We start from the raw sequence: 72,089 nt of genomic DNA, 5'->3' as shown, positions 1-72,089 counted from the left end.
ATCAGTATTTCCTGTAGGTATTTGATGTACACTGCTATTTTGTACCAGATCAGAATTTCTTTCTACACAACTTTTCTATCTTGGACAGCAGGTTTCCAGAATAATTTCATTCAAAACGTCTAAATACAGGGATCATTCTTCCCTAGGCTTGAAGGGAATTCAAGATTTTTAGATCTCTTTAACTATTAAAATCAAGCCATGAATATATGGATGATATTCAGCATTGAGAATATGTCTCCACTTAACATTTCTTCATCAAAATAAGTCAGCCAATAAATAAAGTAATGAAACTTGGATTAAGTAAGAATTTCAGAAGCATCTAGACCAAAAAGGACTTTGAGCTTTCTTATGGCAGGTATTTGAAGGGAGCATGTTTTGCAGAGGTTTTTAAAATTTCCCTCTGTGATCACTGGGCTTTCTAAGTGTGGAGGTCATGTGTAAAAAGGAAGAAGGGCATATTGTATGTGTATCCACTTTGATCAAATAAATTAACGTGGTGAAAACACGTCACCGATTTTTCTCAAACACACAGCCTCAGATTTCAGCCCAGGAGAGAGACTCAGATTGCCCCCTTTCTTGGCCACTGTCTGCAAACGTCTTTCAGTTTTGGAGTACAGTAATGTGATCATAGCTCCACACGACCCCAGCAGCCCCAGGTGGGATCTCACATTTTCCAGCCCTCTGTCAAGGCTTGACAAACAAGCAGGGGTTTCAAAGGCAGGAAGCAAGGGGTTGCCCATAGTGCAGGCCAGCTTGGGCTGTGTTTCTGTTGGCTACCCAGGTCACACTGTTTCATCACAAGCCAAGCATTAGTAGGCCACAGTATATAAAGCCAAGCCAGCATTGCCTCCGAACAGTATATCAATATATATGTTCCGTACAGTATATCAATATTCTAACACCGTAGGCCGTTGAAACCACTGATAAATAATTGCACTTGAGTTTGTTTTACAGTGCTGTATGTCCTAATGAAGAAGTCATTATTACAGAATTTTTTTTTGTCCATTTTGCATGAGCTACTGAGGGATGAAGAAACTTGTTTGATTGTATAAACAAATACCATTTTTGTCTGTTGTGTTGTGTTGCTCATTTTCTGAATCATTGTTTAGTTGCACTGGTCCCTTTAAAAAGCTGAAAGCATTGGAAATTTCTCTGTACAAGATTTATCTTTTCAAGTTATGCAGATCTTTCCCCGAGTGTGATTATGAATGTTTCATAAGCATTCCCCAAAGTCATTGAAAGGGTACATGAACTTTTAATGAAGGCACAGGTTAAATCAGACTAATGTTCATAAAGGGTTCGTAATCTTTTCATTAGTCTCATGAATTTCAATAAATATGTGTACATCGCTCATCACTGTTCCTTTGTTAAACAAATCTTTTATATCCCATGATATACTTAAAGCAAAAGATTAATTATTTCTACTTCTGCAAAGCAAATAGTAATATTGCTCTTTTATGCCATGATGGGATTAGAAGTTGTACATTTACAAATACTTTGAATTTTAATTTATTTCTAAAAAACTTTTATAGGCTTCACAACAATGGGTTACTTTATGCTCAGCTGTGAAGCAAAAACAGAAAGACATTAAAGTTATGAGTTCATTTTTTTAAATAACAGAGCAGGTGGCACTGTTATACCCTGTTATGGAAAGAGTGGAACAACAAGACATGTTCTTCATTTCAGCTGATTCGTTTTAAATATTGAAGAAAAGTATGGATGAGCTCCTCAGTTCAATATCCTACTACTGTAGCAACCAAATGATTACAAGGCCATAAGGCTTCATATCATGTGCAGCTCTCTTTTATTTTTTTGCAGTTTTCAAATCAAGGAGAGCTTATGGAAAAACTCCTGACCAGGGATGGGATATAACAGAGTAACCAAATAATCTGTTGTGTTGTGTTGTTCTGAATCCAAAAATAATAATTAGCTATCATCCACTTAATGCCATACTAAGTCACGTAATGGTAAACTGGTTTCCAAGGATACTGATAATAATGAAGATTTATATGCTTCACTATTAATTATTTTTCCTTTGAAGATGAAAAAAACAATCCCACCACACTCAGTCCATGGCTATAATAATGCAAATGGAACAATTATTTTTCTTTCACATGGATAGCTTACTGCAATCAAAGCAACCTGCACAAGAATTATGAATGGACTGGGGTTATGGTATTGAATAGAGTGATGCTCGGAGGATCAGATTGATGACAGAGGTAATTAACAATGCCAGAGCATCGCCATTAGCTTCTGTGCAGCACACTTTAATTACAAGGTGCCAGAGCTACCCAGAGACAAATTACTTTTCTGAACTGCAGAAAAGTGCGAAGTTCGCAGTAAGTTCTTTATCTTAGAGCTCTTTGGCCTTCTTGTTATTCTTCTCAGCTACGTACCGGTACTAAAACAGCTTTGGACTCTTTGGATTATATCCGATGACTGTATAATGGTATCACAGCATTTCTTAAGTTCGTGAAGCAATTTAAATGATTCCAGTGACACAGCTATCGTACATTCCTGTACAGCACAATAAACGACGAATGGTAGGATATGTCAACTTGACAGAGAAAATAGCTTGAATGTTACTCGTATTTCTCTCCTTTTGTTCTGAAAAGTGACATGAAAGAGACAACGTGTATGTATATACTGTATGTATACAGTATATTGTTCTTTTGTGGCATAGTTTTCACAACAACAAAAAATGCTGTAGCATGTGAAAATGTATAAGCTACTCCCACACACATTGCAACCATTATTACAGAATCTCCCCTCTGACATGCTGTGCTACAGTGATGACATGCATTCATGATGGATATCTGAGGCAACATTAACATAATCAGCTTCATTGGAAACTGGCTGTGAGAATGAAAACTGAATGTCATGGATAAGTGCAAAGATCTGCAATTGTCATTGATTGCTCTTATTTCAGTGTAGTGAAGGATGGACCATAACCGATGTTAGTTCTTTTTTGTCATTAGCCTTATTCATTAACAGCTATTAATTTACAGTGATTAGCTCTCTGTAGTTAATGTACTTTAAATGGAAAAACATGGAGTTTAGGGCCTTTCAAGCAAGAATTCTTCATTTTATCTGGCACTGCTGGTTGGACAAACAAGAACCAAAACAAAAGACAATATTTTCACTTCGGAAAAAGGTACATCTCTTTTTCTAATTAACTGACAATTGATGTGACAGACAAAATGCTTTTCCTATCACCTTCAAATGACTGCTTTCAGACATTTGCCAAGTCCGCATCGTGGGTGACATCTCTGTAAGGGGGTCTTTCCTTCTGAAATGTACGCATGTGAACACTACACGTTATGTATTCTGATAGGTCCTTCAGCTTATCAAGTTCCAACATACACCTACACTACATCTCCCCTTTTCAGCCTCTTCTAATTAACTTGCCACTTCATCGGTGACAGCAACGATTTCTTCCCACTGAACTGTCACTTCACTCTCTCCCAGCCTGTTCCAGGCCTCCATTTTTCTCCCGGAACCAGACAGCGCTTCTGAATAAGACATGTCTCTTCTTGCTCCATTGAAGGAAAGCAGGAGAATGAATTCCATTAAAATGTCGGAAAGGTAAAAGTGGAACGCATCCGTGACGTTTTTTGCCTGATTTGCAACTATCCCAGCCTCAGTTAGGCAGTCGATATTCCAGGCTCATTTGCAATCTGAGAAGTGTAGTTGAGAAACAGTGAAATCAGTGCAGGAAACAATTGAAGACTGATGCAAATCCTAGTGTGCTCACCTGAGCTCACAATCCATTTTAAATAATAGTCATTAGCTCATGTTCTTTTCACAGATAAAACCCATTATGTGTGCAGTAGAGAACTGGAGGTAACGCGTCTTTAATTGTGGCATAGGATTGTCAAGAGCCTAAAATGAAATGACATGCCAGCTCCCAGGTTTAATTTCCAAAAACGGAGCATGGCCTTTTGTTCCCTGAATAAAAGCAGAAGATAACTTGGCCATAAAACCTATTCTTTTTGAATGGGATGTAATACATTTCTGGGACATGATTCTTTTCCAAATTACAAGCAGAGCATTCAAGAACTTGGGCTAAGTGTTTAGGTGGTCTTTTAAAATTGTATTTTTGAATAGTTTTGAAAGGAAGTACACTATACAGTACCTACAAGTGGTATGAAATAGTAAAAGTGGTACAGGAGAGCTAACCTTCATCTTTCTTCTAGTGAGCTCATTAGCTCTGACAACAGCAGTGTTGACAATATACTCAGGTGATGAGATTTGCAAAGGGAACTAGCCTGGAGGGAGATTCAGTCCAGCTGTCCTTTTACTCAATCTTCAATCTAACCTTTACAGAGAAACAGGCTGACATCTGGCAGCTCAAGGTTGAGATTTTGTGACGTTCTGTCATTGTTCGCAGAGTTCAATATTTACCTCTTTTTGATTTTTTTCCCCCTCTTGAGCCCAGTCACAGCTGCAAAACAAAAAACACAATGGAGATGATTTCCATTAGCCCAATATTTGCAGGTGGTGAAAACATTTCTGAGAACCGGACTGCCTGGGTTCCGTTTCAAGCCACAGCTCAGACAGAAGAACAAGGGAGAATGCAAATCGATAACAAACAGTGCATTTCAGCAGGGCCCTCTGTAAAGAGGCATTTTCAAATTAGGCCCACAGCTGACTGCCTGTTTGCATTAGTCCCTAGCCCATGAAGAAGAAAGTACAAGGCAATAAGTATTACTGAACATGTGAAACAGAAAAGTTAAAACAGGATAAGTATATTTAAGCTTATAATATAAAAAATGGATGCATAGGTTAACTTTATTAGTTAATTCTGAGCAGGTAGGAGCAGGAAAATTAGATACATAGAGGTTGCTCCCAAAGAGGAAATAGTCATAGCTAGATGTTCAGCTCTTCAACAATAAGAGGCTTAAAGCTCGTGTTTTCCTGATTGACTTAACCAGGATTTCGTTTAATAATACAGACCATCGTAAATTTAAGGTATGTGAACTGCGTTTTCTTCACAAGCCTTAATGGAGTGGGAAAGAGGTGAAAATAATACTTTACAGGAGAGTAGGCTCCGGGGGGCACTGTTGCATCAGGAAGGTGGGGTGTGCCTTGAATAAAAATATTGTTCTCTTCTGGGGATTTTCTCGTGGTTAAGGGCACTTCGTATACCATTTACCTCTTTGAATAAAATTTAATTTCTCTGAGAGAGCACCCTTTCAATAACGTTTTCTTTTACTTCTGCTTCTGCTCGTAAACCCTTCTGTTTATTTTAAGTTGCAGTACTAGTAAATAATTCTTAAGTCATAACAATAAAACTATAATATCGGAATAAAAATATTGATAGCTGAGGTATTTCCATGCCATAACCCTCACTAAGGTCAGACTCAGAAAAGGATTTAAACTGGTTAGATGTTGATGTATACATTTTTGTGTTCTGTGTTTAATGTGCATCACTAATATGAGACTTAATTTGATTTTTTAATTATAAACATCATGTTACAATCGCATTTTCAGCAGGATTTATTCAACATACTTTAGTTTTGAACATTCACACAGAATCCCAAATCTTCTAATACAATTACATTTTAAAACATAACAGAAACTGTTAGTGCTCACTGAGTTTGCACTGCGTGGGAAGAACAAATCCCATAAATAATTTGACTGAACCTGCAGCGACTTCCAGCAACAAAACAAAAATGCTGCAGAAGACGAGGTGAATTTGAAAATTAAAACAATTTTATTTCAGAAACACAAACTTGAAAGGTGAGCAAAAATGTAACATTGAGTTGCACTTCTGCTGTTTGTATAGCTTTCTGCTGATATCAATACACTCTTCCTGCGTCTTATATGAACTGTGATAATAAACAATTCACAAAATGGAATGAAGCCAATAGTTTTTTTTTAAGAATGAAGTCCGAGTTCCCACACTACTAAGCCTTTTTGCTTTGCTGTCTTGTACACACCTCAGATATTTGACAGTCAGTTCAAAACGCACTGTTTACTCATCATGATATGTAATATGACTGCATTTAAAAACAGTGTATTGAGCTGTGACCCTGACCTTGATAAGAGGTTGTCAAAATGGAAGGATGAGTAAATTTATGCAATGACTCAGCAAAACATTTTTAAACTTTAGAATTAAAATCCATATAGCAGAAGTGGACTTCATGGTGCCTTGTGTGGCACAGTTGTTTGTGATAGCATTTTATTTAATCCTTTTTGGAATGGCTTCATTGAATTCATGAGGCTTGTTTCAGACACACTGGGGGGCCATTTCACCCAACTTGTGCTCTCCCTTCTTTGCCAAACCTGGTAAGAACGTTTTCTGGGACCAGAAACAGCCATAAAGATAAAATAAAAGCTGAAATCTACCCTTGAAGTCTGCCTGAGTTTTTTCTCCTCTTTTTTGTAGGGTATTTTCAAAAACATGGAGGCTTTTCAATGTAGGAAGCAATACACTGAAAAACTGCTTCATGCCGATTTTATGGTACAGTACGTTGGTTTTCAGCTTGCGTCTTTAAAAACAAACTGAGGGAGTGCAGCCCTTAATCACAGAGATGATCGGACAGTGATTGATGTGGACCAGTAGCAACTGGCTGAAGAAATTGTCAGGCCTGTAACTTCTGACCCCTTCACTTCCTGTAGGATTAATAGGACTCAAGTAATAACAAACATAGCACCACAGATTGGCCTGGAAAGTTCTGGGGTCTGGTGAAGCAGGCAAACAGTTTAATAATGTCATAAAAAGGAAATAGAATGTTCTATTCTTTTTTTAACTTGGCACTTGGCTGCGAATCACATGGTATAAAAGATCATTCATTCTGTCCCCAAGCACTGAAAGCGTGGCTTGTTCCCCAACGCCCGCCCTCCCCTCCACCCTCCACACACATGCTCACCTTTCTAGCAAAATCTCAACTGTGGGAATTTTTTAAAATGATTATTTATTCTTAATACATACCTTGCTAAAAATATACCCCAGAATGACAGTGTGCTCGTGGTGCAGCATGTGGCGATTTTATACAGATGTTAATCTTTATCAAACATCAGAGAAGGGGAGTTAGCAAGGATTCCAAAGTCATGATAGAAAAGTGTTTCCACAATCTCTGTTAAGTGTTACAGCATGGACCAAAACTACCTTTATATTAGAAATGTCTGCTTCATATAAAGACCTAGGAATGTTGTTCTATTCTTTATTTTTATTTGAAAGCAGTAGTTAATCATGTAGTATATTTTTAAGCTTAAAAGAGAAGCTCTTTTCTGCTTTCCAGAAAATTCTAAAAAAAACCCAATAGAATAATATTTCCTAAAGAACTGAGATCCAGTAATGTTCCAAACACCCAGCTCTGGCCTCAGAAGCACCTCAGTAAGACTGATCTTACTGCTGCTTACTGCTGGAGCCAGCACTGCCACTGGTATATCAGGGAAGCACCAGTAGGGTGATCCCACATTTCACTTCAGGCCTCCAGGGCTGAGAGAATGAACGCGCCGGGATCACATTCAACTGTGGGTCAGTTGCTTGTCTCCACTGCGACGTAACGCATTAAATCATAGAGCCATTATCCATCACGATAATCCTTAGGTTCAGCTGGCTGCAACACCTCTAAACACAAGGAAGCCATATGGGGAAATTTAATTATGCTACTCACCAATGAACGTAGTACAGCAACTTGAACATGCAAGCACCTAAAAGACCCCACAACGACTTCCAGTAAAACCAATTAGTGGAAATGACTAAGAGTATCACAGATCATCAAATCTCCAGAAATGCACTGTACATTTGAAAATGTATACCCTGGCTGGTTTAATTTGCAAGTAATTTCTGCTACTTAGCAGAAACTTACCAGGTGTCGATTTGTTTTACGACATAATGAGCATGTTCCATACACGTAATGTGATAACAGTGTATAAGTTTACAGTCATGTAAAAGCTGAGCGCTCTGCCAAGTCTAGTACATTTAACAAATCGCTAATTAAATTCTTTTTGATCAAAACAGCGGAAAACCATGAATGGAAATTCCAGATTCTTTGATACATATTAAATTTGACAACAGAAAGGTGAAGAGTCAGAGTCAGAGTCAGAGCTCTTTAATTCACATTTCTTCAAAACGTTTTGTTCTGGCTCAGGTGCGTCTTGGACAGTATAAATTGTAACATAGGAGCTGAAGCAGCAACAATCCCAAGTCTTCAGGCTATGAAAACTTTTACCATCAAGAATAAAGGGAGAAAAGGAAATATCTGAAAGAATTATTTATGACTTTCCTTGTAGTTCCCTGTAATCACCAGATTTTGAGAAACAACAGATAATGTACAGAATAAGTAATAACCCATTACACACTATCAAATTACTTATAACCCGTGCATAGCATTTTTTCGGACTGACTTAACAGGACTGTGGATTTGACAAGGTCTATAAAGAAAAATACATTTCACATGCACATTTTCTCAATCTTAGAAACAGACACAAGCTAGAAACAGACTGGAGTTTTTCTACTGCATCTTGTGATAGCAACATGCTGCACCAATAAGCCACTGACCGCCTCAGCAACACGTAGCTGGTAGATATGAGCCACCTTCTGCCCAAGAGAAAAGTGAATTCAGATGAAAACATTAGCAAAAAAAACGTTTCACATAGGTAAACTCTCACTTATACACTCTGCTGTGTCAGTCTCCAATGTAACTAGAGGACAAAGAAACGAGGAATGTAATATCTCTTTCCAATGTACCCATACACAGTACATGAGCCTGAACCCACATTATAACACAAAACCGAAGTCTCATTGTCACAGGCTTAAATAAGCAAGCCGTGTCTCACAGATGGCTGACTGAACAACTTTTACATCATTGTCCTTTGGTCATCTTTAGAAATTGTACTCCAGTGGATGCTTGGTTCATTGATGTGCTGTGTAAAGATCTTTTGGGATACTGTATGTAAGTGTACCGGTTCTTGGGGTTTCCACCCTTGCCCTGCCAGTTCGCCCCTCACTGCCTGGGCATGAACCCGGGTCTCCAGTGCTACGCAACAGGGAACTTGCTGGCTGAGCTAAAGGAGACCTCCCCCAGCCCGGGCGGCTGAGATCCCTGTTATACGTAGGGGCGTATTCGTTACATAAGCTACATCAGTGTAGTCTTTTAAATGTACAAAGCACTGGTGAGACCTCGTTTAGAATATTGCTTTAAATTTCAGTGCAGAGAAGAGCAACTAGATATATTCTGCTTAAGGCTTAAGGGAATATCCTACATTGACAGGCTGTCCTACAGTACATTGACAGGCTGTCCTACATTGTCCTACATTGACAGGCTGACAGAGCTAAACCCTTGTAGTTTTGAGCAGAGAACAGAGAAAAGTACAAAGGGATCCAATACAAGTATTTCAAATTCTCAAGTCAACCCAGTGGACCTCTTCAGAATATACATGAACGAGAGAACACACATGACAATTGTATGAAATCTCTAAAGCTAATACCTTGACTTCTTTCAAGGAATGTTAGGATAGGATGGACCAATTAGATGGACAAGCCAAATGTCCCCTCCCTCATCTTGTTTGGATTTTTTCTTATGATCTTATGATTCCTGTCAAGTATGAGTTACACATACACTAATGCAAAAAAAAGCACATGTAGTATACATGGATATTGTACATGGTGAGCCCATAAAGCCCAAGCAATTGAACCTTTAGCAAGACACTGGCTAAAGCATCCTGCTTAATGTGAGCAAGATGTTCTCAGACAGTGGGTTTTTCTCATTTGCAGCTTGAATCCACATCAAAGGTGTAAAAGGGCAGGGAAGTCAGCCCCTTGGGACTTCATTAATTAAATAATTACAATATATGTTTCCTTCAAGGGCAAGGTCAAAGATGGCTCTTATTTGCACCTTATTTTACAGCCTAGATGAGGGAGATAATTCTAAAATTACCCTTTTTCCTTCTGGTTTATATGAGTGTCTGCTTCAGAAAAAGCCTTCCCAGCACGCACCAAGATCTCATGTCCTCTAAGGACAATTAAATCAGCCTGTGTAGTTTTTTCTTTGGTAGAAAGTGTTTTTTTCTGCCTTTCATTTTTTTTTCTTTCAGAAATCATATATGGGGGAAGGGAAGGGATGGGTTTTTAAAATATTCAAGACTGGGTATGTTCTAAAGATGCAAAAGGGAAAAACAAATTCATGACCTCTAACAAGAAGTGCGATTGCAGTGCCGGAATAATGTTCTCATCAGCGGTACCAGTGTCCTAATTGCAATGAAGGAATGCATGAAGTGTCTTTGATTTCATTCATTTCAACATGAATGTATGTGACAAGAGCACTCTACTAGAAGCTGCTTTCTTGATGTCTTACAGTTAAAAGCAGGAGTCTGGGTCTGATTTCCAGAACTATAGAGAAAGTTCAGCACCTTTGCCAGTATCTGCAGTAGTCCTGACATTAATCAGCCCATTAATTGGGATGTTGTCAAGTCAGAACATTCAGTTTGAATGAGCTGATCCTTTGAGCATGAAGGTCAAGCAGTAAACCTATCTTTCCTGTTCACAGTGACACAGCCAATGTTAAAACCAATGGTAAATTCACAGCCACTGCAGACTTTCTTGCTGAGAAGCAGAATGAAGTCTTTTTTCTTGTTCTATTTCTTTATGGTAATTAAAATAAAACTTACAGTAATACGGCATTTGACTGGCAATGCCTACCAGTACCTTAGGATGTGTTTCTCTGCAGAAAATAAACAAAAGACATAAGAACATTTGTTTTCTAATACCAACATAATCATAAAGCAGTCCTTAAACTGTTGCAATCTGAAACTCAAGTGGCCCTGCAAGGATGCAAAAAACAGATTTAAGGGGGCATAGATATGCAGGAAAAAAGGAAAGGAGATACATTTGGGGGTTTATGCTCTGACTCAAACTGATAAGAAACCTTAATGGTTCATTCCTTTCAAAATTCTGTGGAGAAAATTACACTTGACATCTGAAAACAAAAGCAGAAAAGCCTTTTAAATGATCTTAGACCTGAAGCATTTTGTGTAACATAACCATGCTTCTCCACATGTCATACTTAAGAACATAATAAAGGTTACAATTGAGGGAAGGTATTCAGTCAGTCTAGCGTATTCTGTTGCTTCTTTTACTTCATAAGCCTTCTGAGTTACATACTTGATCCTGAATTTAAGCATACTGTAGTGAAAATTGTTAAGTTATTTTTCCAGGAAATATATTGTGCAAACCTGATTTCCTAATGATCTATAAATGCATGTTTCGGACCTAGTTTTCACTGTGCTTTGCCTGATTCTATCATTTACCCACAGCAAGATTTAACCCAGTTTTCTTTGGTTTGCTTCAGTAACAAACATGTTATTTAGTACAAGCTAAACAAGATTTCCATTATTTATTTTATTATATCTTTTCTTTGCCATTGTGCCATCTGAGAGGAAATAAGAGACTGAGGCCTGATTGTTTGACAGACAGGCTACAACTGCTCAGGTCATTGGGATAAAATTCCCTTTAGCTGATGATGTCACCTCTCCCTTGTGGTGGGTTAGAGTTTCTCTCCTGCTTCAATTATTTAAAGTGTTTAATTGGTTTTAGCTAAGTCCAAATTGTTTTCATTTATTTCTCTTAAACCCCTCCTGCAGGTAAATTTTCAGTTCCTTTACAAAGCTGCCATTTTAGATTATGTCAGTCCTGGAAAACATTAATTAAGAAGTGAAAAACCTTTCCAAGCTAGAAAGCAGAAACTACTTGATTTTGATCCATGTTTAAGAATGTTTCTATTACAAATGTGGAAAAGATGAGACATATTAAAAAAAAGCTGAAGTGGAACTGTCATGCTGACACAGATGTCTGGAAGAAGAAGGAAAGCATGCTTCAATACCCCAAGGGTTAAATTGCTACGTTTCAGGGAAAACCGATCTGCAATGATCCTGCATTCATTAATAAAGCGTTTGAGTACAGTGAAACACACAGCCCTTAGTCATCAGATATCCCAGGAACCTGGCTTGTTAACAGCATCCATCAGCTATTTCATCAGAGACCATTGAACAAAGGGGGGCCCTGTCTGCCCTGTGTCCTTGAATGGGCAGGGCTGGCCTCTGCAGCACATTTTGCCTTGTCTTCTCGGGCTGGATAGGGTTTCAGGATGTGAAGTGGCAATCAGGAGCCCTGTCTTTGCATGCAGGGAAGTTGAATCAAAAGACAAGGCCTCTGTTCTCCATCTGCCATTGTTGGTCCACATTGAGAACAGGTTCAATGAGGTGCTTCACATAAAGTGTCCCAGGTATTAATGTGACAATTATTTTCAACTATGGATCTCGGGTTCTGAAATCAAAGAGCAACTGTGTCCTCTTTAGGTTTTACCTAAAAGTCTAAAAGGTGAACAAATGTAGAATTAATTTTTGTGAATCTGATGTGGGCATGCAAAACACTTTTCTTAAAATCAAATCATCCCTACATTACTTCTTGCTACTTGGCTGTTTAAAATGTGATCACTAGTAATTGGAAAATGTTATTTTAACACAGTAGCATAGTCTGTACTCATGAGTAGCTTGTAACAAGTGAAAACTCTAGCATTATGCTTATATAATATGTGACTAGCTGGAATACAGAAAGAAAAATAAATCAATTGGCAGCCTTCTCACAGCTTACGGGCTCTCATGGTGTGAAGGTTTCCCTTTGGAAAGGTTAGGGTAGACAGCCATGAATCAAGACACGAACATTTTAAACAATTTTCAAATCCAAAGTGTTCAGGAAACTGAGTTTCACTTTTTTTCAGAAATTGTGTTCTTACCACTATTAGTTCCAAGAACAAGCTTTGCTGGGAAATAACAGCACAGAAAACTCCAATACACAGCACATGGAATACCTTTGCATGTATGTTGCACATAATATGTAACAGATATATAAAAATGAAGAGATTTTCTTAATTAGAATAAACTATTTTCAGCACCTGCACTGACATCTTCCTTCCACATCCATGTTTACAGCAGTCACTTTTGAAGAAACCCATGTTAAAATTGATTAAATCCGTGCTCCATTCTAGTAATGTCTTATTAATTTTTTTTAATGTCCCATTAGCAAACAACAATGTAATCTCAGGCCAGCAGAAACTTTGTCTGCTACAGCGCCTTGCTCTTGTTGAATAAGATGTCCAAACAACGTTGTGAAGGGTGTCCACCTTTACACATAGAAATTAGATTAAAAGGGTATTAGCGTATGTTTTAAATAGTCCGCGATTCCCTGGCAAGGCCAAATGAATTAAAACAGGGAGGCCTGGGAGATCAGCCTGCTTTTACTCTGAGCAGGAGTCTACTCCAGTTTCCATTATTGGTAATTGGAACTAATCCTAAGTGCAAGCAAGGTCAGGTTGAAAACCCAGTTACTAAATGTAATCTTTCTCATACACGGAGGATTTCACAGCAGGCTTTTAGGGCCCATGGCACTGCAGGGATTAAAATAAAACTCATTTATATTTTTTTTACCAAATTTCAGCAATAAATAGGAATTCCTTTATCGCATGACCGTATTTTTTTTTTTATTTTAAAAGGAGATGATAGTAGCTGGTGAACTGAGGGGGTAGTAGTGGAAATCTGTTGCTTCATGCATGAAGCCCTCCAAAATGTAAAAAAGGGAATATTATCTGACAGGGGTGCAATAAGATATCAAGAATCTCTTCTAATCCCCATGCACTGCAAATCTGACCTTTATAAATGCTGCATGGAGTGATGTTTCAATAAAGAATGAAGAGAATGTAAATATTCCATCATTACCTACAGGAACATGATTTGTAGTATGATTGTCACATGTAGGAGAGGAGAGGTTTTAAGTTAACTATTACTTGACAAATTTAGTTGATAAGCACAATCATGAATGGAAGTTAAGAGTTCAAATTATGTAAGATATCAACATAACATAGAATTATCTAGGCTTTTTTAGATGTAGGTCTCATTTCATCATGTAAACTGCACTGCTGTTGAAAAAGGTTATTCTAATCAGAAGCTATGCAGAACAATGGGTGATTCATGGAAGAACAACACAGCAAGGAGAGTGAAAAGAAGGAGAGAAGATACAGTGTATCTGCCTGATGTATTTGATTTTCTTGTCTTGATATCTCAAAGCTCAATAAGGGAGTTTTTCTTCTGAATCAACCCTGAACGATCAGGCTCCAGATGGTAATCTGCACTGACGTAACCTGGTGCCTTAGTGAATCAATAGACCTTTCTTTTCACAAATGGATATAATGGATGTCTGCTACCTCATTCTTCAACCAAGTGTACAGAATGCAGAACAGAAGTCATGTGTTTACATAGTGTTTCATTACTGGTGGAGAACTGCAATAAATCTATAATATTAAAAAATGCATGACTTTTCCATGTAATAATTTATGAGCATGCAGCAGCAAGGCTCTATCTACTTGGCCATGCCTCCAGCACTGTAAATTGCTAATAGTGTTTGAGAGCTATTTCACTTTCACTTTTAGATGTTCCTATCAAATGATGCAACGAAGACCTACAAAGACAGTGGTAAGGTTTCACATTTATCTGTGATGCCACATCTGGAGCAGTGTGTCATACGCTGCCATGCAAAGGTCCTTTTTGCCACTTATTGTTTTTCCTTCATTGTGCAGAAACACAATTCTGTTGTGATCTTGCACTGAAAAACATCCATTTTGCTTTAATCTAAAAGTTAATCCTGACAGAGCAGTGTTTTGCAAGTACAAACTGCAGTCTTTTTAGCTTTACTGAATGCATGTCTAGTAAGGAACAAAAAATGTTAATGACGAGGATGACCACACAATGAGTCAATTAGATCTGATTGGTAAATATGATGGATTAGCTACAGTACTACAACACTCTATATTGATTGCTCGTGTATAGTTACAGTATGTTGTTATGTTTAAAGATTGTGAACAATATGAATTAAAGATGGCAAATTACAAACTTGGTTTCTTTTTCACCCTAACCATGCTGTATTATTAATAGTCAAAGTGATTTAACATACAAAGAAACAATAGTGGAGGCTTTGAATGAGTCACTGATTCACTTTACATACATGTCACTCCAGATTGTCTCTACGATGTCAAGGCTTCTGCACAGCACCGTATATGTTAACAAACATCAGTGAAAGTGTGTGTGTGTGTGGAGGGTACATTTACTGACTCACACTGTTCCTTACTTAGAATCACTCAGCAAATCTGGATCCACTCGTTAGTGCTTACCAAGGAGACAAAAGAATTTGCCACAAATCAGTGAGTTTGGTGAATGTTTGGCTCTCTGAATCCCAAAACTCTCACCCCCTCCCCCCCCCATCCCTTGGATTCTCTTCAGCTTCTGAATAAATCTTTATTATCTGCATTATTTAAGTCTAACAATTTGACGGATTTCAAAATAATCACTTTTAAGGTAGAGTAAGACAGTTACTTATAATGAGGTTTCTTTTCTCTTCCCACAATGTTTGCATTATGCCTGCTGCCAAAACACATTGGGGGTGAATTTTAGTTTTTTTTTATTTTTACAATATTTCAACAAAAAAATGTCTGTCAACAAAAATACTTTTTAACCTCATTCCACTAGTAATTAATATCCTTCGGTTTTCTAACTCCTTTGTCCAACTCAGGGGGAGCCAGAGCCTATTTTGGCAAGCAGTGAGCACAAGGCAGTGTATTGTGGGATGCTTTGTAATGCAGGGTACACCCTGGACAGGATGCCAGTCCATCACAGGGCACACACAGACACAAATGCACACACTCACGTCAGGCCCGATTTTCCCAGAAGCCAATTAACCTCCCAGTATATGTTTGGATTCTGGGAAGAAATCAGACTGCCTGGAGGAAACCCATGCAAACACAAGGAAAACATACAAGCTCCATCCACGCACCCCAGGTTCGGAATTGAACCGAAGGCCAGAGTACTGTGAGGCAGCAATGCTAACCATTGTGCCACCATGCTGCTCACCAGTGATTAATGTATTGATATAATTTTGTGAATTAAGTAGATGATGACCATCTAATCCAAAGAAAGCAAGACATTTGAAGAAAAAAGTGTGAAACTGTGGAGAGTCCTTTGGCTGGAACTTTTAAGCCTCCCTTATTGTGTGATATTCTTTATAGATCTTGAATTTCTTTATGAAAGAAGGCCGGCTCAGAAACTATCAACAGTTATAGTTTATTATTAAAATTACAAATGTGTCAGTGGGGTGGAGGGTGGGGGTTGGTGAAAGAGAAAGGATTGTGGGAAAAAATGTACTGCTTTCTGATGAACAGAAATAATCATATTTTGATTCTAAATAAAAAAACTATTTTTAATGATTTCTAATATGTATGAATAATGTATAATATCCGGATGAATAATGTATGATAGGAAAGAAGGAATGCTCTGGTGCTGAATCCCACCGATAAAGAAATTCAATAAATCATTGTAAGCACTTATTATTAAATTAAGAAAAGTATAATGTGTGCATATATTTGGAAAGGCTTTGAGTTTACAATTGTTTGCAAACTATTAAAGCTGGTGTAGAAAAACCTGTGGGGAATATTATTTTATCAAGCAATCATTTTTAAAATCCTTCAGCTACATGAATACTCACTTGTGTATTGACTTAAAGGAGAGCATATTTCTAAATCACTAGATTTACCCAAGCCACTGTTAAATTAAATGCACAGAATCTTGCCTGGTAATTGGAAGAATATTTTTCCCATATAGGTTATTATATTATAGGCAAGGTTTTCCACAATAAGACTCCTTGCAGATGCTTTACCATACTCAATAAAACATGTCCTGTCACTGGCATAGTTCTTGTCAATAAACAAGGAAAACTAAACCATACTTGTGAGAGTATGGAACAAGCTACCCAGCCCATTCAAAAAATGGATAGAGGAGATCTTGAGATCATTAACTACTCTCCTCTCGTTTGTTACCTGTCTAAGACTCTTATATTCTCACTCAGGGCTCCACGTAAGGCACTCAGGTCTCCCAGATTAGTGACTGTTTAAATCCTGGTAAAACAAGCTGACAGTGGAATTGTTGGACAGAAAACAGAGACAGAAATTCCCTTTGTTGACACGTTCCAGAAATGGTTCCACATACTTTCCACACAGGGTGGAAAACCAAGTTTGGTCCTGCTAGTGATCCAGTATGAAGAGTCCTTTTCAGTGAATGGAATTCTACAGAGAGAAACCACAAATAGAGTACAAATACACATTTCTTCATCTAATTTTCTGTGTTATGAAATTGATAGTTCTGAGACGAAGGGGAAAGTACTTAATTCAAAGGGAAATAACTACATCTTTCTCAATTGCAAACATTCAGGCCTCTGTGTTAATTCACCTATTTTGGTCTCTCTAATGTGTCCATTTTGAAATGGACAAAATGAAATACTTTTATCACATGCTCAATCGTGTGAAAATTGCAAAAAAATTACAAAAGCACTTGTATGTCACATAATACGATAATGGGGTATTGTTAAAATTAAACATACACATTTAAACAGCTTTATATAAGGTCGATGAATACACAATTCGGCTAGCTATACCTGAACTACAGTATGTTACAATAATTAAGAAGTTAATACAGTCCTATCGTCCAGTACTTCACTGGGAAGTATTTGGTATTTGTTTGAGTCTGAAATATAACAAGTAATCCCTGCTTTGATCATCACAGGAGGCATCACATTTATTGTAAAAGACATTTGGCAAAGACCTTAGATATTCAACTTTCTGTAGGATTTAGAAATACTGAGTGGACTGAATGTTAGAATGTATAATTTTATTTAGAACTTCAGTTGACATAAATTAGGTTCTTTCCAGTTTCAGAAACTTAAAAGGGTTTCTTCTTTTTCTGTGACAATGCAAGTTAGTGGATGACTAAAGGGAGTTTTTGTCCACATCTGGTCATCTGGAGAAAGTACCTTTAGCTTTGTTAAAATGTACTTTAGTCAAGAAGATTCAAGTCTTGAGATAAGAGACAAAAGTGTTCAAGGATCATTGATCCCTTTCATGTTAAATGCTTTATGCTGGATAAATTAAGAATAAGGCTGGGGGAGACTGTAGAGTTTATGCTGGATATGGGAAATTAGAGCAGTATTCTATAGCTGAAATTTTTCTGGTTGTTTATTATTCAGACATTTTAAACAAGAGCAGTAATTATAACAGAATTTTAATTTCTATTGAGTTTGGTGTGTTTTTTTAATTAAATATTCATTGAAGGGGAGACTGATGCACAGAGAATTGAGTAGAATGGATCAAAGCTAGAGTTTCAGAGTCTTGCAGTGGAGCTATTGTGCTCAGTTCTTGTTACAGTGGGCAGACAACACACTTTGAGTGTTTCTGCAAGAGCCCGCTCAGCTCTGTGTGAAACAGGATATATCGAAATGTTCCCCCTCACTGAAGTGGAAAGAGGGTCATCAGTGATTCACAGATTTGCTATTCAACTTCCAGGCAGCACTTAACTATGAGGTTTGTAAAATGCTTTGTTTTTTGGCAAGGAAAAACAGATGCAGAAATGAGACATCTGAAAATACAGTATGGTATTTGATACTTATGCACAGCAAATCCTTTTCAGTCAAAGCCTCTGCACACACGCAACATCAGCAAACTAGCTTGACATTTATCCCACTGATGTGAATCTCATTTGGCAATGGGAGGCCACTTTTAGGAAGAATTGAAAAAAATGGCCCCAGACTATTTCTGTGTGTTGATGTCTTTTATATTACAAACATTGAGCAAAGCACCAATTTAGTAGCAGATAATGATACTTTTTAGTCTAATCCTTTTCCTATAAAATTCTGCATCTTAAAAGAACAGAATGACTGTAATGGTCATCCTGCTATCATTAGCTGTTCTTAAAAATGTGAGTTATGGAGATTTAAAATAATCCAATGAAAGAAACAGTAATCTATGAGATTGTTCTGAGTACATTTATTTCAGTAATGGAGGTTTGCAGCAGTTCAACTATGAAACATTCGTTGTTTGTAGAGTGAAGCTCAGTCTGCAAAGTGATGTTTGCAGCTAGTGAATAACAGCACTTGCTCTGACGGCAGAAGTGTGTAGATCTTCTTTTAACCACTGCGAATATGAGATATTGGCTGGGGATTAACAAGCATCAATTCATCCAATATAAATCAAAGCATTTTATACATGCTTGCAATCATACATACCTCTACATGCATTTTTTGCATGTTTTGCCTCGTATCTTCCTTTCTTCCTCAGTTCAGGAATGCTTGATTGGAATGCTAAGATACTTCTCAGAATCCTATAATTTTATACACCAGAGTTTGTTTTCTGGTCCAGGCAAATGTGTTCAATTGTTTTCTGTGCTTGTGTGGCTTCTAAGGATCCTCCCCAAAACCTTCAATTAAAATAACTCAAAAACAATTCTTTTGTCTCTTTTCTACAGTATGGTGAAGATCTTAGATACTGACTCCTTGTATCACCCCATCACAGACACACAGCCACCTGCTATGACACAGTTCCCAGATACATCTATCTAGTTTTATAACTGATTCTATTAAAAAATAAACACTAAGTAACTTTTTCTTCACATGCCAGAAAACGATTCTTTTTTTTTCCAATGAAACAGGAGCTGACAAGGAAGGAACTCGGATGCATTGTTATAATAGCTTGCGCTGACAGCAGGTTAAAGACATTAGTGTCGCTGAATTGAATTACTACAGACTGATGGTTCTAATGGAAAAGACAAGGTTTGTCTTCCAGTCCTTGAGCTGATTGTCAGTGTCGTCTGCAAAGACTAGCATCTGAACTTTATGTTGCCAAGAAACTTATCTCCTTAACAAAAACATGTTCAAAACTCTTAAATCGTAGACTAACACTGATGAAGCTTTTCATTGAAATTCCTGCTTTCAGAGTGCTCAGTCAGTGTTGTAGCAGCTTTGGTACATTATACTATTAAAAGGACAGTTGGACTAATGAAATTGCAGCTTCTCTTTCATTTCTGTTTCCTTGCCTACCCCAGTAAAAGCAAGCAACACTAAAGATTTCCTAGCTGCAATGAGATCAGAAATGATCACTCCTTTCCTGGCATGGCCAAATAATTGAAAACCTCTGATTGAGCACAACAAACCCATTTCCCACAATTCCTTGAGGGGGAAAACAATATTTTAAGCACCTACAAAAACATTTTGGAGACAGGTTGGCATTAGGAAAGGTAGGTAGTGTTGGACCAAACACTTTTACTCTGTGGACATTTAAAAAAAAAACCCACAGAAGTCAAAGCCTACTGCTTGCTGGATTCCCAACAACACCATAGAGATTAAACAAGTGGAAATGTGAACTTTGTTGAGCTGGTCGAAGAGGAGACAATAGCTTCATTAGTAGAGGGTGGAAACCCTCCAACACACACAGCCCCAGGAACCCAAGTTATTGGTGCAGAACAAAGCACGCCCCACGCCACCTCCTAACTCCCTCCCAGAAGCTTCGACCTCAGGAGAGACTACCTCATGCTCACACTTTTCCCCGACGACCTCTCTGTGTCTGCCTGCTACAAAGGCATCCCTCCAGGTCTCTGGCCAAGTTTTACAGTCCCGCGTGTTTTGTATTAAGGGTAAAAAAAAAAAGAAGGGCAGCAGAAGGAGATATAGATTCAATAGAACTGGTTTCATTCCTACAATGCGTGTCTGTGTAATTCATGGCTGGAAGGAAGGCAAGGGGATTATGTGACTGTGCCTCTGGCCTCCAGCCAGCAGCCTCAAAGTGGGGTCACAGGACACAGCTGCATCTGGTTACAGTATTGAGGAGTCGGCTCCAAGCTTCAGTTCAGCGTGGTGTCCCACACTGGGCTCTTTGTTATGACTGCCAAAGCAACACATTGTAAACATCTGTGGGAACAGGGCTGAGTCCCACCAGTCCAACTCTGAGCCAAGGATTTGTAGATACCCACACACTTGTTTTTCTATTATTTCTGAGTTCTTCTGTTGCCTGCACCCCATCCCCATTCCCAGCCCTTGCCCTTTCTATTTTTGCCTCCTGCTTTTATAGTTGAATGTTCTTGAACCCTGGTGCTCTTTGTCTTTATTTTGTTGGTTTCTCAGCACTGGACTCGCGATTATGCCACGGCGCTGCTGGTGCTTTCTCTCATGACACGCTGCTTCGGACAGCCCTCTTCAGCTCCCAGAGGACACAGGGAGAGGGGTGTGTGCAGGGGAGGGAGGGGGGTGTTACGCAATCTGTCTTTTCGGCGCTGCACTGTGACTCGTGTACGACGCAGTTTGACGATTGCTGCTCACTCTCATTCTGCTTGTAGCATCTGCCATTCGGAGCAGAGGCCTACACAAAAAACATATGTTCACAAGTAACAGGCTCTGCAGGAATGTGTGCAGCTTTGCACATGGACTTCATGTCAAATTAACTGGGATTCTCTGTATATACTCAATACTGTATAAGCAATAGCAACAATAACAACTTAAAGCTTTTTAATAGTAATTCAAGGTAGTATTAGCAAAAACATAACCTTTTACTCCTTTAACCTGAGCAAATGGAGGGCGTTGAATGACAAATTGCTTTTAATTAACATTATTTGTCACTGAATATGTGTTATAAAGGAGATATTGCAATAGGTTTGCCTTAAAAATAGAAAGGTTGACTCCTTTTGTGTCACATGAGATGTTAATGAACCCAATTCCATATGGTGTCCAAGGTTTTCAAGTCAGGCTTTAAATAATAAAGCCCATGAAGAACTGTTCTTCTTATAAATAGTTCAGGATGCCTACACTCAGGTCGAGAGCTGTTCAAAAATGAAAAGGGGAGGTTGGATTGACTGGTCATTCAGTTGCACACTATATTACACTAAGTTTCCTACAGATGACAAAAAATATTACCCAAACTCTAATTTCATCATTCTGTAAAACGCCTTGGCATTTTTAAGAACTATTCAATAAAGCACAATGTCCTTTTTATTTCCTGTGAATAGGACAGAGCTAGCATCAAAGCTTGGGCCCAAATGCCAACCCAGATTGCAAAGCCCACTATTTGATGAGATCAACTCAATGGAAACCTGCCATCAGATACAGTACTGAAGTTGTAATCTAAAAAGTTTTGATTTAACCCAGTTCTTATCCACTAAACACAAAATATTGTGACAGTATTTATCTCTACAAACTGTTTTAGCTGGGTTGTTGCAGTTTTACTGGAAAGAATGCCTATTGGCTGCATGACACATTCAGACACAATGCTGTTATACGATGCAGCAGTTTCTGTGCATCATTTGAGTAAGTGTTTTAGGAGACATCGGCAGGAGTGATGTTTTATACCTATTATTGAGAGTTGCCAATTTTCTGAACTCCCAAACGGAAAAGGCAAGATTACAAAGTGCTTACGTTACAACCAGTTGCAACTAAAAGATGTGTGAACAACAACACCTGAATGTAAGTAGTCTGCAAATTTGTGATGTTTCATTGCTAAGTTGCAAATATTTTATGATATTGCCGTAATATTATTTGATTATGGGCTGGGGATCCTGGACAAAATACTTTAAAAAAAGCTGAAAGCTCAGTTTTTTAGGAGCATATATTTTTGGAGCAGACACAAATACTGCTTGGAAAGAGAGACCAGGGGATGATTTATAATGCACTTCCATACAAGTTAGGAACCATTGCCTCTGAGGCATGGTAAATGACAGGCCGTCCTCACTGAGCTCTGACTCATCCTCCAAACATCAGTCTTTGCAGCTGCTAGTGTCAGGCATTGCACCAGTGACAGCCTGGGCATGTATGAACACTGAAGTAAAAGGACAGAAAATGTGAAGTTGAACAAATGCTGCAGACAGTTTACAAATGTCGCCTCTGCTTCAAGAACCCACCCAGGGGAAGAGAGCCTTAAGCCAAGATTTACTCTCCTTTTGTTCCACTGCTAAATGTTTGTCATGTTTTTCCATTTAGAGCTCAGAAACAAATGGAGTTGATTGAAAACGGAGGAACAAAAGTAGGATGTGTAGCGTGCAAGAACAAAAACACTAACACCAGCACTCCGGCGAGCTTCCTCAACTTTTCAAAAATAAAATAACAGGGGAAAAAAGCCACACGTTCCCTGTCTCGTTGTGTGGAACCTGCTGAGAAATTAACTCAAGAAAGTTGCAGCAGGTCAATGTAACAGGCACTACCAGAATAATGGAGGAAAAGTTCTGGACTGTGGTCCAGAAAAGTCACAAAAAGCCAGCTTTCTGTGAGCATAATTTAGATGGTCTCTAATTGTACTGCATTAGAATACAAAGACTGCACATTTGTGATAGTGTGCAGTTTGCATAGGATAGACTTCTTTTTAACCACATTGAAGAAAAGGGTTTTACAATAAGTACGAAGCCCACCATTCCATATTTGACAATAGTAATTACACTGTAAAATCATATAAAGAGAAAATTCCTGTATAGTGTTACTGTTTTCATTTACAGTGATGTACTGTAGCAAAGCAAGAGGCAGCAATATAAATGTCTATGTTTTCAGAAAAATGCATATTCTAAAATCAGTATATCGTATACATTTTTTAGATAAAAAAACATTATCTTTCACAATTTGGGGTTTATTAAAGACCAATGTTTTATAGAATTAAGGACTTGGAAAAAAAAAGGAAAAAGAGCTCTTTGAAATTTTGCACGCCGTTCAGATTCAGGGATTGCACAATGCAATGCAAAGCCGTTTTACTGGCGAGGCTTTGGAGATTTTGGAGTCGGCATGGTATCAGGTAAAACCGCCGAGCAGCGATAGCCCCTGCCGCCTGGACGTTTCTTAGCTGTATCAATTGATCGTTCATTGCCTGCCCCGAGGACCGAAAACAAACTGTTAGGCAAGTGGAAAGTTGAGCTGGACTGTATCACACTTTCGGTAGATGGAAAAATCTTGTTAGGTTTTTCTGGCTGCGGAAGGCCCCTCGTCTGAACAGCAAAATTCAAATGTTTGAAGGGAAGAAAGAAAGAAAAAAAAAAACAGAGGGAAACTTTTGAAAAAAGCCAAATAAAATATGCCCCCGAGCCTCAGCCATTCAGCATTCCACTTCACTCAGCAGATCTGGCAGGGCTGAAGGGTTCGCGTTCGTTTGGAGGCCGAAGCACAGTAATCTTTTCAAAAGGGCGGATTTGACAGTCTGCCAAGGCACGGAGCCAAGTATTTCTCATTTGGAGCTGGCCCGCAAATGACCCTCCTGTTGGAGCTGCTTTCAGGAAAAACAAAGCTTCAGTATTAGCGAGGCCTGGCAAGCTATGGCAGGCTCACATGGATGGGAGGGAAAACACGGAAATGAGGGGCCCAGCCTGAGGAACATCTGTACCGCCTTCCTGTGTAAAGAAAAATGTTAATACTGTCTGCACATACCCACAGGGCCTAACCATAAACACATGAGCACAGAAATATGCTCCCTTGATTTTTTTTTCCTCCCAGAGCCTCATTCCACTGACATTTCCCCTGCAAGGCCTCTTGGCCTGTGCCCTTGGGCTGAGATACAGGACAGACCAGTCTTCAGCTGACCTAGAGGAAAGCGCTTGGGCCCGTGTGGTTATGGGGGGTGAGTGAGTTTGTGCAAAGACGAGTCAGCATTCTGGCATCTGCCTTGTGTAAGGTTGCATTCCATGTGCCTAATGATGATCATGGCTGCTCTCATGGCGGCAGCATGTGACCTCTGCCAAGCTTTTTCTGAGCTCTCATGCTTGCTTTCAGGCTATTTTCCTAAAAAGATAAGCAATATATTCTTAAATGTTTTTTTTTCCTGACAAATATTTACATGGGGAGTGTTTCGCAGTTCAGGACCAAAGATCACTAACCAAAGATTACACGCTTAGTGAGGCAGATATAATTTCCTCAAAGTGTGCCAATGCCGTTGTGTGGTCCTAAACGTATAAGGCATAAAGTCTATAATTGAGCACTGTTATTGCTGTCCACTATTCCCCATTGTACTTATTCTGTGAGTATAAGGAAAGTGAAGACGGCTTCAATTGCCTTTAAATCATGAGATGTACAGTGGAATGTTACATGTCCAGTCACCACAACAACTGCTTGGATCAGTTATCCATCTACCATACAGTGTCTGCATCCCAGGACATTCTGTTCTGCTTGATTTCTGGCATTGGCGCACAGCATTTGACAATGAACATGACTGGTTTGGAAACCCAGCCAGCTTGAAAACACCGGCCTAGTCTGACACAAGGAGTGGTAACTCCAAAAAGCAGTCCCATGGGTTAAAGCTGCTGGAAACCTGGCTTCTCTTCTCTATGTGTTAATGTGCCAGACCTTCACAAATCGCTTTCAGTCATTCCTGTGAAAAACTTTTAAATCCAATAAACAGATTAGTATGCCCATAATCTATATAGTGACTCTTAAAAAGGGCAGAATGTTCTCACCAAAACAAATGACCATTTGTTTGCACGCTCTGTTGCAGAATTGTGAGTCAAGTACCATTTGCCAGTTTCATCAAAATGGAAATGTATTTTAAAATGAACATAAATGTTTATTTGACCTGAAATATTTTTAAAAAATAAGTACTCTACTCAGGTTTTCAGATGTACAGTCTAAAGTATGTTAAATAAGATGTACTTTAAACACAATGTGTAATAACAGTGTTTGGGATAATTAATGTGTATTAAAGTTTGCACCTGGACTGTTAGTACAGATTAATTATAGATCCTTTAGTAATTAGTATTAATGAGCTGATTTTTAAATGTGCTCAGTCTATATTTAGAGTAAAAACTGTGCTGTATTCACAAAACAATGTCCACTTAAGTTGTCACGAAGCAAAAGTGTTTTATATCAAGAGAGGAGAGGGAGAAAAGTGGTCCTTAATGTGTGGTCTGTTGATGGAGGGGAATTCCTGAGCTGTATAATCTTGCTATTGCGAAACAAGATTGAGCAACTCATGCGTTTGCTGCTTCGTAAAGTGTGAAGTTAAACGTTTAGTAATGGAGAAGGACATTGCTCACGTGGAGAAAGTGAAAGAACTCAGGTGAAGAAAGTTGAAGTCTTCCTTTAAACATTTTAAATCCTTTCTAATCGCTTGGAGGTCAGAGGTCAGTGCTCCTTTTTGTAACTAAAGCTAAACTCACCATAGGAAATGAAACGTCAATTTCAGGAGTGAAACAATGTCTTCAGGAAAGAACAATGTATGTTTTTTTCCCAAACAACAAAACCTCCAGAGAATGTAGAAGTTATGTAAGTGATGAGAATTATAGCAAGATTATTCCTTCTCAAACTGCATTTTAAAGCTTTATCTCATTAAAAACATATTACCTTCTTCAATATACAGTTCTAGGGCAACAGCAGTCAAAGTCATAATTCTTTATTTACTGTCTCTAATTGAATTTGTAAGGAATGATATTAAAGTGATTATGACAAAGTGAAGCCCTCAGTGGAATACCCAGACGTGACTGAGAATTTCCAAAATGTTTGCAAAGGTGGAGCTAAGACAGAGACAAATGGGTTCTGGAGATACACAGTTTAGCAGAATGGTTTCTTCAAGGAGTATACAGTGCATCATAATATGTATTTTTCTTAACACATTGTATACAATTCCAGGCTCAGTGCTTAATATTTAACACATCTTAATTATGGAATAGAATTATCTAATTACCAAAAGATCCATGTTGTTGTTTCATGTTGATTCATGTAGAAGAAAATAAAAAAAAAACACATGATTACCAGTTTAGAAAAAGCCAAGTGCTCATTTTTCCCTGCATGAATTTTGCTTTTCTGCAAAGAAGTAAAGCTATCGGTTAAATCAGCCTGACTCACATCGATAACTATTTTCTGTTTTTCTAAGGAAAGTGCTCAGTGCTCCCAGTCCCTCCCTGCACACACACCGGTACACATGCTTTCTGGTCATTTTTACAGAGTCAGCCTTTGAAAAACAGTTTTCACAATTCCTCTGTAAAATGTTGTGAATGCAAGCAAAAGACAATGATAAATAATGCCCTTTGAGTATGGTCCGGAATAGTTTTTGTTTATCTGATACTCTACAGAAATAGCATTTTTGTTACAGAGCTTCCAGGATATGGATCATTTTCACAGCTTTACCATTTGAACAATTATTCAAGCCAGGAATACCGGTTGTTCCCAGAGGGCTTGTCAACAATACTATATTGCCCTGTTGAATAAACCAATCACAGGAAGTCTACAAGTCTACAGAAACAGACTGTTTTAACACAGGCTTGCCCTTGCACTGACGGTCGTTGCAAGGAGCCCTATCTACAACAACTATGATAAAACTGACAAGGTCCTTGGATGGCATAATTTTGGGATATCATATGATATATCAATTCTTCAAACAGTCTTTTTATACAACAAATTTTGACTTTTGTTGTGAAGTGTTGAAATTAATACCTGAAAGTTAATTGATTTTGTGTGCAAAGGACTAAATCTACACTAATATTATTAATTTCAGGCATTAAAGCCATAAAGAAATATTATGCAAAAAATAAAGTGGAAACTTCACAAACGATGCTTTGCTAAATAAATGCAATGTTCAGAAATGGCATTAACCAACAAAGGATCTGAAATAAATGTGGTACATATTTTGTTTCTCAAAGCAGAATTCCACAATGAGTGTTGAATTCCTCCCTACTAATCCATTGCTCTGCTAAAACAGTAATACATACAAAAGTCTTTCATATTCTAAATATTTCATCCATCAGGGGAAGTGAAACAGTTAACAAAAATCAAGTCAATTTCCCACTTTTCTGCACAAACAGGATGTCTTGTTTAAATCCCTGGAGCATACCTAAAAGGTCTGTGAGTCACACAATTCGCTTTTGTTTAGTTTGAGGGCAAACGCCTCTATAAACTCTGCCAAACTTTTAAGTAAATATAAATTGAGCAACTTCTTGGCATTCGGCCCTTTGGTGATGAATGTGTGACATAAAAACATTGCCTAACCAGATTAAGTTTTGCAAGACTATCATTCTTTCTGTGAAACAGAAAATGTCATTGCAGTACTGTGTGAACATATTTAAGTCTTTAAGAGAATCTATTTTTTTTTTCATGCCGGCCTGTTTCCTAATCCTTTAAATTCTCTTCCAAAATGATTTAACTGGAAATTCTTTCAACATACTACTGAATCTCATGTTTAATGCTGGTTTGCCAATAGTATTACTTGACTTCCTTTTGTTGTATCATAAATGGTAGTTAGGCACTATTTTCTGTGTTTTGGAATTGTGTCCATTTAAATTCTGTGTATCCTCATGAGTCATGGTACATTGACTGCTTCGCATTAATGTTTTAACTGTTTATGGACTTTGAAGGATTAAAAAGCCGCCTTTTCGGAATAAGCAAGGCAACTACAATTAAAAAAACAGACCAAAAAATGTCTGTTCCACATTCCTTTAAATTCTCTCTGAAGTATGTTGTGTTGAGCCATTGAAAAGTCAAAGTAAAAGTTAATGGGATTTGAAAAAAGTGCTGCTGTGAAAAAAAATGATTCGAAGACCTTGGGAAAAAAAAAACTGAAGCTTTGGAACAAATAAAACACCTGCCAGAATGTGTTTAAGGCACTGTGGACAAGTGCAGGGTGTTACATGCATGTAGCAAAGCTTGTGCTTCCATGTCTAGGAGCATAAACAAAGGGTTAAGCTTTGTTGAAGCCTGTGTTATTTAGGCGTACTGTATGACTAGGAAATTATTATTTTGATCTGCAGCACGGTAAGGTTCTTCTGTAAGATTAGCATCTTCCTTCAGCTCCCTAAAGACTTTGCCTGTCACAGCCTGTTCTTTAAGCTTCAGCTTGTACTAGTTCAGCCAGCATGGGTTATGTCAGTCTGTACTTTTTCTACCAATGGGGAAGCGACTGTCTTCCATCATAATGTAAAAAAACACACACTAGTGTCAAAAGAAGGGTCTTGGAGACTTGCCACATTCCTACAAGAAACTTAAACTTCCTGCTGGAACTTGAACTTGTAGCACCCAAGGTGTGGTACACTGTGTGTCTGTGCTAGCTCTGCAATTACTATTTATGATCTACTTATGTGTAATCACCCATGGTGATGCTGTTACAGGAATGTCTTGAAGCAACAGGCCAAGGAAACTTACACCGCTGAAGGGCAAAGAAGAAAGTTGTACATTCTGCACCTGGATTATTTTTGGTGCTTTGAAAAAAAATGGAATACATCTGCTTTCGGATCATGAGGAGTTTCAGGAAAACAAAGTGGCAATTCCAGACTTTAAAGAACGATCAGTAAAAAAGGCCTATGTTGTCTTATGACATCACGCTCCTCATTCAGTAACATGGCAAGAAAAAAATCAACACCTTCGACTGGAAACTGAGTTTTTTTTTACATTATAAAGTCTTTTACTTTTTATTTTTTTTCTAATTATATCTCTCATTTAAAGGCATTAACAATATCCCAATTGAACAAAAGCTTATTTTTTCACGAAAAAAATATCTGTAAGTGAAAGCAAAGGGTAATTCCTGAGGGGATGACTGAAACCGTCTCATTATTAACAGCTTGCTCTACTCCGCCTTCCTCAAGTGATCTAAACCTGCAATCCAGCCTGGGCTGTGGTTCATCATCCGTCCCTGTGTCTGTGCCACTGTTTTATTCTGCCTCAAGGAACTAGAATGGGGGAAATTCCAAAGTTTTAACACCAGACAGGAGGGAAGTTTCAGTGCTTTTTGTAAATCCCTGACAGGCAGGAACAGAAAAGGGGCTTGAAAGAGAGAGAAAGCTGTTAGAACAGAAGCTCTTGGAGACTGGGAGCCCTGCTCAGGCTCAGTGCAGTATAGCAGGGTGCTGAAATCACAGACTTAAAAACTAAGACAAAAAATAAGAGCAGAAAGAAATTATGTTTAAATAGGGTCATTGAAGTGTTTGGGCAATCAGCTTCGTTTTGAGTAATTCTTTTGGACCTGAGAATAGGTTTTTGGCTTTTAAAGTAGCAAAGTAGTCTAAATTATCATTATTCACCCACCACAGACTAAGATCTATTTCAGGATAAGAGGCTGTTGATTCAACTCATTAAAAAAGAGGAAAACCTTTTTTGTGCAACTAATTTGTAAAAAGTTATCTATAGGTACGTTAGATACGGATACGTTACAGAGATGTTAACAGATACATTAGATACACATACTAAGAGAAGATGCATTCTAGAGGCCACCCAAAAGCAGGAACCCCAGTATAAAACCAGTCAGCCAGCTGATAAACCAGTATCTGATTTATACTTTGTCACCACTGTGTCCCGCTGTGTCTCAGTGTAATGTTGGATTCAGCTGCATTCTTCCCAAGCAAGGACTATGAATCAAACTGGTGACCTTCTTTTACAAATGTATCTGTCATTCTTAAGATTAAATTATCATGATACAGCTAAGCAGAAAGGATCAGGGTTATCATTGTTTTGCATCTTTGCTGCTTCAATGTCAAAGACAGAAACAGTTTGGCTGTAGCATAATATATCAGCAGTTCTCTACTACAAAGAGCAATTGGGTTGGAAGTTTTTTTTAATAAACGGGTATCACTGAATTAAACAGCCAGGACACATGTTGTAAATTTTTCATCCAGTCAAATATAACATTTTTTACAGTTAAATGGGAAACGCATTTCTCTGACTTGAAACATTCAATGAAAACTAATTTAAGTTTAAACTATTTAGGCAAAAAATACCCTATCTTGTATAATTCTTATTTCTTGTTAATAATAATAACAAAAAAGTAATAGAAATCATATTACTTGTCACGCCAAATTTCATGTAGCTGTTACTATACTTTATTACTCTCATTAAACATTTTGTTAAAATTGTTCATTCATTAAAAACTTTCCACCTTGATAAAGCTTAGACAGAGCACTGTGAGGTAGACAGGGCAGATCGTTTAATTTAACATTCATGTTCAAAAGTATGTTTTTGTCCAGGCCTCTTACACAGTTTATAGAATGTTTGCTCTACTGTATATACGTTAATATTCAGGCCCACAATATCTACATAATCTATAAAAAAGCCCCCATTTTGAACATTTTCGTTCATATTCACTTTTGTTCACCTGTATCAGGTTATTGTGACAACAGGTTCCTGTCTTCATTTCATCGCAATAATGAAAGGAAAGTTTCAGCTCTGAACTCATGAGAGCTCTGAAGGTCTTTTCTTTGTAACACTACTGTTCCTCTCTCCCTTGTCCATTCATACAGAAGGCCTCCTGTGAATAAAGGGAATGCAAAGACTTGTCTGTTTTCAATCGCCTTAAACAGCATCATGAAAAATTGGAATTAAAGACATTTTGCAAGGTAATCATGCAAAACATATAGTATGGCCACTTGTTTATTTTCAATAGAAGAAAAGTAAGAAGATCATCTTTGGAGTGTACAAAGCAGCATGGTTTTTACTGTAATAGTAGACTTTTGGGAGTTGTATGTAATTGCTCGATCAACTGTCCTGACAGGTGTTTAAATGATTGCTGTTCCTATTCCCTGCCTGCTGTGCATTAGACCAGCAGGTCATTGTAAAAAGAATCAATATCTTTTGAGGACCACGCCTTCATCTCAAATGAACACATTATGCATGAGGTACTCATAGCCTAGGTGAATCTGTCATGAACAAAATTTGATATGCCTCAAAAGGACAATTCCTAAATTACTGAATAACAAATTGTGGGAAAAGGATCTTTCAGCTAATGGGTATTTCTAGAGGGTTGTAAACTATTACAACTAACAGCCCCCACATCATAAAGCTCCTTCAATACTGCTGTAAAATCCTAATTTATGACGACAAGCCATGATTTCAGACTTTGCTTATTAGCTGTAAAGAGAAGCACACTCAGCTCAGTCACGTTTCCACTGGGGATCGCTTTGATTATGGCTGCACCTTTTTTTCTGAACTATTCAAAGGCCAGTGAGGACTGAGGCTAACCTCTGCACAGGGGGTGCTTCCCAGATTTGCCCGTGTTTAAGCAGCTGCACATTAGAAAGTCCACAAGACTGATAAATGCATCAGTTCCTGCAGTTCCTCTTTCCTGACCAAGCTGTCCCCAGTTGAAACATCAGAAAGTTCCTCTGCTGTCACACAAATGTGCTGTTCACTGCACATTTAATAACTCAGTGAGTTTACTTTCAAAGTACTTTTAACTACTTAGATTAAAAATTAGGTGAATAGGAATTTCCGGTACTACAGTATGCAGCATAAACTGGCTTTCTAAACATGAATGAGTGTTTTGTATAGACAAAATGGCCTTAAATATATTAATATGTGTTAAATGCAAATAGTAATTATCAGTATCATGCTATGTATCATGACTTTGATCAGAAACACAGTGGTGTTCCGTCTGGGGCCTCAGAAGCTACCATCTCCTACTCTTTCCTTAGAGGGTTTGGGTTACATTGCTGTTCATGCCTTTTTATGTGGCAATGTGGTGAATGAGGAGTTGCCTTTCAGGAAGAAAAGAGATTTACAGGATATAAGGGATTTAAAACCAAACCAAGGTACGCTGCAGTATGTTGTGAGTTTCGACATCTTCATCTGAACGCTTCTGTTGCGTAAGCGCATATCTTTTTCTGGTGTGCAATCAGGTTTGAAAAGAGAGAGTTTTGGGAAAGTGCAGTCAGTCGACGGGTGGGGAGAGCCTCCTCAAAGGAGAAATAAGTTGCTCGGGCACCTTCAGGGAAGTCCATTCGAGAGCTCCTTTCGTATGAGGGTGGTAACAATACAGTCAGGCTGCAGACGACAATATCCAGACCAAGAACGTTTAGATGGATGGATTATTTCTCTTCGTGGTAAATACCTGTGGGTTTCAAACACAATATGGATTTCCCATGGGTTATCTTTTTACTCTTTTATACTGCGGCACAGAACTTACTGTACAACTTTCTTGTAATTTAACTTTCTGAAATCTATTATCCAGGTTGGCACTGTGGCATAGTGGTCAGCCTTCTGCTTTGCAGCTGCAGGATGCCGGGTGCCATCCTGCCCCAAGGGGCTCCTGTCTGTGTACAGCTTGCATCGGCTCCCTGTGTTCATGTGGATTTTCACCAGCTGCTCTGTTTTCTTTCTATAGCCCACAGACAAGCTGGCTAGGTTAGACTGGGTATTCTCACCTACAGTATCCCTTTTGTCTTAGTCCTATAATGGACTGGTGTCCCATTCAGGGTCAGAGCAATCACATGATCTCAGTCCTGCCTCCAACCCTGTGCTTTGCAGATGGGCTCGCCTGCTGCAGCCCTGACCAGGACTTCAAATTTCCATTTCTCACAAGAGCTCAAATGTAGCCAGTATGTGTTAACCATGCCATACCATGTAGCCATATGGATAGTAAAAGCATAAAGATTATGTTAGTACCTGTTTATATTTTGTCAGTAAGGAACAACAAATACATTTTTGTCATTCGAACCTTTACAGCATACTGGATGTTACAACCGACATTCATAACATATTGAAAAAGCAGATGCATGTTTCATGCACTGTATATGTACAACAAAGCATTTTGTAAAAATGCAGTGCATTGTTCTGTGCTAAGCTGTGCTGAAAATCTCATGAATGTGCGTGACAGTGTGAAAAGAAATCCATACCTCCCAGGTCAACTGTACCAGTTGCGCAAATGTGGCCTGACATCTTCAAAAAGAAAAACTTGCAACGGAATCAGATGTCCTCCTTGTTACTCAACAGAAAGAACATGTTATTCATTTGTAACCACGCCTCTTGTGAAAGATATTTTTCCCACACTTCATAGGTTAGGACTGAAAGCGGAGATGTTTTAGAAGGCGTCTGCGCACGTGACCTCCTCCTCACCACCAGACCTGTGACACACCTGCGCCACAGTTTGTTTGTTTGGGCTGCTGATCGGTTGGATTACCAGTAGCAGGAGGGGTGACGATGATGAGGGCGCACAACGCTCGTCGTATATCGGCTGCTCAACTGGTCAGTCTGGTTGTCTGTAAAATTTGTTTTTGGCCTGTTAATGAACTGGCATTGCAAGGTCAAGCCACAATGGGCATGTGTTCAGCTATGATAGCAAGGGGTAGTCCCTCCTCTCCTCTCTATCCAATTGTTTTCATTTTCACATTGCACACTGGCATCTCGTAAGTACTGTATAATTGTTGCTGAGAAAACTAAATGTTCAGGTTTTCTTATTTAGACACTGCATTAAAAGCAGCTAGAGTTAAGAGATACAGTTATTTTTGTTGCTATATTTCAACAATTATAAGAGAACTCACCCCCCTCAAAAGACACACACACACACTTTAATTTAAGTTTCCTGTATAGGAGGGTTAGAGTGTTGCCATTTTTCTACTGCCTTGTTCTATATTCAATTTCATTGTGCGCATTTTAAAATCCATACAAACAATTGTATCTTCTTGTAAGCCATTCTGTACACCAAGGTTGTAAATGAAGATGTAGCAGTAGTTAACAAAGACTGCAATGAACTAGAACATTCTCTATTTACTTATTCATGACTCTGTGACCTCTTTGGCCCTGTCTGTTGGAAACCAGGTCTATCCTTTGTTTTTTTACAATGTAAAAGTTTAATGTCTGAGTTAAACGGTGTAAACCTTTTTTGGACAATTATAACACTACAACTGCTGAGTGTGCAGTACCTTTAACTTTCAACCCTTCATATTTGGGTTAAACAAATATCAGTCACATGCAGAAGTGTAAACCAGCATCTTCTAGGTGTGTTAAGTACAGGCTTATAGGATGTGGCAAAATACAGCTAATTACATTTTTTACTCCCCCTCATGGCACTTATAAAAAAATCCAAGACCAACCTCTTTGCTTTCTCGTCTGTAATACCAATCGCAGAGAACAGCAAGATTCAAAGAGACCATGTAAGGAAATTGAGGAGGGATGATAATCTCACTTCCTCAGAAACTTTTTTTTTACTTTTACTATTTAAATCTGGACGCAGCTTCAAGAAGTAAAAACCCTCATCACAAACGTAGACTTTAAGCCATAATGTAGGATACTACTCATTGTGACCACTGTGGTTCATCTAAATCACACTGTATGTCACCAAGCTCTCCTTGTCAGGGGAAGTTCTGAGGTCACATGGTTCTGCTTCGAGTAACGGCTGAGAGTTTCCTTTGTTACTGTACCGTACCTTTTCATTACTGTGGTTAGCAGAACTTCCAGACTGAACAACGTCTGATGCTATCGCGTTGTGTCAGAAGGCAGCCATCAGAGTGAGTGTGCGCTTGTGTGTGGTTGTTCTTCTGAACTCACTGACTCTCCCCAAAGTGCAAGACTAATCATAACAGGTTCTTACTATCAGGAAGTTCTGAATTCTTATAGCTTTCAATCTTATGTATACATCACAGACATCTTTAACTTCCAATTCATTTGGGTGGCGGGTGGGGGATTTTAGACTAATTGCAGCAGAATTCAGCTTAAATGGTCCTTTTCTAGAGATCTGCTAGAGGACCAGTTTCCCCTTTAATACACATAAAATGTACTAATGTAATTTATTCTATATCTGATAGCACATAACCATTAGGTATTTATTTATTGTATGTCAGTGTGCTTATTGCCTCCATTTGCCCATGACTATATATGGTTTTGAATAAATATGTTACGTGGTCTAATTTTAGCCGCTTTTTAAATTTGTTTTGTATCAACAGGAAACCGCACAAGAATATTCTGGTGTATGCATAGGTGGGTGGGTGTGTGTTGGCTGGTGATGATGAAGGGGCTTCTTTAACTTTATAAATAGTCTGAAAAGAAAAACTGAAACTCTTTGCTCACGGCCTCTGTTCTTTCACACACACACAAAAATGCAGGTCCTGAAAGAGATACTCTGTTTTATATCCACCAATGTTACAGAATCTCTATTGGCTGCATTGTCCTCACACATCAGCATTTAGCAATGGTTTTCTGAGGGGTCAGAGGAACCACCCTTAATGTTCAATATGTCAGTGCTGGGTTGTGTAAGGAACTGGGTGCTGTTCTCACAGGGCCCATTCCAAAACACAAGAGCATCATTTCCAATTTCCACAACCGGATTGTGTTTCTGTGAGGCACTACAGAGCTTCTGTAGCTACATAAGCAAAGCTTAAAAGCATACCCAGTTGTGAAGTAATTGTCACGCCCTCTGCAGCCAGAGGGCGCTCCTTCTCTGCCCTGTCTCTCATTTCCAGTTCTCTCTGCTGTCCTTCCAGTGTTTCTCTCTCTCTGGGGCTATATATTTCCGGGTCTTTCAGTCTGCCTTCGCTCAGCATTGACGTTCGGGTGTCCTGAAACCCGCCTAGCACCAGGTCGCCCCACGTCTGCTACCTGAGGGCATAGGTTTCTATACGGCATTCCCTGAACAGCTGAGCCCGGGCTAACCCCCGTCTCGCCGCTACGCATAGGGTCTTTTCGCTCTCCTGTCATTCCACGGTTCGTCCTTCCAACATCCGTGACAGTAATAAGCCCACACCTCACCTCGTTCAAAACACCATATAGATGAATTTTACATGATAAGAATGTCAGTGAATGCTTCATCACTGTTGAAGTGGCATTGTGCAATTTTAAAATACTACAGAAAGAGACTGTTGTAGAAGTTCAACCCTTTAAAGCATTATTTCAAACCCCTTTTAGCATTATTTCATGTGTTAAGTCTCCATGGCTCTTTATTTTTTTCTAATTTAACAAATGAACACTACCGAACTCAGATTTAATATTTTTAATCAATGTTTAAACAAATGCACCTGATATCCAGCATCACAAAAATACTTAAACACTACATTTTTCTGAAACAGTAGTCTTTGTTGCCAAATCAAGCAATTCTACACTGAGAAAAATAACTAAGAGAAGAGATCTATTTGATCATTATTTTTTACAGACAAGCCCAGCTGAGCAGGTGATCCAAGGAGACAATTCTCAGTGTATGACACTCCGGTTCCATCCACAGTTGTCTGACATCTCCACTATTTGGCAATGACTGTCTTAGCAAACTGTACTTCATTTCTGCATGAATATGCTTTGGGCATTTATCCACTTGGCTCCTATTTCATCACTCTATGATTGTTGTAACAAAATCCATTCTTACCACTGAAAAAAAACTGAACAAGACAAACAGGAAAGAAACGCAGGGTGGATGAGGGAGAAGTGCTGTACGACCTGTCTCTCAGTTTTCAGAATAAAACGTGTTGCTGTAAGACACGGAGAGCCCAGCAGGCATCAGCTGACTGTCTGCAGCTGCTTGAGCCTTTGGAGATGTTTCCATGGTGACAGGACACAGCTCTTTCCAGTCACCCTGGGTCTCAGGGCTCCATCTCAACAAAACCTCCATTCATTTCGTACATTTCTGGAATTTGAAGCATAGCATCGAGGGGACTGTTGGCTGGTCCTACAGCTGCAGTGTGTGAATACACTACACTTTATATATGGACTTGATATCCTAGGAGACTCAATGCTTGTGTCAAAGACCCTGTTCCCATAAAGAAAGGGTTCGTAATGTCTTTTCAGCCCATGCAAAATGGAGGGATTTAGGGCATCTTAGTGTGAAACTAGCTTCCCTAACCTCAAAGCTTGGTTTATCAAACTGAAGATTGTGTCTTTAACTCTTTACTGTCATTTCAGAGCAGCTAAGGTAGACGCTGACAAAGCTGTGAGCAGAAGGTTGATGCTTAATATGGCATTGTTCTTCGTACAAAATGTTGAACTGTACCGATTACAAACCACTTCCGACTCACAATAACAAAATAAAACCCTTCATTGTTTTAATTTTCTAGGGTCTTAGGCTAATATAATAAAGAAATGTTAAGGTTAGAAATGTCCCATGTAAGAAAAGCATTTTAGGCTTCAAGCCCATACATTTTGGTTTGCGTTCTTTATCTGATGAGGGTGTACTCCAGTCACATGGCGCCTTTGGTCTTTTTAGTCCAAGGCGTCTCCAGTTTTCCACACTGTGTGCCCTGCAGTGTCCGCAGGAGGTGGGGCGGAAGCTCGAGGAGAGGAATGAAACTCTCTGACAACAGCTGCAGGTTCACAGGTGGCGCTGTTTCACAGCCCACTGACGCCCACTTTGCCCTGGACGATTCTCCACTGGCTGGGAAACCCCTGTCACAGCTGGGGGAGGACCAGTCGGCTACGCAGGGGCCACCGAGGCCGCTGAGTGAGCGCCTTCACGGCGTGTTGACTCACGCAGGCCTTCTCAAAATATGTCTTTTTCACAAACGTGTCAAAATGCCTGAGTTTGCATTTTAAATTTTGCCTCTTTTCATCACACATTTTTTTTACCCAGTTCCTGTACAGTACATGTGCATTGTGGTGCTAGTGATGGTGAAAAAAACATGATTTGGATATTTTTTAGGGCAGTTAGACCAGTCCGACTTCAAATTGCACGCTTTTGTTAAAGTATAATTAGTCATGTCATGCAACTTGCCCATAAATGAAATTGGATATTTGTTTGCAGTGACTCGTCTGGCATATATATAAAACATTAAACAAATAATTTACTTAATACATTCCCAACTGTATGGAAATCTGTTCTGCAGTCACCCCTTGGGGATAAATTGCCCATATGCATTTCATTCAGAGCATATGGCAGCGTTTTTTATCTCGTTATACCAAATGATCATCAATGCATGAAAGACCTTTTCCATTTAGTATGCTCCATGTGCAGTTTCTTAGTGCAGAAAAGGTTCTGAGATTTCAAAGCCGAATCTGGAGTGTTTTCCGATAAAGCTCTGCAGATGCGTTTGTCATTAAAACCTCATTATCACATTCCCTCTGTTCTCTCCCCCACCCCAATATCTCAAAATCCCTTATCAGTTTTATCCAGGAGGAATGCTGCAGTCATTGTACAGGTGCCATAGAAATGCATTCTCTGCCTTTGATGTCTCCCTCCTTTGGCAGACATGCAGAGAGCATGATATCACCAGGTGCTTCACTGTGAAGCTGGGGGTAACAGCTACCAGTTACCCTAGTTACCAGTTGTAATCACCTCTGGTCACGAACCAGACTGCTCTCAATGCAGCTAAATTACAGGGGAGCTGTATCAAAAGATCACAGTTTATTTTTGTATGGGGGACTTCAGGAAGAGGGGCAGGTACTAGCAGAGATGGTTGTGGAGGGGGGGGGTTCCAATTTTCTTTTGTTTTTGGCAGCTGGTTCTTCCTTAAATCCAGCAGGGTCTGAGCGAGAAGTTTTTTATCGAAATGCAGGCCCCAGGCCTCCTAAATAAAACCATTAGGCAAAGTGTTCGACCATCATGACTGATGTCAAGCTGAATGATTCACATAGCGCTCCTTCTTGAGATCAAAACAAAACTGCCAGAATAACTTCAGAAAGATGCAACAACAGGTCTTGAATAGCTAGCTGTGTTAAGTACGGTACGTAATGTTTAACTTGCAAGATCTGACAAACATTTTAGAGCTATTACTTGTGAGTCTATGAATCCTTAAATGGATATTTACACATTTAATAGTGGGACTTAGAAGACAACCAAATTTATATTCCAGGAGAATAAGAGCAGGGGAGAAAGAAAGTACTATATTCCAGGAGTACCTTAAGCCTTAAACAGTCCGTGTTGCATCCTAAAAAATGATTTAATATCAGAAGCCACTGATACAAGAGCACAATTATCACTAGCATTCATCTTTAAGTGTTGTTAACCACATATTTACCTTACTCCTTTTAGATCGTAAAGCATTTACAGTATGTATCTCCACTGTTTAGCATCCTGTTTAACTATTGCTCTGTATCCTCCTTTCTGAAGGTTTTCTGTGTTGCTAGCTTCAGCTGATTGTTGCTATGGTAACAAGAGCCAGCAGACAACAGACGACCATTTCTAAAAGAGAACTGTAATACAGTGACAGTAGATGTGAGAGAAGATGTGCTCACTGTTTTTTTTTTTCAAGAATATGAGATATTCACAAGGCACACTGTGACGCTGGCAACTCAAAAAAACTGAGAAAGCACATGATTTGGATTTTCAATTAATTTTTTTTATAGGTTAGGCCTTTCTTCTGCACACTTCCTATACTGTATATTGAAGAACATTGGTGCTGCGTGGGTTGTCTTTCTGATTTCGGGGGGTGAATCAGATTTATTGGCATGCTTCAGAGAGCAATGCTTTTTCACTCACAGTGCCATTCCATTTTTGAAAAAGCATGTTTGAACAGCAGCATTAAAACTCTTTCTGGTCCACTTTGAAGAAAGTTGAGGCACATAATCAAAAATGATGCAGCTAGGTTTCTGTTAATTTTTCTAGGTGGCAGATGCCACACTGGATAATGTGTAAGTTGGCGACAAAAATTAATCTTCTATTTTTACCAGGAGACGACACTGCAGACGTGCTGTAACTATCTTTATTGACTCCAGATAGAAATCAAATTGACAGCAGAAATCTGTCAGCACATTCTTGAAGGGATTTGGAAATATTATGGATCAAGCTATAGAAACCTATTGTTCCCCAGTTAAAGAAAATAAAGGATTGATAACTTGAACCACTGAAAATCAACTAAAATTAGAACAAGTTGTGGAATGGATAATGTAAGAAAAGAAGTGAATATCGCTCAGTGATCAATGCTTAACTCTAAATGTGTTCATAATGCAGATTTCATTGGTCATACAGAGTAGCAGGTTTGATTTTTCCCGTCAAAACCTAAAACTACAGAGCAAGGATGAACCTTTTTTAAACACTTGTGTCCTGATCTATATTTGATATAAAAACAGGATGGTGGAACACTGGCCTGTGTTGTTCTGTAAAATCTGACTACTGCACATCTCCCTTTTAAATCTGTGTATCCAGACAACAGCTGTTGCTAATGCTTCACATGCCCTGTAATTAAAGACAGTACATGTTTATTTCCCAACCATTATATTTACAAGTAATGTTTAGGTTTGCGTGAATAAACATTACCTTTGGCACTTAATACCAGGCCTTCTTATCTGTATACATTTATTAAAATATCAGTCAGTGTTATCTATTGATACACTTTGGCATGCTTGCTTTAAATGTGTATGTAGCTGTGATGTTTTAACATCCTCTGCCTAAAACGCATCTTTAAAAAACAGCGCTAACAAGCTTGCTTCCCCTGTTGTTAGCAGATTTATTTATAACTATTATAAATTACCTCATTCCCACTTCAGCTATGCATAAATTCCAAGTTAAGCATGTTTTTGTTAATTGCAAGTTTCTGTTAATTGCTAAGCAATTTTAATTGCTTGGCTTTTCTGTCATCGTTGATTAATAGAAATTATGTGGTGGAGATCAAGGTCCAGTTCCTCTAATTAGAGTTCATAATTTCAGGGAACAAGATGGTTTTCCTTTTAGCCACCTTTTAACTTTTAGCAAATCTGTCTCTGCAAGGCGTGGTTAGAGCACGGCATGGCTTTTTTGACTCCTGGCATTCATTGTCCCTATCCATTATTTGTCCCAGTCCCTTTATCAGTAAGAATCACCCAGGATTTGAAGCTCAATATATGACTGTAGAGGGGAGAAACGTTGTTGGTGCAACCTTAGCTTTTCAAAATTCCTTATCTGTGATTGTTAGATAATTAAAACCTTGTTCTTGACATCAGAAGCATATGTTCACAAATGTCTTTAGCTCCATTAGTCTTGTTCTGAATACAGCACTGCCTGACCAGCTCCTACGTTACAAAGTTAGCTTGTAAATTATGAATTGGTTTAGAGAAGTAAGAAACTGATAGAAGATAGTGTAGATCCCAATGAATAAATGGAAAATCCCCAAAAAGTGCTGAAGGAAACCAGTTTTTTATTGTCATATGTCCAATCTATTACAGTATACAGTGCAAACAAAGGTATTTATTAGTCATTAACTATTTCGAGTCAGAGCCATGTTAACACATCAGCTGTTAACGCTAAGCACATGAATCATTAGATAATTTTTAAACTACATTAACCCAGGTTGCGAAATTATATCAGCGTACAGTTTGTGCCATCATCCCTAACGTTAGGTAATTTGATTTAGTTTCAGATTTCTGGAAGAAGATGGGTCTGTTCCAAATGTACTGGGCCATTAAGAGAACTTTAGTATTGTCTCATTACTCACAAATGTAATAGGATACTGAAACATGGAAAAAACGTCTACTGTAAGTATCTGCAATCTCCACATACAGATGATTTGTAAAGATCGAATGGAGTCTGTGACACTAGGACGATTCACCTGGTTCACTGTAGTGTATATTTGAAAGAAGATCACGTGACATTTGAAATGTTGTTCTTACACTTTCCTCATTCCAAATTCCCATTTCTGTTGGGGAATGTGACACCCTAAAAGCTATGTTTCAGTGAAGTGTAGATAATGATTTGCTGTGGTCATTGAGTTCCTGACTGAGAAGACTATAAGTGTAACCATGGCCTCATAGATGGATCTAAAATCTCTGCGGCAGATTATCTGAAAAATGATCATGGTTTTTAGTCTGTACTTTTTACACTGGAGGATGTTTCGATTGACTACAGGTAATGTATGAACAGCCAAGTTACATACATCAGTTAGAAACTGAGCTTTCAACAAAGACTGGTAACAAATGAACCTTTTATTTATTGGTTTCCATGTTTTCTGAACCTCATATAACGGCACATCTTTTAGACTGTATGGTCTGTTGGTCTCCTATTGCCTGAGAGACAGTGCCAAATCTGAATAATCATGTAACATGCAATCAACAATGAACATTCGACATAAATCACAGGAAACACACAATGTCCTTGCGGCTGAATACAAAGTCTGTGACTATACAGAAGATCTCAACGGCTGAATCACTGTGCTGCCTTTTTAGCTCGATTCCGTGACAGACAATTGTTAGGGGATCAGGGAGGATGGGTTTTACGGAGCCCTAGCTGTGAGAGGGGAGAAAAAAAAGCCATTACATGCCGTGCCTAGATCCTCAGACTGCTACTGCTCTCAAACAACATGCTGGAAATGTTTCCCTGGATGGAGGGAGGAGGGAGAAGATTAATAATTGATAAAATCAAGAAGAAAGCCGATATGTTTGTCATGTTTTCTAGTTCTTCCTGGGTTCTGTGGGGTGCCTGGTGTTGGGATGAGTGTGTGTTTTCCATGGTGCCTTACCCCGTTACCTGTTACCAATTAACATACCAGACCCCTCATCTTTGCTGGCGATGGGGGGCTGGGCCAGGTTCAGTGAAACCCTTTTTGGTAAATAACTATAAATCTGTGGGCCTGCACTGAATAATGCATGACAGCTATATAAAATTAATGCTAGCGCTCCGCAAATCCCAAATTAGATCATTTTAAGTGTTTCTTTTACTCTCTCTCTCTCTCTCCATTTCAAACATCTTAAGAGCTTATGTCATGGGAGATGAATTTGACTTTTCACTGACTGGTGCAGTAGCTGAATATTAATCTGCTCTCCCCCTCCCCGCATGGCAATAATAATACTGTGGGTATTCTAGCATGGCAGCAGTGAAGAAAGGGGTAACTAGTGTTAGAGTACTGTTCTGCAGGTATCCCATCACCCTTCCTGACACAAGCTGCTGGTTCAATTAGTTAGCCATGCAATTGACAAAGGTAGCAGTTGTTTTCTTCAAAGATAATGGATTTTGCAATTTAACGAAGCATCTTCGTAATTAGCACTGGGTGCATGTGGTGGAACATGTTTGAAGCCTGTAAACAGGGTAAAACTGATCAGGTACGTCTGTCCTGGACTTAATGAGCTGCTCACAGATCAGGCTTTTTCTCGTGTCCTTCTGATATTTCATCCAGCTGTTACCTCGGGCTGGAACTGACTAACCAAACTCCAGTTATGCTTTCTCTGAGTTTCCACATCCTTTCACAGTCTCTTTTTCAGCTCTACACAAGCTCTCTCGCTCTTAGAGTCCCTAGACAGTGCCAGAACACATTTGTTAATATCCCAGGTCTCCTCTCACTCACCTGGGCTCAGCATGATCCTGTCAAACGTGCTGTCCATCCTCAAGGACAACTGCACTGAAACGTCCAGTCACTACAGTCTTTCCAGGCTGGGCAAGAATTATCTGATTCTGAAACCATTCGAAATCAAGGACTTTTTCCAATGCAAAACTAGATAATCCTCCCTTTAAGAGAAGAGTCTGCCTCCTACACTGGTGTTCTGAAGAGATATACAGTATTATTTTGCCTTTAAGTAATATTTCTTTTACATCTTTTTTCCTGTACTGTTCATTGTCTGCAACTTCTGTTGTTCTATTATCCTCAGATAGTGATTGCCTTGCACAGTCAGTAAACTGGAGCCAGTGTGCTGCCAGTATCAATCAGCTGGTGTCAGCTGTGCATAAGCTTGGAAAAGATAGCTGTCAAATGGGTAGGTTACACAGAGGAAGATGAAAGAGCAAAACCTTCGGAACACAGACGCAGTCATACAGCCAACCCAGGGTAACAGAAAAAAATAAATGACCCTAATCGCCCACCTCTTCTTAGTCTTTTTTTATTGAAATTATTTGGGACTGTATAGTTTCAAACATGCTTCCTTAAAATTCACTGAAGCTCGGACTTTAAGACCAACTAATGTTTACAAAGAAAGCATTTGTAAACATAAGAGTAGATATTCACATAAAAAAAAGTTGTTTCATTCCAGTTCTGTAGTCCTCTGTTGCTATTGTTATTACAGCAGTGTGACAGTGAGACGTCTGTACCTCAATAAGCAGCTGGAATTGTATGTGTCTGGAGACTTGTGTCAAAAGAAAAACACTGATCACACTACTGCTCAAAGGACTGTTGCTGTGTATGTGGAACAGATTTGCTTGATCTCTACCCAAGTTAAATAAAGAAGCACAAAGTTCAAAGGAAGTAAGGACGATAAACAGACAGCCTAGCAACATAATTAGAAACCCTCGTTCATTATAAATATTTATGTTTACCTGGCACAGAAGCACCTAGTCCACAATAGTCAAACTATAATAAAATTGTAGCTGCTGTATGTTTGAGCAGGTATGTGTTTATCCTCTGCTCATCTTTACGCCCTGCAGCATCACTCTTAATGGACAGTTTAATGATGCCAATTGTGTCATGTCTTGCACAGAAAGAGATATTTACATCGCTTTTTATTTTTACGCTTTCTTGACCATTGTACAAGTTTTACCATTTAACGGTACAGATTTACCTTTTTACCATTGTAATTTTTACATTTTAATTGGATAAGAAAAACGTTCCACATGTATAGAAATCTATCTTTTTAATTTGTGACATATTCAACGTATTAAATGAGCATTAGCAGTGTCAGATACCAATGATTAATTGCTTGTTTATAAACAGGTCAGATTATTATATATGTATATATATTTACATGATATATATATATTGTATGTACTGTGTGGTTAAATAATACACCATGGGCAGTTTGTTTATTATGCATTCATAAAGTGTCACTTGAAAAACAAAGTTACCTATGTAACCATGTTGTGAAACGCAGCATTGTTATTGTGTGTCTGTTTGATTTTTATGAAGACACAACCTACCGAATGGGTTGATAATGTTATGTTGACCCATATTATATTTTTGAAATGATGTTTTTTCTATGTTTGTAATTATATAATGTCTTTTTCTCCAATCTCTGGCCCAAGGATGAAATCTGAGCCAGTGAACACACTTGCTATGTTTTCATGGATAAGATTTATAAGGGGTGCAGGCTGGCGGACATGTGTTGCAACAGACAGATCATCTCAAAGTGTCATCTTCACTCAGCAGCTCTGGAATCTATGGCATGGCCCTCCACTGCACAGTTGACTGTGTTGTCTGATTAATGGTGCACAATACATATGCAAGTGTCGATAAAACGACAGGCCAGCAGTTCTGAAATGAAAAATCTGTTTGTGGAGAATTCAATCTGAACTTATCCCACTGCATTTCGATAATGCACTTTTCCCACAGACATAATATGACTATGTAAGTCGGCTCCTGATAACTTTGTTTTGAGAACAGAGAGGAAAAGTCTTTAGCTGGGGTGTGTGATTGCTTTGCTTGGCACTGATTATAATTGCTTGTGGGTACATTAGTCTGCCCTAAATATAGGCAAGTAGGATTTCTTTTTAAAATGCAGAGAAGTCATCGCTTGATTGCATTCAAATCAACAACATCTGACAGAAAGAATAGCAAAGCTGCCATTCAGCAAAATCCCAGGCTAATTTATTACATTCCTGAACCTAATGTGGTGATCATTAACAACATGCTGACCTGAATATCTAACTCCACATCAGATAGGAAATCTACATTCCACTATTGATGCAGGATGTTGACACATCTCGCCATCAGTTACAGTTACAAAAAAATGCTTCGAAAATGGTAAAGTATGATAAGTAGAACATCACAACATACCAAGGGCTTGGCAATGAAAAATACTGTCCTGTGCAGTGCAATGGGTGGGCAGTTACATTAGAACCGACACAGCGGATGACCTTTAAGCACCATTAAAATCTCACTTTGCTATCAAACCTCATGTGATTTTCCCAATCACAGAAGAATTCAAGAGAAACGTACGAGCCCACAAGCTGTGATTACTCCTCGGAAGAAGATTAATTTTAATTGACACAAAAATGCAGTGCAAGGTTTTCAATCTCAGCCTAGCACAATGAGTAGAATACCAGCAATACAAGGGTCACGCAGACAGAGACATATTTACAAGACCACCCATGGGGATTTAATAATGCTTTTGCTACATCTCTTAAGAAGTCTTGAGAATGAAATATTATCCTTGAGATTCTGTTTAGTGTTAAGGAGGCCAGCGATTGGTGCAATGACCTATCTGAGCACTACTATCCCTTCCAAAACTAAATGTATTTGCTTCCTTACAGAAGAAAAAGATTAACAAGAGCGAGATTAACCATCTGCACTTTATACAATGGCTTCTGCCGGGAAGTTAAAGCTTTCTTTCTCTTCCAAAGCTCAACTTTCAGGAAACCAAGCTGACACAATGTAAGCCATGACATTTTACAGTAGAATGTCAGTTACAGATTAATAAACAAGTTGTGAAGATGGATGCAGAGCACAATGATTAAATGCTATCATCAGGGCTTTTAATGGAGTGCTAGTCCTTGGCAAATCGGATCATATCTTTTTGCTCACTAGTGTACAATTCAGAATCACTGTGAGAAGAAAGTGACAGCAGTCAGAAGCAGAAGTCGGATAGATGCAGACAATTGTGTGGCAACAGTAGTTCTTGCACGGAAATAGTCTGACAGGGAAATCAAGTAAAATCCAACTGTTTGTTTACTTGTGTAGTAAATAGTTTATTTTATTTTTCAATCAAAAATTCAGTCATTGCGGTTGAAAAAGCTTTCCTTCATTTCATAAATCGAGGGAGTCTGATGACAAACTACATCACACTTTGCACTTGCTTAGCTGATATAAAAATTAATCAACATTAAGAATAGTAATTTATCCTAAAAATAGAAAATTATACTTCAGTGTTTTTGTGAGGTACAGCTTTAAAACTTCATTATCTCGTTGAGCTAAACTATTCTCTCCAGCTTTGCCAGCGCTGGGGCCCTGAGTTCTCCCCATGTTCACATGGGTTTCCACCAGGTGCTCCAGTTTCCTCCCACAGCCCAAAGACATACTGGTCGGTTAACTAGCTTCTGGAAAAATTCTGGAATAGCTTCTGGTGTGAGTGTCAGTATGTGTGTGTCTGCCCTGTAATGGACTGGCATCCCATCCAGGTTGTACCCTGCCTTGCACCCATTGCTTGCTGGGAAGGCTCTGGCTCTCCCGCGATACTGTGTTGGATAGCCATTAGAAAATAGATGGATGGATGCTCTCGCCAGTTTTCTTGCTATGGTTTATTCATCTTCTGAAAGAACGAACTTCTGAGTTATATAACTGTATTATTCAAGTGAATGGCTACTATACTTTGTACTGTATTGCATAGTGATGTGGGAAACAGCACTGAACACTATGCACAAAAGTCCCCCCACCCCCAGACTGGACATACTATAACAGGAGAACAAAGCCCATAGCCTGTGGTTGTCAGTCAGGATTAGGGCTTGACATCAGCTCTGCATTATTATTTGCAGAGCGACAATGGTGACAGCTCAGATTTAAGTCCTGCTTCAGAAGCTTCACCATTTTCCAGGCAGACATTGCAAGGTCATCGTCTGTAGCCTTTAGCTCTGCTGGCTGCCAGCTATTCATCCTGTTTGCAACCCATTTAAGCCATTGTCATCTGCCTCCCCTGATCTCCCTTCCAACTCCAGTAGCTTAATGACATGGATATCACAATGCAGGATGGGATCAGGTTAATGGGTGGCATTAGGACTCATGCACTTGTTGGTAGACACGCCGTTTCATTATGAGGTATGACGTTAGAGGTGAGCTCAGGTTTCGGCAATGTATCATCAATGTCATGGCAGCTGCCGCCAATGCTGGAACTGAAAACTTTCCAAGGTGACTACCGCAGCACCTAAGCTCAGACGCGCCCTTCTGTTCTGGTGAGAATATGGCTGGAGTCTGATCACAAGCGTGCTGGTCATCCATCCTTCTGTTTTCTAACTGTTTCAACCAAATCAGGGACTGATTGTTTTAAAATAAATGTCTGTCTTCATGTTCATGTTTGCACATTTGCAGTGTAAATTCATCTGTGACTATACTGTGTATAGGTAACTCCCCAATAACCCCTACAATAAGCCATTGTTAAAACAATCTTTAAAAAGCAATGCCATTATACCACTCCTCATAAGTCTTACTTGAAGAGTTGCAATATTTAAATAATATGTTGTCAGATATGTCCTAGTAGCTTAAAAAGATATTTAATTTAATGCCAAACTCAAGCTTACTTCTTTAATGAGTATACAGATAGCCCTGCACATGAACCACACTCACTGCAGTAAGAGAACAATTTCCCTTAAGTACTATATTGCTTCCTTTACTGTGATCTCTAGACCTCAACATTGTACAGTCTGCATTTTTTTTCTGAAAAGATATTTTAATAGTCATTTAAATTTGTGAACTGCAGACTGGAAGTGCCTGCTGCAATACATCGATGGCCGTGAAATTATATTCAATTGCACGATTTGCTACGGATCTCTCACTGTTGGATCTCTGGTATTGTATCTGGTATCGAGGGCAGGGTTAGAACTAATGTCAGTTGTGGGAAAGACTAATTAGTGGCTTGATGTGAAATATTGGATGCTCACAGTGCATTACATTCATGACACAATGAGAATTTTCCATGCTGTTCAAAGCAATTAGCATTAGAAGTAAGAGTTACAATATGTGTGGGGGGTAACACGCTACTGAACAACTTAAAAAATGAAATATAACATATATACTCACAAATACTGCTCCAAGATCAGAACATGTCGCATGATATTGGTTAAAATAATAATCCTGAGTGGCAGTTCCAAATATAGACCTGAAAGTTCATCAATGAGCTGTTGTGAATCAGCAAGGCTTTCTACAGGAAATGCCATCTAAATATTTACAGAGCTGACACGTAGGGAAGTAGAGCTATGCTGAGACACAGGCAAGGAAGAAGGCAGAGGCGAGAGAGGGTAGCTGCAATTCAATCTAGGAGGTTTTAGGTTTCCCTGATGAGAACAGACATCTAAAACCAGGCTCGCAAGATCGCTGTCAGAGGAGTCCTTTCTTCAGCTGCCAGCACATCTCTCAGTCATTTCTGAAAGGATAAAATATCAGGTAAATTAATCAGCACTGTTCGCCCAGCGCTGCCCATCTCCTCTGCCCTCCACCAATACTGCCCACCACCCATCTACCCATCTGAAAAAACAACCACCAGCAAACAAGTCCTTGGGTTCGTGGCTGTCATCAGCAATGAAGGCCCCAGACATCAACCCCGAATCAGAAACTCCATCCCTTCTACCTTTCTTTCCCATGCCCTTACATTCTGTAGATGGGAGCAAGAGAATGATTGCAAATGTGAAAAAAGAGCTGCCAGAGCTTAATCAAGCACCGAGGCCTCTAACAGCTACATGCACGCCCTTGGACATGATGCAGTGGGTGTTTTATTCTGAGGAAGTGTGGAACTATATTTGTTTCCATGTGGAGCAGAGAGAAAGCAAAGCAAGCAGAGTGGTGCCACATGCACCATGCAAAATCCTAGCCGTTCAGAAACCCCGTTCCAGCTTTGATATATCTTGAATTACACGGACAAACAATTCAGCAAAACTCCCCTCCTCCCCCTCCTGGAATTATACTGAGAACAGTTTTTCTGTTGAAGGGCATGGGGCATATCATCTCCACAACAAACAAAAAAGATTGAACTGTGCCAGAGTTAAAGAGATCAGAACCTAAGAAAAGTTACAAATGAGAGGAGGCCAATTGGGCCATCTGGCCTTTGGAATTTGTTTAGGAAAATGACACACATTGGTGTATTTAAAAAATAAAATTGAACAAATTAAAAGGTTACTATCCACTTATAATGTTAAAAATCGAACGCTTCCTTATCCCACCTTTATTCTATTTAAGACTCTTAAAACAGAAGAGTCTTAAAAAAAAGAAAGGACGGGCTTCAAAGGGATTAATGCACATTTCGATTCCCATTTTTTAAGAGGAGCAATAAGTGGACCATTGGTTTTGCTTTCATAGCTGACGAATCTAATCTGCTGGGTCCCTGATTTCACTTAAGCTGTTCCATTTCTATTTTGGTTCAATATTTCAGATGATCATCACACCTTCAAGGGAAAAATCTACACAACTGGTCTACTTTACAGTATATTCTTTACAATATAATACTATTATGAAGACATAAGAGTTTTCCCCATACTTCTTACTCCCATTTTAAGCAGAAAAGTTTCTGTGTTTAAGATCTCCTCTAGAGCTTTCTTGTCATGAAAGCATTTCCCTTCCTCTGGTTGACGTGCAATGCTTAACAAGGTTAGGTACTATGATTTTGCAACCCTGAGAGAAGGAGATAGGGGACACCAGACCTTGACTGGCTCAAATGAATGAAATGTCATGTCTGCTTAGAGCAAGATGTGCTTTCCCTAAAGGCCAGCGTCTGCAGTGATGATAAACATTCTGGACGTACAAGCCATCCACAAAGAAATGATCTGAATCTGGGAAAGGGTTTCAAATAATAAGGCTTTCTGTGCAGATGGGTTCTTGTCTTCCAATGTCCTTCTTTTTTTACAGGAGCTGATTATTGCTTGGATAATTGCTTTACATGAATAGGTCTGTCAGCTGCAAGCTGAGACATCCTGGAGCAATTTCAGACCTGGACTTTACAGATGTAGGCTATGCAGCTAAACCTTTTTAAGAGCTACAAAACATCTAAAACTAGTAAACTAAAAGTGGTGATTGAAATTTCAAAATATATTTTATAGCATAATATAAAAAATAGAATGCTTTCAGGGCTTGTAAGTATTTCCTTTAAATGGTACAGCGAATCACAATGGCATTTGCAAGAACTACAGGTGGTAATATTGTTAATACATAACAATTCATGGCTTGGAATACACTAGTGCAATGGGTTTGTTATTTTATATCATGGTGCATTATTTTTTCTATTGTTCATGCTGGTGTTTCAGATGTATCAATACAAGTGATGCATGAACTCATTACAAGTGAATGGAGAGTAAAAATTATGTTTGAGACTTTGACAACATCGCATCAAAATCACTGATGTCACAATGACGTTAGAGTGAAAACAACCACCTGATCTACCTATAAACCACAGCAAAGTTTCTGGAGTTCCTATGACCAAAGGAGAGAAAGATTGATGCAAATTCACTAGGTGTAATTCTTTCCAGTTTTTCAACAAATAAGATCTTCAAAGGTTTCATGCATTCCATCGTACAGAACGCTCCATAAAATGTGTACACCCTTTCACCGCTGCCTACAAGAATGCTTTCAGAGATGAGAGCCACGTAAATATAATCTGACCTTTAAAGGAATGAACAGTCTTAAAGGCTGAGTCACTCATAACAGTTTCCTGATAGAGCTGATGGAACATTTCAAAGTCACACTTACCTACAGTAATAACTGCTTTCCATTATAAAGCTCAGGACTCCTGTCACTATAAAATAACTTTTTACTGATGTCCCTGCAATAGCTCGTGCCTACAGATACTGCAGAGATGTTTTAGAAAAGTAACAGATTTCTGTGTCAAAGTAAATTGAAATACATAGATGCATTTTATTTTTCAAACTTTTAAGGCATCAGTCTTTGCCTTCTCTTCTGTATTTGTACTCCTTGATCACAAATTGATTTGCACTGAGTATAGCAAGATCAGCTAAAGCATACTGTATATAGGCACCTTTTTGTGTCCCATGAGTCATCCATTAACTTTTATTTATTGTATTGTGTTATATATTTTTTGTTTGTGTTTTAAAGCATGAGAATTCTGGATGACACTCCCTTATATATATACACTCCCTTAAGTCAACATAAGAAAAATCTTGTTCACACTTTGGATTAAGTACAGAGTGGCTACATCAGTAAATCACACAATTCAGGTCTGTGTTTATCTATTCTTTTTATATATATTCTGTTTATATATGGTCAACAGCCATATCAGCCTGCAACTTACAACTGGCAATCCACTGAAGCTCAGCAGGTGTGAGCCTGGTCAGTATCAGAATGGGACACTTCTGGGAAACACTAAGATTGCTGCTGGAATAGGGGTTAGTGGGACCAGTTGGGGGTGCTCACCCTGCAGCCTATGTGGGTCCTAATGCCCCAGTATAGCATTAGGACCCACATGTAAAAAGGGTCCTAAAGGGTCCTGTAAAAAGGCATCGTCCTTTGGATGAGATGTAAAACTGAGATCCTGACTCTCTGTTGTCATTAAAAATTCCAGGGTGTTTCTTTAAAAGAGTAGGTGTGTTACCCCGGTGTCCTGGCCAAATTTCCCCCTGGCCTTTACCAAACATGGCCTCCTAATAATCCCCATCTATGAACTGGCTTCATCACTCTGTTCTCCTCCCCACTAATAGCTGGTGTGTGGTGAGCGTACTGGCGCACTATGGCTGTCGTTGCATCATCCAGGTGGGGCTGCATACTGGTGGTGATGGAGGGGATCCCCATTTCATGTAAAGCGCTTTGAGTGGAGTGTCCAGAAAAGCACTATATAAGTGTAAGGAATCAATGAATTATTCTGGATTTTTTAGGGGATCCCTTTAAAAAATGAGAAGTGTCTTGAGGAAGGACATTGTTTCTTGACATTTCCTGTGTGAACGAGATGGATTAACAGGCTATCCCAGCTGTGATCTGTTGGCCTCTGGCTTTCTCAACCAAGTTCGTCACAGCTCTCTCTGCCTGGGACAGTAGTGAGTTATTTATTTTTAGAGCCATACATACAGGAAAGACATTTGGGCAGATCTGGGACAAATCCTTATATATAAAATGTAGATGTGCTTAGATAATAGCTACTGTATCTTATAGAAAAAAATAATTTCACAGATGCAATGTTGTTTTTGAATAAGCAGTGATAGTATAAAATGAAAGAGTTGAAAAGCATTAGAGGTGGTACAAGTGGTACCAGTAGCCAAGAGTGGATTATTTAAAGGAGTTATATTTAATGTTCGTTGATAATAGAAATTCAGGACCTGGAAAAGAATATACTCACTCATGAAGTACTACACAGCGACTGAGAGATCATTGTTGTCAATTTTTTTACATGTATACTTACTGTACCTAATGTAAGGTATTTTCTTAATTTTTTTCTGTAGCAACAAGTCATACATAGTGTATTAGTCGCAATAGTCTGCCTATAGGAACCTGAAGGATTTGAATGACAATGTATGACATTTTGCTGTACAAGGGCTGTAAAATTACAAACATTTATTATATCTTAAAAACAACTCATTGTTCTTTAAAGTTCTTGGTTTAATTCACTGCATACTTTTTTTTTAATGTGCACTAGCCATTTAACCTTATCTCTGTGTGGCAATGGGTGTCATTTTCTTGTGGTGTGACCACATGCTAAAAACAGAAATGCCAATTATAATAATAATAATTGCTTACACTTATATAGCGCTTTTCTGGACACACCACTCAAAGCGCTTTACAGGTAATGGGGACTCCCCTCCACCACCACCAGTGTGTAGAATCCACCTGGATGCCACATCAAATACCATCCAATTATCACAGGCTCGTAGATCAGGACTTCAAATGATGCAAAGAGAACAAATGGGACAATTTTACTTAAATTTCTTGTGCAATGCTCTTTGAAATGCATACTGCCAATGTGTTGACAAATCAGCAGTAAAAAAGAATGACTTAAGCAATAGCAAATTCTTCCCATAAACTCTATGAATGAGTTTCCTTCCTGATTTTTTCCCTTCTCAGCTATAGCTGTGACTTTCTTCTTCAACAGGATGAAACCAGAAAAGCAATGGAAAGTCTGGGCAAAAGTGTGATCATGGGAAATCATGATCTTTTTGCTGAAGTTACTTCTCCTTATGCACAAAATGCCTGTCCTCCTCCACATTTTCTTTGCCGTTTCTTCAATTTGTCACAGCAGTATGTCTTTCTATAAAGGCAAGAGCAATCAGGAATGGAGCTAACGATAACTTGTGGCAACCGAAAGATACATGTAGATCGGTCTGCTGTCCAATCCCCTCTCACCTAGCGCAGGGTTAAAGCCAGACAAGGCATAAATAAAAAATATACGAACACAGACCAATTTTGAACTGCGATTTTCAGAAGATGTATAGTTTGCAAAAAAAAGATTCTACAGATAGTGCTAGGTAATGTCGTTGATGTGTTTTAGCCTGACTGAAGTGCATAAAGCAAGTGTATTAAAAACCAGAGTCGAGTCGACTGCCATGTTGTGTCCTAGCCTGTAACGTGGGACATTACTGATCTTTGCTCCCACCCACCCAGTGTTTACTTTCAAGTTCATCCTGTTTATTTGATCAAATTAATAAATACACATAAGGACTTATCTGCTCAGTTGTCTGCCAGAGAAAACTGTTCTGCTTCCCAAGATTCCAAGAATATGTTGTTTAGGCAAGAGGGGCTGGCCTTGGTCAGCAGTGGTGATGGTGGAGAGGGGCAGTGTGAGATCAGTGAGTTGAGCAGCCTTCACATGTCTTCTTAATGTAAAAGCTCCTTAGTAACACAAGAAACAGGAGGCTTACTGTTACAGCTGAGTTCCCACACGTTCCTTTTGGGATATATTGCATCATTTTTATTGCAACACCTGTTAATATACTATATTGCAGACCTAAATAAGGTTCTTGCTGAGGAAAGTCGATTTGGCAGCAATTCTTGAGAAAGAAACTTTAAAAGAAATCATATAAACCATGCAATGAAATTCAGGGTGTCTGTAAAAAATAATTATATAGAAGGATACTCTTATAATTTAAGAAACAATAAAGGTACTGTTTAAAGCTATGAAACAACACTTGTAAGAAACACTTTTATTCATTTAAGTGTAAACATCAACAGAAATTTTCTGCCATTTCTTGTTGTCTGAGAAAGGCTAAAGTTGATAATGTTCCTTTAAATGTTTCCAAACATAATACCTTTGGACTGAGGCCACTGTAAGCATACTTATGTTAAAAGTATTTTTAAAGTCAGACACAGCTGTTTTGTGTTTTACAGACTTATCTTTCCTTGTATTTTTTTCAGGTTCCAGAAAATACACTGGCCAGAATATAGCATTGGTTTGGGGCCAAAAGTTAAAAGTTAATACAGCAAAGCAATTTATATAAAACAATCTGAATTCCAAGCACGCCAACTTCATGTTAGATAAAAGCACATTTTTCAATCATTGTCTTTTTATTTTTTTAGAAATCTATTTTTCTATTAAAAATAGATATTGCAGCAATGCAATAAGCTTTAGCAATAAACACTGCTCTACTAGCTATGTTACATGAGAAAAAGCAGACTGGATGAAATCTCTTCCTATGAATGTTAGCTTGAGGATTTTGAGAAGTTTTCCACAACAATGAACAGTAATGATTTTCAGTCCAAAACTTCTTCTGGGCAATTCTATCAGATCTGATGCTTTTACAATTGGCACGGGACGGCCCACATTAAATCTGGGATTTTGTCTAAGACAAAAGCAATTTTTGTTGAGATAACATTGGTCGTGCTTGCAATGAGATGATTGCTTGTTGATTTTGACTGCTAGAACTGAGTTATTGGTCCCCGAATCAGAGGAACAATGCAGATCATTGTCTGTAAAGGGGACCTATTATCTGGTTAGGTTTTGGGAATTCTGGAAGTGATACCAAGCCATAGCTAAGTCACAACCTTTTATCCTCATTTCATTAGGCTCACGTAACCCTTCTGGATAACATAACATTAGTTTGTGAGTGGACTTGTGGCATTTGATTGGACGTTTTAAATGTGGGGTCTGCTGTATGGTGCTAGGGCTGGTGTTTCAGATGATTTGTCAAGTCTGCTTATAGCACAAGCATCTGAAGAGCCTGGAGAAGTTGATCTGGTCCAATTAAGCCAATATAATGAAATGATTTTGGTTATTGAGGGGCCAGTCTGACTGAAAACCATACTGACACTTTTGGACCAGGAAGAAGACCTCTGATGTAAATTGTCCCTTCCCAGTTACCCTGCTATGGACTCAAATCCCATTTGAAGGGTAGAGCAATCTTGTCCTCTCAGATCTTCCCAGTGTTTCCTAATAATAGATAAATATTGGTTTATGATTGTAGCTTTCCAGCTGAGGATCTTGAACTGAGACTTTCCCAACATCTTCAGGTCATCACGTCTGATTACTCCAGCAATTTCATCACAGGGTGGTTTTAACTCCAGGTTACATTATGTAATAAGCTATTGACATTTCCAAGGGCACAGAATGTCATGATGATTTATTGAAGAGAGTCTGTAAATAAACAGCCAGACATGCCCAAGAACAAATAGATGCTCACAGTGTCATTTAATCATGTATCTGCCAAAACTGAAGCCATTTACAAAAGTATTGACAATCTTCCTTTTTCTAAAAACTGAAAAAGGCACTGGACAGGAAGCCAAGAGCAATTTTATCTCAATAGTGTAGCTCGTCCTTTATTTTCCCTTGCAGCAATACAGCTTCTTGCAAGGAGAAAAAACATGTTATTTCAACCAAAGTTTCAGTCTTTTTAGAACTGTTTCAGTGTTAAACCATAGTTATATAAAACACTTCCCCAAAGTAGAGTGTGAATGTGCCTTTTCAAATTGAAAACAGAGAGACAAAGGGGGGTCACACAAAACTGCATACTGTGCATTCTCTTGATGTGTCTGTGACACAGCAAAATGGTTATTCAAACAAATGTCTGCTTTACATGAACAGAAAGGCAGCAGTCAAAACAGTGCTTGTAATACCCCCTTTGTATCCATGACTAACCTGTCCTCACAGAAGGAGTGAGAATATACAGTAGAAAGTTCTCCTGTAACACAGGTGGTGTCACTGCCAAAGCTTTGTTGATTTCAGTCGAAGAAAGAGATAAAATATTCACATTCGGTAGGTCTAATTTACCTAATTTATATGTTTTTTCATTGAAAACTATGATTTTTTTATTGTTAGATCTTATCGTTGTGCTCTTACTGTACAGTATATGCGCAAATAAAGCAAATCTCTACCATTTGCCAATCTGAAGCAGGCACTTGACTATTAAATATGTATTCATGTTTACTGCAAGCTCAGCAAGACACAAATAGAGCCAGTCTTTAAATTAGAATAATTCATTGCATTATTAATTTTTGTGGGGCTTAAATTATAATTAATCATTTTTGTGTATACATGCAATAAAAAAGAACAAAAAACAATCAATTAAGAAAAGGAAGTAATTTGCTAACCTTATTGCATTTTTATCGCCTGTCCTTTCTTCATATTTTACAGTGGTTGAATGCCATTTTAATGTGAATTCACATTTTTTTCTTATGTGTGTCTCTTTGTCTCAATGCCACATTCAGGGTATTGTGAATACATTATCACTGCCGAGTTTATGTGACTGTAAACTGCTGACTAAGCTTGTCATTTAGCCTCATGAGCAACAGAGAACTGGGCTACACCTCATTGACACAGGAAGCTCTGAGGAAAATGCTGATGAGGGAGATTGCAGTGCACAATGAGATGCAATGTGACTCAGGAGCTCGTACAGTTACAAGGACTCGGTGCTAAATGTGTTAGCAAAGGCCTATAGCTCCGACAGAATGATTGGTACAAGAAATGACAAACTGTTCTTGAGTTTCCCAGCAGAAATGTTTATAGCTGTTTTTAAGTTTTACCAGTATCCATATTTAGATTTTTAATACATAAATTTTACCTTTTATTTCTATTTGCTATATAAGCTATTATTTCTGTATACATATGTTATATCTTTACATGAAGCTATATAGATGTATATGTGCATATGTGCATAAGTCTAGATATGTATCTGACTATCTTTTCAATTTCAGTAACCTTTCCACAAAGTAACCAAAGTTTTAATTTATAGGAATTCTATATTATAATTCTAAATAGGTAATCAGCACCCACTGCATGGTTAAACTTTTAGGCATAAAATATACAACAAAAGCTCTTTTGCTCATTAATCATGTCAGCATGCTTTTCTTTTCTTTTTTATTTCCATCAACAGCAACTGTATTTTTTTTAATATAGTGTTTAATATAATGCTTCATGCATTGATGTTCAAGCTTATAAAGATTAAAAAAAACAAGCAGTCCTTTCCTGAGAACAATGACACTGAGCAGTTTAGGATGAGGTTCACGGAGGGGCAAGACTTTTTATGAGAAGCAGGAGAAAACTTCGTAAAAAAAATTGCGCAGCTCGGAAAATACTGCGGCTGCGGTTCAGTTTTTTACCACTTGTGAAGGGTTAACATGAGCTCATGCTTCTCATTTCCTCTTCAGAGCCATCTGAACAAACAACCGGGTGACCTCACATTGCTCTGAACAAGGAGGCGGTGCTTTCACGAAAAAAAAAAGAGAGAGAGAACAGCCATGTGACCCTGAAAGGTTGCTCTGGTGGGTGGGCATGCCCAACCGTAGCACAAAACAACAATTCTGGGAAATGCAGACTGGCTGTACAGTACAATTTGCATGTGACTGATTCAGCTTGCTTATCGCTTTCATCACCAGTCAGTGTGCCCTGGGGCTTCTCCGGCTTTGCTTTTCTACTTTTTTTCCCCAAGTCGTAGCATTTTTTAAAAAAAAAAGCATTCACTGTCTCCAGCCATCCACCTAAAATGAGACAAAGGTGCCTCAGGCTGGAACGACGCGCTACACACCAGCCTCGACACGCAGTCAGATTCATGACGGTCGAGGTCCCCGTAGGCCATCTGTCCTTTGTCCGTGTCCTAAAAATGGAAACTGCTGGGGGGCGGCAGGGGGGGGAATACTACGATTTCCTTATCCTTCTACCCCGGCTTATTGAAACCATGGTCGCTTGTAATAAAACACTCCCTTTTGATTGCTGTTTCTCTAATGGCTGACTGTTGTTCGCCAAAACAAAACAAAAAATACAGTGAATTTTTTTGGTTCTGAAACAAACAACAAAAAAAGATTAAACAGAATTTTTAATTACACAGAAAATTATCCCTCAGGTTCAGTTTATTCTCCCTTGGTGTCTTCTCGATTTGCAAGCTGCAGAGAAGGAATATAACAGCCATATTTTTACAACAGTGTACATTTGTTCAAAGGATGTTTGTTATTTTCTGTGATTTCGTATGGTTTCACTATGCTTTACTGTACTGGGCCGTAAGAATACCAGAGTGCACCAAAGTAAATATTCCTTAGGCACATGTATCACAAATGTAATATAATCTTGGCATTAGAGAGTGATACCAAGATCCAGCTTGTGGGTCTCTCATGTCTACTTTGATTTTACAATGTCTCCCTCTCAAGCTTTTGAAAGAGCACCCCTTCTTATTATCAAAATACTGCCGTGCGCCTGTTTGTATCAGTGGATTCAGCTCCATAGAGGTGTAATCTCAAACTTTTTTTCCAGATTTAAAGCTGGGAGAGGTGGTTATTGGATTCACAAGAGTCCAGACAAGGAAATGGAAACCACTTGTGTTGTAACTGAAACCTGAAGTGAATGGGAGCTCTCCCCCCATCAGTCGTTTCCTGAAGGCTTGACAGTGGAAAGTTGAAATGAGCCTGACGAGCAGCTTTCACTTAGGACTGCGTTTCATTCCAGAACAAGAAATCATCACCCCCTATGTGTCACTTGCAGGACATGAGAGCGGTGTACCTCATAACACGGAAACAAGATGGAACTGAGGTATCGCACAACACAGCAGAATAACATGTGCTGAATTACAAACGTACGTGAATGCTTTATATGAATAATCTGCAGTTAGCAAATCAGGTGGAAATATTGTCATCACAGTTGACGTTGATGTGCTTATTAAAAATGTTAATATGCTTTTAACATGGGGGCCTTTTCAACTAAAGTAAAAAAACATGTTTTTGCATCAATGCAGATGTGTTATAGTAGAATCCATTACACTGCAGGAATTTCCCTGTATATACAGTATGAGTTGTATGCAACAGGGTTGAAACTTTCTCTTTGGGCCTCCTAAGTGGTTTAACCTGTATATCCCATCACCTGTGTGGGGGTTGAGCCCGGGTCATGTCACTGGCTGGCTGTGAAGGCTGTGATGGGATGTGGAGCTGTGGTACCTGTGACATGTTAATAAAAAAGTGGCTCTAAGGTGGGCGAGCTGGCATAGACTTACAGTACCTACACTTTCTCATTCTCCCCTGTGGGCAGTCACAGGGCTCAGAGCTGTTTGTAGAGATGTGCAAAACATGCAATTGGCTATCCAAATGGAATGGGTAAAAAATAACAATCGTGGAAGTAGACAAACATTCCTAACTGCATGCTATCTATTTCCCGTTCTACAAAGACGGGAAATTGGACACAGGCTTCCATATAGTCCAAGTATGGAAGGATTAAGACAAGTCAACGTGTTCATGACATTTATGAGCCTAGAAACAAAATGCAATTTAACTTCAAATGTATATGGATTTTTTTAATGAGAAAACAAATTTGAAACTTGATGGTATTAACATTACTGCTTCTGCTTCTGACTATTTGAAGCCTATCAATTAATTGCTGAAAACACAAACTCACTCAACAAGGGCAAAAGTTTCCTGTAAGGTGAAGGAATGCCAGCAATGTTTGTATTTTGCAGTAGTTTGTCCAAACTCTGTTTCAAGATGGGTTAGAGGCAGGACTGAATTAGTTTGCTTTGCGAGCAGAACTTAGATGTCTGAGGAGAGTCTGGCCATGAAGTCAGAGAGAAGTCACAATGGAGACTATTTACAGAAAGTTTAGCCAACTACACCCCCTAGCAAAGTGCTAGAACCATCCTCCCCACACATGGAGCCTTTTCACATCCTGACAGTCTCAAACCATGTGTTCCATTACACTTCCTCTTCCCTGTCTTCTGCAACAGGGAAACAGGGCAAGGAATGAAGAAAGAGCCCCAGCCTGAGCCTTCGCTGTCTGGGGTTCTTATATTCTCTTGCTGGCCAGTTAATCCACCCCAAGGGTGTTCATCACATGAGCTGGGACACCAGGACTTAAATGAGGAGCAGAAGTGTCCAGTTGATCATGGGGAGGTAGGCGAACAAACAACGGTTGGCAACTAGTGGACCATGATTGCATGCACATTCTCAATTGTCACGGACAGCTGTCCCTCCTTCCTTTCTCTTTTGTCCTTCCTCTCATCCAGGTATGGTTCCCAACTGGCCCAACACGTCCACACTGCTTAGGAGTTGCATAACTGTGTGCTAATTGTGTGACAGTTGTCCAGGCAAACAGCATGTCATTCGAAGAGTGATAATTGCCTCCCACTACTTTATAAGGAGAGAGACGCAAACACAAAGAGGAAAAGAAGACAGCACACCATACAGAGTAAACACAGGCAATCCCACAGGCAATTATGTATACAACTCGGATAAAAACAGCACATAAGCCGTTTCCCTCCTTCAACTTTTGAACCTTTGTGGTAAATGCCATTAAAATCCATCCACCCATCCATTTTCTAACCGCTTCATCCAATTCAGGGTCATGGAGGAGCTGAAGCCTATCCCAGCAAGCAGCAGGCACAAGGCAGGGTACAGCCTGGATGGGACACCAGTCCGTCGCAGGGCACACACAGACCCAGACACAGACACACTCACGTCAGGGCCAACTTTCCCAGAAGCCAATTAACCTACCAGCATTTCTTTGGACTATGAGAGGAAACTGGAGCACCCACAAGAAACACACAAACATTGGGAGAGAATACTCCATGCAGATAGTACCCCAGGTCCTGCACCCAGACCCAGCGCTGCACTGAAGCAATGCTAACCATTACACCTGCCATTAAAAGTACAAGGTTATAAAACTGAATCTTTTCTCTGTATTGGATAAGAAAAAAAGCAAAACATTTGTTCTTTCAATTATCTCTAGAAATATGGAAGTAACTATCTCAGGTACAGACCTCTAAAATTCTACAATGCATATGAAAAATATTCCAGAAAGCCCCTTTTGAACATATTTCCAAAACACAATGGAAGTGTAGGCAGGCACATAGGATTGACCCATGATTTAGTACAATGACTGATAGCAAAAGTAGGGGAATTTTTATTATTGTGATGGTATTAAACCATCCTTAAAAAAGACTATTGAAAATGATCCTCCTTTTTTGGGTAGCTGATAAAAAGAAGCACATGAACATTTTATGGATTAGCCAAAATGCAGAGAACTTTATCAGTGTAGCTGGTAATTTAGGACTTTTCTGGGCAAAACAGATTCCATAGATTCAATGCATCATCTTGATAAACCTGGAACCAATCCATGATTAAAATATCAAGGCAGGTTAATATCAGATTTAAGGGGGAATACAAACAGAAAATGGCATGTGTTTCAAGAGGGAAGTCCTTTCTTCCACTTCTTGTTTCTGGAGGATTGCCTGAGCAAGTCCCAATAAACTATGACTAAACTGTGATTAGCTGCAATTTCAGATTGTAATCTTTAATAACACCCTCTGCAGTGGTTTACTTCAACATAAACACATTATTGGTGGTCTTTTTTGTTAATGACATAAGAGTCTGTAGTTAACATAGCAGACAGACACACTAAGCAGTTGTTTCCTGATATATTTAGATATGCACTGGGGAAAAAGAGTTTCTGAAAGTGAGCAAACTATTATTCACTGTACAAGAAAGTTTAAATGAGTTCAAGCTTGCATGCGTGTTACTAGATCCATTGTGTAACAAATAATTAGGTTTAAAGATTTTATTTTTCTTGTTACTATAATCACTGATGGCATTATGGTAATACTGGCCTTTAATTATCAGGGTACCACTGAGAATAATTACAACTAACAGGAGAGATGAAAATTACTGAAGGTAATAATTCCAAGACATTTGGCACAAAGAAGGAGATTTTCACTGTAAAACGGGAAAATATTTAAATAATTGGCCTTCAGACTGCATTTTTTTAAAAAATTCCCCATTACATAGTCATATTAACTGCAATACTTGCCACCCCCCCCCCCCAAAAAAAAAAAATGGAGGAAAGGATTTTTAATGGAGGAGAAAAACAACACTGGTACAAGAAGCAGCCAAATTGCCGAAGTCTTTTGTGTAACGAGATGCCCTTCATCTTTAACTCAGTAATTGAAGGCTAGCCCTCCATGTTGGCAGGCAGGTTCCAGCTCCCATGTACTATTGCTCAGCCTGTTTTCTTGTTAATCTGAGAGCAGCCTGAGGCACTGTAAGATGTGTACTTTATACTGAGGGAAAGGCAGCTGAGTCATAGCTTCAAAACACCTGTCTGGCCTCTACAACCTGATTGCATCAGCCTGTTTGCCCTATGGGCAAGGGGCGTCACTGTAATGATACCATCTGCAGAATATGGATGTTATTTTCACACTCCACTCCTTCCCTGCTTTCCATAAATGACTAACAGCCACCACAACTGTTTACTCGCCTTTGGCAGAAGGGTGGGAACTTTCTACGTTTGCTTGCAGAGTCACAGAAGATGAGCTCTCATTTAAAGCTGTAGAGGTGTACCTGTATAAAGCTTACCGTTTTGCCTCTGGTAACTTTCTTTCCTTTTCTTCGTCGTCATCTTCTTCTTCTTCTTCTTTTTTTTTCATGACAAGGACTCATTTCAGAACTCATTCCCTAGGGCTGAGACTTCATCAGACTGGAGAGGGAGAGAGGGACCCGAAACGACCTAGTTTTGAGTGTCGTTTCTTGAAAAACGACAACGTTGGGTGTTTTTATTCCCCAGAAAAGCACAGTACCAGTTAACATCCACTTGGTCGGATTATGAGGAAGAAAGGGTTCAAAAAAGAACAAAAAAATAACACCCGTTGTGCGAAGACTCCTCCAATATGGTTTTATGTCTTTCTTTGTATAATTTTTTTACTGAGCATTTATTTTATGTTTGTCTTGTCCCTTCCCTGGTAGTGTTGTATACATTTGCTGAATAATTCTTCATTAATTCTGCCTCAGAATCGCCTTTGCAATGTGAAAATATTTTAAGATGATATTTTAAGAAACGTGTTACTATGAAGCGTGTTTATTTCTTATGTGGAATTCTTTCTCTGGGGATTTTGTTTTGTCATTCAGACATTGTCTTACCTTTTAATGTTTATAAAGTCAACAAAGTACGCACAATTTCAACAACATAAACTTTTAATATTTTGTATGTAATATGTAGAGAGGAAAAACAGATCCATTGATGTACAGGCTAAAGAACATAATTGCATAATTTACACTTGCATTGTGCTTGCTTATTCTACAACTATGTGTTAATTTTCTACATTAAAATTAAAATTTCCCAAAGCTCTAAACACAGTGTAGTATATTGCTTGTGTACTGTATTGAAAACTTTCATGGACATTCACCATCTCTGCAACAGTAATAGACAGCAACTGTTTTTAGTATCTGAGAATATACCGGAGTTACAGCTTTGGGTAAATTGTTAAACTCCTGCAAAAAAAGGGAAATGAATGGCAAAAATAATTTAAAATCTAGAAAGTTCTAAATTTAGGAGCTGATACTAGTAATATTACCCGGCAACAAAATTTCAAACAGTTTTAGAATAATTTTCAAATCGACTGACCGAGTTGTTTGTATTCACAATAAGAATAAAAACCTCTCAGAGTGGTTAAAAATAAAATAGTTTTAAACATGATGATGAAATAACTATAAAATAAGCATGTAGTAATGTAAATAAGATCAATATCCTTTGGAATTATTCCCTCATTCCTTACTTAGGATACAAATTAAACATTTCCAGCTGAACTATAAGTACAATGTACAGCTTTGTCACAAAAATAATTTTTACCAGTAAATTAAGTGTTTCTTATTCATATGATAAAAATTAGTTTCTGTTTTCTTGAATAGTGCAAAATATAATCTGCTGAAGGTCCCCTACAGCTTTGTAGATGTAAGATTTTTTACAGGATCGCATTCTATTTTCATGCAATTTGCCTGTATATTTTCCGTCACTGAGAAAACTCTTTGCTTGGGGAGAGAATGACAGAAATTTAATGATTTCTGTTGCAACACGTGTGTTTCTTTAAACACAACACAAAACTTTGTCAATTTGCTCAGTTGCATTCGTAAGCGAAGCAGCACCTGAATCTGAAAATTCCCTCAAGTCTTCGTTGGCATGAGAACGTCTCATCACAGATCACAGATCACAGAGCCTAGGCTTATTTTTTCACTGTTCACTTAGCAAGCCTGCAAACCAACAGCACATTTAAGTCTCATCTTTCCATTCATAATTGATCAATCTGGAATTTATTAAATCTTTCCCCGTGTGCCACACAATTAAATTCAGGGTTTGTGTGCATTTTGTTTTGAAAAGTCTGTTTATTTTTATTATCAGAAAAAATAATACAAGTAGATACAGAAAGACCTTTTTTTTATTTTCCCTCACAGCTGGGCACTTCACAAGAATGCAGTCATGAGAAACTCCCCTAAAGACCTATGATGTTCTTTTTGCAGAAACTAAATAATCTCAGATGCAGTCATCTCTCTGTGGTTCTTTTAAAATGAACACACCCTTCTACAGCAGAAAAGCTTTTATTTCCAGTTGAAGCTTTCTACAAATTGTTTACCGTGCTTTCAGTTCATTCCGTGAACATCGCATTATCGAGCTCCCAAAAGCCAGGTTTAAGCTCTGTGTGTTAGTGTTATTTTTCAGTAAGAAACAAGGGAGAAGAGGTTTCTATGAAGCTGCATGCAAAGTCTCGTGTAGTTTTAAAGTTCTGGCAGTCACTCTGCATTCCTCAAAAGGCCAGGCTGAGAGTGATGCCATCGTCTTTGTGACTCACTGGCACAGCAGTGCCCTAGAACAATACTTCATAACAAGTAATGGGTTTTGCCACCAAGCACATGAAAACAGAGAAATTCCCCTATTTGTCTTCTGCTGGCTGATCAATTGTGCTGTTAGTGTCACATCCCATGTATCACCTTTTCTTCAGACTTTTATCTAATAAGACCAAAGGATTGGAGCTAAATTATTAAATATTCCAAAATCTGAAATGAGGTTATTCCCTGTAAGTCTCTCTTTGGAGAAGCTGTTCACCCTCATTCTAAAAGTCATCTCATTCCAACATTTCTCCTTCTACAATGCCTTTTTACAAGATATGAAAATGAAAGTTAGCATGTTCCAAAGATGGACAGTAATTCAGATTTTGCCATTTGCGTTATCAAAACAAATATGACTGTGGAATAATACAAGATAAGAGGAGCTCTCCTGAAAGTGAGAGTAAGTTGTCACTATTTTACATTTGCTGTATCTTGTTTAGTAGAGTGCAACAGGTCTCAGGAGTGTAATTGTTATACAAGAATAAAAGAATAGCTCTTCCCTGACAAATTAATGTTATTCAAAATATTTCCTTCAGGCATTCTAAGTAAAGTACTGCATATGCAAACACGAAAAGCAGTGATTTTACTAAAAAAGAAGGTATAGTTGTAGTCCTTAAATCCAGTAGTCCTTTTCAGAACTGAAAAATGACCCCGAGGAATACATTTTAAAATGCTGAAGAACAAAAAGAATTTTAAAACCTGTAAAATGTTTTCCTTCCTACTAGTGAGCTATTAACATGAGTAAAGACTCACAGAGAAAACTATGGCCGAAAAAAAAGTAAGAGCAACACTCAGACAAGAGTGTTTTGTTTTCTTTGTTTGCTTGATTTTGTTTCCTATTGTATTTGATCAAGTACAGTTATCCCAGCTTTTCTAGATGAATTCCTCTGTGTGGAACTGAGACGTACAGAGCTCATCATGATTACCTTTAAGAGCGTACAGCATGCAACTCAGCCCCCAACCCTTCCAGCTGAGGTCTGGAGTTTGACTGTCTGCCCTAACTCAAATGAGGTCACACTGTTGCAGGGAAGTTGCAATGGCACGTACACACTGATCCACAGTGCTCCTCTAAACAAAATCTGGTGAAGTTGGCAGACTGTGAAGTTTACTGCTTGAACCCTTTCCCACTGGGGCTTTGAGCTAAAGCTGGGCTGACAAATATTTTTCTTTATTTTACCTCCGAGGGGTAAAGTGTTAGATCTGCCTTTTCAGCCTAACCTCTCTCAAGCCTCTCATGTTACTTTCAGTTACCACGAGGACTAGAAACCTCAAAATGTGGTTGTTTGTGCAGTTAAATAACAATAGGAAGGTGTTTGATAACCCAGCTATCTTTAATTTTCATTTCAAGCTTCGTCTCTTGTGTGTGTCAGCTTTTCTACACTGAAATAGGTTTTAAATGCAATGACCTTTTGGAAATTCCCTTACCTACAGAGCCTGAGATAGTGCGGATGGTCTTTTGGGAGAAGGTCCCAGGTTCAGCAAACAACAGACACAGCAACGGCTGCAGCTGTGAAGGAGGGAGAGAAAGAAAGTGGGACTAAAACTTGATAAAAGTCAGAGTACCAGGCAGCTGGAAATAAAAAAGAGGAGCTGAGGTGAAGTGAGGATAATAGCTGTGCTCTGGTTACAGAGAGTTCCTCTTTAACCAGGCCAAAGCGAGCCCAATAAAACTGTCTTGTCTTTAATCGAAATCCCTTCCAACCTTCCTAATTAAAAAAACACACATTGCAAAAAAAAAAAAGAGCTAAACAGAAAAAAAAAACATGGCTGCCAGAATCACATCATCGCTGGCACAAACAGCAATGGAACAGATGGCCCTTCTGACAGCCTATATTAAGTGCAGCTAATGAGCCAGATCTTGCATGATCTCATGCTAGTCTACTTCCACTTAATCTCTATGCATTTTTTTTACAGTGTCACCGCGCAGACAGTTTATTAGTGTTCCAGAAGGGAAGTGGGTGGTATCTTGTGTAATAGAGCAGCAACAGAGTTATAAGGAAGGCAGGGGCTTTTTTCACTCAGCCTTGACAGCTCTCTCTCACCCACAACCCCAACCTCCCCCCTCCCCGCCACTCACTATGTCTGAACATTTTTCGAAGGACAGCCTACCAGGGGACTTGAAGATATTCAGAGAATGTCATCATTGCACTTCAGGTTCACTTGCACATTAAGCCGGCAAGCATGGTTGAGTTCTCTCTGTTATGGCCACCTCCTGTGTCTCACACACACACACACCCTTAGAACAGAACCTGCTTTGAGCACCGACCGACACAGGATTGGCTGCTTTTTTGGGAATTACACAAGTTCATGTCCCATTGTTATGCTTTCAGAGGGCTTTGTTTAGAGGGGAAAACCATGCAGGATGTGGTGTGATACTCTTAAGTCATAGGTTAATGGCTCAGACCAGCCATGTGATCTTCTATATACAATATAACGCATATTTGACTTTATTTTACATGCAATTTAACAAGAAAAACAAAATGTATCCTTTTCTTCTGTGGACTCTACAATACATTTCAAGCCAAAGACCTGTTCAGTCGTAGGCTCTGGTATCATTTAATCTAATCTGCAATGTTTTCAAGGAGTAATTTCTGAATGGCCATGTGTGTTCGTTTTCTGAAAATCTCCTTCCTAAACGTTGTTAAATGGGAAGATCATTCTCGATGCTTTTGTGTTGGGCATGACAGTAAGAATAGGAAGTGTTTTTGTGACTGATTTATTAGTTCAATTAATCAATTATGTCATCTGGAACTCAAAGCCCAAACAGAACATGGCCTGATCAATATTTAGCACAGGGTCTATTCAATGTTCCACTGCATCCTTGTAACTTTATAAAACTTCCTGACACGTTGCTTCTTTCCACCCATCTCATCTTTGAGAATCTCCACCATCTGACAAGTCTTTATTTTAGCAAACTGCACATAAACCGATTTTATAAATAACTACTTTTTCCACAATTATCCTGTTGCTAGTCTCCTGCTCCTCTGTAATTTGGATTGTAGATTGTCTAGAGGCTGACACCATGGGTAAGCTAGGAGAGAAAGTTACCACAGCAACATTACCTTTGACTTTCTGCAGGAAATAACTGGAATTGTCTGGAAAGCCTTGACCTTAGAAATTCAGTCATGGGTGAATGGTTACAGAATCTTTGTACATGAAAACACTTAGCAAACCTTTTATCTTTGTGAAAAATACAAGAATTTTTAATGTGACTGTGGAAATCATATTTAGAAAACATTTTGTGACCTCTTGACATTCTAGACTCTGGCTAGCATGTGTTGTAGCTGGTAACCAAAAACTGAAAGTTCACAACCCGGAAAGTTCCAGCAGCGGTCTTGGAGAGAGGTCCATGAGGATCTCCTGTGCTGTTGTAGGGGGGCTGAATGATGTCGCACCCCGAAAAAAGAAGGCACTATATCTCGGGGATGAAAGCAACTGGAAAGATACTTTAAATTACATAAACTGGCACAAACACAGCACTAACAAATGAGACTGGTTTGGCTCTCCTGCGCCATTATAGGGGGACCGAGTGACATCACACCCCAGGAAACATCAGGTGCTGTATCTTGGAATCGAAAGCAGCACAAATGCTACTTTCAATCACACAAACCAGGACAAGTGGGGCACTAACGAAGACGGCGGGTTTCATCATTTCTGCTGTTTGTCAGAGGGCCAACCTCACAGAGCTCCCGGGAGGGTCTGTCAACAGGTGCCGGTAAACAGGAAGATGGGGAAAAGAGCGAGACTGGCCAAACAAAACAGACCATGATGACATGCCTGACACTGCTACTTACTCGGACCTGTGTGGAAAGCCAGCAGCCGTGTCTGGAAGTGGATAGCTAACTGTTGTAACATCAGTTCTGTAATAAAGAAGTGGATGTCCTTTTGACTCTGAGCTGCATTTTGAAGCGTATATTGAAATAGGCAGGAAATGTTGCTTTTTCCACCTGCATCTGAACATTGCTTGCATACTCCCTTATTTAGATAAAACCGTTGCAAAATTCATAAGAAAGGACCCTTGCATCCGTGTGTGCTGGAAAATTAAAGAATGGGCTGCAACGTGCTTTTAGCTGTTAATCTGTGATGGGTCACTCTGCCCACGTGATGTGTGCATTTATATAAAGATCGCCAAACACAGAGTTGGTTTACGTGTTTCTGAGTTTTAGAGGAAAACTACTCAGCTACTAAAATTTCCCTTTAGTGGTAAAATTCCATAAAAATATTCAAAACTAAGCGGATAAAAATGTGCACAGTAAAGACATTAAATGATTAAATCTTTTCACTACCAACCAATGCACCACGAGTGCCCCTGTCGGTCATTTTGGCCAGCCAATCACTTACCGCGGTGCCCTCCGGTGCCCTGCGGGTAGGTTACTGTACCGCGGGTTTTTACCGCTCATTTTGAATGGCTGCATCTGTATATGAACATATCCAAAGTGTTTTTTTCAAAAAAGACATCCATTTGGCCATTTTTGGATGGGTCAGCTCGTGAAATCAAAACGTGAGGTTTTCCATTGTGCTCTTTTATGACCCCCTGTGATGATTTACAGTTGTCTAAGATACATGCAACGCAACACAGAAATAAAACAGCACAGACTTAAAAACTGAAATCCATTGTTTTCGGGATGTTAGCCTGTACATGGGCGAAACATTTTTCGCGTGTTTTAAAAAAAAAATCCGTGCAAAGTGGCGCTATAGGTTTACCATAAAGTAATTAGGGAACAAACATGCAGAGGCTGTGTGGCTTCGGAATCAAAGCCATTGTGCACCCTGATTCCTGGAATACAGCTGTTGTGCTCTAAGGCTGGGGGAGTGATGGCTGCAGAATCTTAGAACTGTGAATCATCCATCTGCAACGAGTCTTTGAAGATGAGGGGTTCTGTGGCACACCTCCAAAAAAAAAAGGAATGACTGGAACACAATGAAAGGGAACGGGCAGATTGCTGTTAAATTGCCATGGGTGCTTATTTAAAACAGGACATGTCGGAACATGAAAAACAGAACACTGTTATTGCAGAGCAGCTGCAAAATATATAAAGGGAGGCCTGGATTTTTCTTTTTGGCATTAGCGTCATTCTAAGTCTTTGGCAGATGCCAAACAGCACATGAATATGAACAGAACAAATGACTTGAAGCCCATCTAGCTTGTGTGGTGGCTAGCACAGTAATCTGAAAATATCACCCAGCTGTTTCTCGAAAGAAGATAAGGTATCAGCTTTGGCAGCTTTTGTTTGGGCAGCTTGTTCCGGTCTCCCACAACCCCTTGTGTTAAAAGGTGCCTAAAAAGTGTTCCCAGTTTTCAATGACGTTCCCCTACTTTCCACTTGTGTCCCCTGGTTTGTGTTTTAATCTGGATTCTGAAGAATCCATCAGAGGTAAATTTACCTGTTTCCCATTTCATGTCTGAAGTGTACATTTTGTGCTACTGCATCTAACACTCTGTGCTTGTTTACATTAAATTTGATCTGCCAAGTGTTTGCCCAGTGTAGAGTTTTGTCCAAATCGGTTGACTAAATTTATTATGCGGCTCCTACAGAATTTGCTGATCCTTCTATTTTAGTTTGACCGGCTTACTATGCCAGAATCTAAGTCATTGATATGAATTAGACACTGCTAAAAATATGTCTACCATACCATATGCTCTGTATGTATCCATTACTGCCATCCCTTATTTAAGTACTTTAAAAGTTTAACTTTAACCTGGATTTTCTATATACAGTATATAAATTATCACCTGTAATTTTGTACCATTCAGATCATCCCCTATTTTTGGGGGGTGCAGTGGCTCTGTGGCTAAGGATCTGCACCTGTGGCTGGAGGGTTGCCAGTTCTGCGGCTAGCAGAGGAATCCTCCTCCGTTGGGCCCCTGGGCAAGTCCCTTAACCCCAACTGCTCCAGGGGCACCGTATAAATGGCTGACCCTGCACTCTGACCACAAGCTTCTCTCCCTGTCTGTGTGTCTCCTAGAGGGGAAGTTTGGGTATGTGAAAAGACAAATTCCTAATACAAGAAATTGTATATGGCCAATAAAGTGATCTTATCTTAAATTCTAGTTATTGTTTCTACAACCTTAT

At 38.9% G+C, this 72,089-nt stretch overlaps 2 long non-coding RNA genes across 2 annotated transcripts; one reads left to right on the top strand and one right to left on the bottom strand.

Annotated features, from left to right (window-relative positions):
* Positions 1–30,830: 30,830 nt before the first annotated feature.
* Positions 30,831–33,470, bottom strand: LOC148819988 (uncharacterized). The gene is made up of 3 exons (XR_016094212.1): positions 33,418–33,470; positions 32,508–32,633; positions 30,831–31,055 (listed from the first exon to the last, which is right to left on the bottom strand). It is a non-coding gene; the product is annotated as an uncharacterized LOC148819988 (long non-coding RNA).
* On the top strand, positions 33,457–64,474 carry LOC148819987 (uncharacterized). The gene is made up of 4 exons (XR_016094211.1): positions 33,457–33,766; positions 59,828–59,954; positions 61,092–61,257; positions 63,792–64,474. It is a non-coding gene; the product is annotated as an uncharacterized LOC148819987 (long non-coding RNA).
* Positions 64,475–72,089: the final 7,615 nt, after the last annotated feature.

The sequence above is a fragment of the Atractosteus spatula genome, chromosome 15, assembly GCF_055471065.1.
Source record: "Atractosteus spatula isolate fAtrSpa1 chromosome 15, fAtrSpa1.hap1, whole genome shotgun sequence".
Taxonomy (NCBI): Eukaryota; Metazoa; Chordata; class Actinopteri; order Semionotiformes; family Lepisosteidae; genus Atractosteus; species Atractosteus spatula.
The sequence above is the reverse complement of the archived record's forward strand: the minus strand, read 5'-3'. Positions and strand labels throughout refer to the sequence as shown.